Source organism: Bidens hawaiensis, unplaced genomic scaffold (genome assembly GCF_021521415.1).
Source record: "Bidens hawaiensis isolate Kalapana, Puna unplaced genomic scaffold, B.hawaiensis_p1.1 tig00002236_1, whole genome shotgun sequence".
NCBI classification, from domain to species: Eukaryota; Viridiplantae; Streptophyta; class Magnoliopsida; order Asterales; family Asteraceae; genus Bidens; species Bidens hawaiensis.
This window is the reverse complement of record NW_027491119.1, coordinates 176141-237088: the sequence shown is the minus strand read 5'-3', so window position 1 is coordinate 237088 and position 60948 is coordinate 176141. Positions and strand designations below refer to the sequence as shown.

General features: G+C 34.7%; 5 protein-coding genes and 3 pseudogenes across 6 annotated transcripts; 5 read left to right on the top strand and 3 right to left on the bottom strand.

Annotated features, from left to right (window-relative positions):
• The first annotated feature begins 646 nt into the window (after positions 1-646).
• Positions 647-7785, top strand: LOC143612565 (L-ascorbate oxidase homolog; annotated as a pseudogene). Its single transcript, XR_013149964.1, has 6 exons — positions 647-811; positions 889-1007; positions 1448-1453; positions 6138-6408; positions 6494-7390; positions 7481-7785. The product of XR_013149964.1 is annotated as an L-ascorbate oxidase homolog (transcript).
• A 4722-nt stretch (positions 7786-12507) lies between these two features.
• Positions 12508-14077, top strand: LOC143612559 (aminomethyltransferase, mitochondrial). Its single transcript, XM_077086513.1, has 3 exons — positions 12508-13071; positions 13214-13332; positions 13410-14077. The coding sequence occupies exons 1-3, from the start codon at positions 12514-12516 to the stop codon at positions 13954-13956; spliced, it is 1224 nt and encodes a 407-aa protein (XP_076942628.1). The 5' UTR covers positions 12508-12513; the 3' UTR covers positions 13957-14077.
• Positions 14078-16366: 2289 nt separating this feature from the next.
• LOC143611510 (putative F-box protein At4g22030 pseudogene) lies at positions 16367-17727 on the bottom strand (annotated as a pseudogene).
• Positions 17728-21438: 3711 nt separating this feature from the next.
• Positions 21439-23077, top strand: LOC143611501 (uncharacterized). The gene is made up of 2 exons (XM_077085710.1): positions 21439-21755; positions 22696-23077. Exons 1-2 carry the CDS (start codon positions 21461-21463, stop codon positions 23034-23036), a joined length of 636 nt encoding a protein of 211 aa, XP_076941825.1. The 5' UTR covers positions 21439-21460; the 3' UTR covers positions 23037-23077.
• Positions 23078-25611: 2534 nt separating this feature from the next.
• LOC143611491 (WRKY transcription factor 6-like) lies at positions 25612-27659 on the bottom strand. The gene is made up of 4 exons (XM_077085700.1): positions 27459-27659; positions 27278-27364; positions 26570-27037; positions 25612-26470 (listed from the first exon to the last, which is right to left on the bottom strand). The coding sequence occupies exons 1-4, from the start codon at positions 27657-27659 to the stop codon at positions 25694-25696; spliced, it is 1533 nt and encodes a 510-aa protein (XP_076941815.1). The 3' UTR covers positions 25612-25693.
• Positions 27660-38369: 10710 nt separating this feature from the next.
• LOC143610707 (uncharacterized) lies at positions 38370-43451 on the top strand. Its single transcript, XM_077085110.1, has 5 exons — positions 38370-38850; positions 38939-39088; positions 40753-40787; positions 42197-42715; positions 42804-43451. The coding sequence occupies exons 1-5, from the start codon at positions 38370-38372 to the stop codon at positions 43449-43451; spliced, it is 1833 nt and encodes a 610-aa protein (XP_076941225.1).
• Positions 43452-44606: 1155 nt separating this feature from the next.
• On the top strand, positions 44607-49769 carry LOC143610696 (uncharacterized; annotated as a pseudogene).
• A 490-nt stretch (positions 49770-50259) lies between these two features.
• LOC143610685 (glycosyltransferase BC10-like) lies at positions 50260-57956 on the bottom strand. Its single transcript, XM_077085095.1, has 9 exons — positions 57834-57956; positions 57616-57716; positions 57420-57491; positions 56975-57056; positions 56818-56898; positions 56678-56719; positions 50729-50788; positions 50509-50655; positions 50260-50430 (listed from the first exon to the last, which is right to left on the bottom strand). The coding sequence occupies exons 1-9, from the start codon at positions 57954-57956 to the stop codon at positions 50260-50262; spliced, it is 879 nt and encodes a 292-aa protein (XP_076941210.1).
• Between the last annotated feature and the right edge of the window lie 2992 nt (positions 57957-60948).

The following is a 60948-nucleotide window of genomic DNA, read 5'->3' as shown; positions in this document are numbered from 1 at the left end:
AAAAAACCGTTGGTACGATGTTATAGCAAACCGGTCAAAAATACCAAGCTTAAAATACCGGTTTGCTGCATGAAATCCAGTTTAACCGACCGGTTTAAACCGGTTTTTAAAACACTGAATTAGATTATAAAGTTGTGTTCTTTGGAATTTGACCATTGAACCTTTGTAACTTTACATGTTAGCCCTCAAACTCTGGTTTCCTTTGAAATTTTGCCACCAAAGTTTCTTATCTTTACTTGTTTGCCTCTCATCTTTGTTAGCATAAACATTGGTCATAAAACATCTTGTCTTTTAACTTTGACTACAGTAAAGTTATTAAAACTTTTAAATTTTTTTACCATAATATATCGAAACAATACAGACTGAGTTCTTTTCGCATACCAACACACGAATAAATATACTCGTATAAATGAATAGGCAAACAACAAACTATCCATATTAATCTCTACCATACTCCACCCCACACTGGATCAAACCCACCTCAGATTCGCCATATTATTTCTCTCTCTCTCTATATATATATATACTATATCACATTACTGACACCTCACGAGCCTCTGTTACTTGCATTCTTCCTGGTTCCCTCCACTATATGTAGATACATACACACGCATATACACACACATAGTGTAGTGTATCTATCGGTTTATCTTTTTCAATAAATCTTGAAACAATGGTGGAGAAAAGCAATCTTTTTCTTGTTTTTGCTCTGTTTTTGGTGATCAGTGGCATCAATGGTGAAGACCCATATAGGCTTTTCACTTGGAAGGTCACTTATGGTGACATTTATCCAATGGGTGTTAAGCAACAGGTCTAGGTTCTATCTCTAACATCAAGATTTGTTTTGAGGGTTTCTTGAATTTGAATGAGGATTGTGTTGTTTTGCAGGGGATATTGATAAATGGGCAGTTTCCAGGACCAAAAAAAGTAAAAAAAAATAACTTTTCAAGAAACTTGGAATGCAATGTGTTGAATAATTTGTATGAACAATTCTAATCTGTTTTGCTGTTAAAGTTCTCAAGATTTGACTTCGTAACTTTAACTTTTGGAGCAAGGACACTCTAATGATTAGTTATTTGGTGTCATATTGACATTTGATTTCACTTGTGGTTTTGGAATATTTGATGCCCCCAAATTAACATGGTGAATGACCTTGATTTTTAAAAAAAAAATAAAAAAAGATTAATACTTTTGAGTTTCATGATTAGTTACAGCCCATTTCTTGATTCAAGATCAAAGTGATACCTTGATACAGAAAAGTTGTTTCCCTCTAAATTTGGTTGAATTCAAATTAAAACTTAACCTTAATAAATTCTTATAGATCCAAACACAAGGAAATTAGGAATTTTAGACTGAGATCTCCTTGAAAGCTGTTCTAAAAATAATATTTATTAGGAGTATTAAATAGTGTTGTTTGTACTAAGGTACAAAAGGGAGTGGGCTTAAGCTCTTGGTCTCATGCATATATCTGCTAGAGATCTCATGACAATTTATATTTGTTTAGATGTATTATTTTTATGAACATGGAACATGCTAATTGCAACCATTTAATGATATTTACAAATAAAAAGCTGGCAGTTGTTGCATCATTGGCCCATGCCTTATCTTGCATCTTAGGGGGTGTTTGGTACAGAGAATGGAATTGTAGAGAAATGAAATAGAGAAATGGAATTGCAGAGAAAGGGAATTGGTCTGGAGAATGAGAATTGACTGTTCTGTTTGGTAGTACAGAGATTTCAGTAGAGAAATATAGCTGAGAATCATTTCTCTTGTTTGGTACATAGGAAATAAACAGAGAATTATATCAACTTTATCATTAGCACAAGTATTTTTTTCATAACAAATATTTATTAAAAAATAAAAAACATATAAAAAGATGCATGTTTCCAACCAAAATATGCATTGATCAAACCAATTCACATACAAAACATAGTTTTTAAGCAAAAAACATCAACCATAGTTAAAACCAATTCACATACAAAACATACTTCAACCATACACAACTATCCCGTTGAACCATCGGTATACAACTCGACCATCTCAATTTTCTCTTCTATTGTCAACGCAAGAAAAGAACGTCCTAGATCCACATCTTTACCAATCAAATGAGCTGCTTTGAACCGTTTTTCCGTAGTGATACCTGGTAAAGCTTTCAACTCATCACTAACCTTTTCATAGATTTCACGAGCCTCCATACCTTCTTTGCTAAGTTGTTCACCCACCATCTCCCCAAATCGAAGCAAAACTTCCTTGATATCTTTGCAAGACTCTCGATATATCTCATCTGCATCCGTGCTTCTACCTCTTTTGCGCTTGCTTGTTACACTTCCTGTTTGTCCTTCAGATCTATCAACATTTGGAACGGCTTCATCAACAAAATCAAAGTCTTCAATATCAACAGGTGAGCTTTTTTGCGTCTCTTGAACAACATCTTCTTCTCCAAGGTCAACTGCTTTACTACCAGTAGCTCTATCCTTACCGAATATGGTACACAATTTGTCATAGAAAGGAAATGACTTGTCACGAAAATTCACAGCACCTTTGTGAGACTACAAGACAATTACAAATAAATTAGACTAAAATTTTAAAATCTAAAAAATATATTTTTAGAATATACCTTCACGTATTCATTCCAAACACTATCATCGGCAATAATACAACATTTTTGTTCATCCCAACCAAACCCACTTGTACGCACCATATCATATACAATGCTAAAGTGTGTCTTCCATGTCTTAATCCTAGACTTTATATGTGGTTCTGCTTTGAGGCCAGAGTTAGGAAGACTTACATCTAGCAATTGTTGAACACCATTTAAATAACCTGGTTTGAATCCATTGTCAGCACCAGCATACTTTCCGGATGCATGTATCTCCATTAATGCATCAATTAGCTTTGCATCTTCATCATTTGTCCAGGTATGCTTGCTCCGAGTAACTCCTCTCACTATATTTGAATCTGCCATGTCTACGTACAAATGCATAATTATACAATTAAAAATCATAATTCATGTAACTACAAATACAAATATAACAAGAAACATTAATAAGAAACAAATAAAGTGCATAAATAAACATTAATAAGAAACATCCTTGGTTCTATAAATAAAAAATACATAATTGTCAAACATAATTAAGAAACATTGTTGGCACGCTGCGCACGCATCGCAGTCCAACTATTAAACATTTCATTAGCAAGAAGGTCTCTACGATCGGTCCATTCTTGTGAGGGCTCGACATAGAAATAACATTGTCATGGTCATTTGCAGGTTGTGTGTGATTTACTGGGATTTCGTTATCAAGAGGGTCCTCACTCATTGTTGTTCTCATTGTTGTTCGTATGAAATTGTGCAATAAACAACAAGCAATGATGATACGTGGCATGGACTCTATGGGATGATATGAGTTATCACGCAAAATAGCCCATCTATCTTTAATCATTCCGAAACATCTTTCTATAACATTCCTGGCCGATGAATGTCTCATATTAAAGAACTCCTTAGCATTCGTAGGAGGACGAGACCAATCGTTAAGATGATAACGTTGACCTCGATATGGAGTTAAAAATCCTTCACCATTTGTATAACCGGCATCACAAAGGTAGTATGTTCCTACAATTAACCATAAACTCTATGTTAATTATCATACTTAAATATATGTGTATTCTTTGAAAATTGTCTATCACATACCCGGAGTTATTTTAAGACCATTGGGTCTACTGATTGCATCACGCAAAACTCTACTATCAGCTGCAGAACCCTCCCATCCCGCTAAGACATACGTAAATAAAAGGTCTCTCGTACATACTCCGAGTACGTTAGTACAAATCTGCCATTTTCTTGTCCTATAAAGTTTTCTATCAATAATAGAGACTTTAACTTTAATGTATGTTCCATCTAATGCTCTTAAGCAACCCTGAGTTAAAAGAAAACATTACTTACTAATTTATGTTAGCAAAAAATATCTTTAATAAAAAATGTGTTTGACTAACCTTAAACCATTTCCATCTTTCATCAGTTTCATTATCTGGCACGGGTGACTTGTAGAGTTCTTTGTGTAATCGACATATAGCATTTAAGACTAACTTGAAATACCGACTTATAGTTTCCCCGGACCGATGAAATCTGTTGACTAGTATCCTATTCTTTGCATTATGAGCAAGGGTATGTAAAAACATAGCAACTTGCTCATCGACTAGCATGTTTTTACTATTCTTTAGTCCCCCTCTAGTTTCTAGCATATCAGTAAGTGTTGTAAATGCATGTATATTCATTCTTATGTTAACAACACTCGTAACATCACTTTCATAAACCATCCTCACCATGTTTTCACGCCTATTATGGTAACTCATTAAATATTTTGTACGTAAAGTCATTGACTCAATCGACCGACGCAAATGATAAGTACCATCCACCAACGAGTCGTAACATAAATGACATAAAATGCACCTATGGCAACTATTCTTTGTCTGGAAGGTGATCTTGCCATCTACACATAAAAATATAAGAAAATTCAAGAAAAACAAATAACTCCAAAATATAATCCAAATATTAGCAACAAAGTGATCATGAAAGCAAGAAAAATGATTACAGGCTACTTTATTCACTGACTTGCTGAATGTTGTTTAATTGCCAATGTTTACATCACTACTTTATTTTTGATGAAATTGAACATCCAAGTTTCCATGTGAGTTACAAGTCAATGTTATACAAGATCCCTAAGGTTTCCATGTGAGTTACAAGTCAATTTCTAGATAAAAATGGTGTAAAAAGTGATGATTTGTTGATATGTAGAAATCTGAGTTTTTTGGTCAGATTTGAGTTTGTAAATATAGATTTATTTATCAACAAAACAATTGAAATAAATTATGAAAATATTTTCACAGAAACTTCAACATCTCTAGGTGTTTATATATTTTTCTCAAATTTTTAAAGTATGCATAAGGTTTTCAACTAAAATGCTAATTATCAAAGGTATCTAAAACTTACTGTTCAGAGTTTGTAAATGTCAAAATTTCTCAAAAATTGACTACTCAGGATTTGCATACAAGGCCAATTGGGAAATATTCTAGACACTTAAAATGTTCATTAGAAAGAGGAATGAAAGTCTAAAACTTCAAAAACAAGAGAGTTATGCTCTTTAGAAGTGGACCTAAAATCTGTCAGTCAAAAACAGATTTGACCTTCGGTTTTATTTTTCACGTTTGGGTAATCAAAACTTCTCTAAAAATTACGAAACCAGTGGGGTTTGAAACTAGACTCTTTGAACTTAATGTTAGACTCAAGAAACGATCAATTTGCATCTGTTATGATCAAAATATTGTTTGAACAAAACAACATTACAGATTTCATCAGCAACAGCATTCAAGCAACTCATGTAAACATTCAATTTATCGGTTCCAACATTCAACCTAGCATCTAAATATCATTCTAACATAAAATTCATGATTCAAACTCATCAATTTCATACCATATAATGTTCAGTTCCCAACCTAGACATCAAAGATTTCATCAAGAGTCGAATTAAACATAAACCATTGAAATCTAACATATCTAAATCGATTACCAACAACATACAAACATCCCACGATAACAATCGACATCAGCAGCTGAGTTTGGATCGAGGTTTAGGTCTGGTCGAGCATAAGAAAGTCGAAAAAATGAAAGTTTCATACCTAGAATCGTTGGAATCGAAGCAAGGATCGCGAATACGAACTCGGTTCTTGGATTGGAGATGATTTGTGGGTGATTAGAGGCTGCAAGTCGATCGAACAGCAGTGAGAGGCTTGAGAGAGTGAGGCTAAGAAATGAAACCCTAGAAATCCAATTCTCCGCTTTTTTTAGGGAAACAAAATCAGAGAAATGGAAATGGTTTATTTCCATTTCTCACCTCTTTCTTTCATAAACAAACAAAAAAATTCTTTTCAATTCCATTTCTCACCCCCTTAGATCTTGGGAATTATTTTTTGTTTTTTGTTTTCAAAAGGTCACCCCTTTTAATAGAGGAGTATTAAATAATACTTGCATATTTTGTAGGGACAATATATGTGAATACTCATGTGACATTATTATGTTAGATTTTATAATAATAATAATAATAATAATAATAATGCACAAGTCACTAAACTTATTTTTTCAGGAATGGACTACAACACAGAAGAAACTCATCGCAAGATGGTACTTATGGTACAACTTGTCCAATCCCACCTGGCAAGAATTTCACATACATGCTTCAAGCCAAGGATCAGATTGGTAGCTTCTTTTACTTCCCTTCACTTGGCATGCAGAAGGCGGCTGGAGGCTACGGTGGCATTAAAATCTACAGCCGCCCACGCATTCCAGTCCCGTTTCCTTTCCCTGCTGGAGATCACACGGTTCTTGCCGGGGATTGGTACAAAAAAGGCCACCAGGTTAGTTAGCTAGTTTAATTAGCTTTGCATAATATTTGAAATTGAATTAGTTTGACTGATTAATTAATGTGTTTGGTGTTTGTAGAGATTAAGACACATATTGGACATGGGCAAGAGCATTTCTAATCCTGATGGACTTATCATCAACGGGCGTGGCTGGAACGGTTACACCTTTGATGTCGAACAAGGGAAAACATACCGGTTCAGAATATCAGACGTCGGGTTGCAGACATCTATCAACTTTAGGATTCAAGGACATAAAATGAAACTTGTGGAAGTGGAAGGATCACACACGGTCCAGAACACCTACGATTCGCTTGATCTCCACGTTGGACAGTCGGCTTCCGTGTTGGTCACTGCCAACCAGCAAGTCAAAGATTACTACGTTGTCGTGTCTTCACGCTTCACCCGTCATGTGCTCACAACCACCGCTGTTCTCCACTACAAGAACTCTAGAATTGGGGTCTCGGGCCCTCCCCCTGGTGGCCCCACCACACAGATTGCCTGGTCCCTGATGCAGGCTCGAACATTGAGATGGAACCTTACTGCAAGCGGGCCTAGACCGAACCCGCAAGGCTCGTATCATTACAGTCTGATCAAGCCTAGCCGGACCATCATGCTATCCAATTCGGCTCCTTGGATTAATGGAAAGCAAAGATACGCGGTCAACGGTGTGTCGTTTTTTCCTGGAGACTCTCCTTTGAAGCTAGCTGATTATTTCAACATTGGTGGAGTGTTTAGTGTCGGAAGCATCCCCGACAAATCGTCCAATGGAAACAACGCGTACCTTGCAACCTCTGTAATGCATGCTGATTTCAGGTCTTTTGCTGAGATCGTGTTCCAAAACTGGGAGGATACCGTTCAGTCATGGCATATAGACGGGTACTCGTTCTTTGTGGTCGGGATGGATGGCGGACAGTGGACATCAGCAAGCAGAAACCGCTACAATTTGAGAGATACGGTTGCCTGTAGTACTGTTCAGGTAAAAACTGATTCTGCTTATGTAATACTGTAATAGTTAGCAGTGTATTTAGTCACATGACACTAAAACCGAGATGATGTGTTTTTATAGGTGTACCCGAAGGCATGGACATCAATCTATATCGCGCTGGACAACGTGGGGATGTGGAACATACGGTCGGAGAATTGGGTGAGGCAGTATTTGGGACAACAGTTCTATCTTCAGGTGTACTCGCCTGCACATTCGTGGAGGGATGAGTTGCCAATCCCAAAGAACGCGCTACTATGTGGGCGTGCTAAAGGGCATCACACGAGACCACTATGAGACTAAATAGCGATTCGGTTTGTCACGAGAGGGTGGCAACTACTTGTTTCGGTTTTTTACGGCTGATTAATTTTGTTCATTGCAGCATTATTAATTGTTGACTTCATTATGTCTTTGGTTGTTTTCTTAGATTGTTATTCAACAAATGGTTCATTTACTATGTACCAGTTGTACAAATAAATATATAAATGATAATTTGTTGGGTTTAATTAACATGTATAATTAACCCAACATTTCAAAAGCACTCTCTTGTTACATCATGCATAACAAGTTTTGATGATTGATATAGATTTACAATAAACTACTTTGATAACATGCTAGTAATGGAATGAAGAGCATTTGAGGACATACACATAGAGCTATTGAAATCTAACCTTGACAGTAAATACAGATTTTATGGGCAAATCTTGATCTTCATTTTTTTTCTTGGACAATAATCCTTTGCCCACTGCACAGGGTATGACCATGATAAAAACCAAAGATATAAAACACGATTAACAAATAAAGCGTACAAAGACCATTGCCTGAAACTCTTAACTCTCTAAGAAATGGTATTAGCGAACGGCATTTTGGGAACGGCATCTGGCTAATCAGTGTTTCCACTTCTTGTTAGACGTAATGCTTCCTCGTTTTAAATAAAATATTTAAATATAAATTCCAAAAGAAATATAGACAATAATTACAATTGTATGTGCTATAGTACCTACGTTGACCACTAACACTAGTAACAAAAAAATCATCACTTTTTACTACACTCTGTAGTTACCCCTTAAAGGAACTAGTGACCATTTAAGTCGATCATTAAAAAGCTGTAAACAAACAGAAAATATACAAAGAGGGAATGTACAAAGTTGATATTTCAAAATATGCTTAAAGATTTACAAATTTACTACTCACCTTGGTTAATTAAAAAATCGAAGATTTACAAATATGCTGAAGTAATGTCTTCTCCCGCGGTTGATAAGAAGAAGTTAACTTGTGCAGCGCTGCATTCAAGGCATTGGCTTATCATTATCAACATTCAAGCCTACTTCTGCAATTGGAAAAGTAATGAATATAACAATAATAATTAACGTGTTAAATGTGATTACATATTACACAATTACCAAATTACAATAATTTAATTGTAAAGTTAAAGTGCACAACATCAGTTAGGAGTGAGAAGTTTACCAGCACTAACATTAAACTTGTTCGATCTATATGTTGATGTACACAAAATTCCTCCCACTTTTAAGTAAAGATCATTCGGCCACTTTATTCTTCTAACATCCAGAGCCGGAAATTGATAATACAAAACAAGCATGAATTAATATATACTAAAGTCAGCATCAAGCATGCAAGCATCTATGAGAAAAAATCAATTCATGTTAAAGGATTAGATTACTTCATATCATATTATGATCAAAGTTATATAAGATCATGGATACTAAATAACGAAAAATTCTTATGAAGTCAGCGGCCCAAAGGTCGCAGTTTTTATCAAGGTTTGAATTTACAACAGTTATCTCAATAACAAACGTTTTGAAAGTAAAAACATCTTAGAAATGCAACTTAAACAAGGTTTCACAGCCTCTTCGATCACGAGGTTTCTAGAGATAAGGCCTAATTCTGTTAATCTCACTAAAATCAACAGAAATATATACTCTTCAATGAAGCTTTCATTTTCTATCTCCTAACTGATTAATGTACAAAGACTTCCACATAATCATATCAATAATTCCTAATTAATTTATAGCAAGACTATATATGATGGCAAAAAGGTACCGATCGAGTTGAACTTGTGTACGTTCTCACTAAATCTAAAGCACCTTGACTGACACTATACCTAGCAACACTAGCTTACAAAAAAAAAAAAAAAAAAACCATGAGAAACAAACAAGCAAGCCAGCTTACATTTTTGAAAGAAAGCATGCAAGATCCTTCCTTAATGCTTCTGTGACACAAACATACGCATCCTCCATTTTAGAGATACACATACATTTGGTGAAGGTCCTGAAACATCGGAGGACTTGTCTTATAGGTGTGTGTATATATACAATATTAATATATATTACATAACAATAAATTAGTGCTTATAATACCTGCCTCTTCTTCCTTTGAGTTGAGCAATATATATATATATATATATATAATATCTGCCATGCATGCATGCCTTTATATAGCTAATTAAGCATCAAGTGACCGTTGAGACTAGGAGAGAAATCAGCCAGCTTAATTCCCACTAATTCAGCCATCCATGCCTCCTTCTTTAATTAAATATAAAACAGCAGGCCATAGGTCAAATCAAGGTAAACTTTGAAATTTTGAAAATTTTCCATGTAAAGGTTTTCATGATGAATAAATGACTCTTTTTAAATAAGAATATCTGTTATGATAGTCTATTAACTAATATTTTATTGAAATTAGTTTTCACTTATGAAACAAGGTTGACGTTTTTAAACTATATATTAATTAAGCCAAATCATATAAAGGTCTAAGATTAGACCATATAAATGAAATGGATTTTGAGACCTATTATGACCAAGTATCAAAGAATCAAAAGGAATGATAAGATGAATATATAGGCCCCATCTTTTACAAGTTTTATTCTTTCAAATTATGGATGTCTACCCACCTTTAAAAAGTCAAAAAATATTTACAACAGAATAATTCAAATCCTTTAAACGTTTTTTGATCATATAAGGTAATGATAAAATGCTCAGGCGGCTATATACATGTGTGTCTGGAACTCTGGATCTTTATATAAATGGTATGTACTAGCACGCACATTGCAACCAATGGGGTTGGTGGTCCATTGGCAAAGACAAAACCTTTAAAACACCAAGGGGTTGGGGGAGTTCTTGGGTTCAACTCTCCCATATAACATAAATTCGCCGTAAACAAAGTAGGCATACTGCATTGACGTTAACCTTTGAAATGAAACGGCCCCTAAAAGGTTTTTGTCTGCATGTTTAGTTCACATGAGATAGGAGGGGTTGGTGCCCTACTAAGTTGCTAAACACCAATGGTGTTGTGTGTTAATGGGTTATATGAAAATTCTTTTGAGACGGTTAACTTTATTTACCAACATTAGCTGATGTATTTTTTTGAATACTTGTATTTTTTTGAAAGTATTCAGGTAATCAAGGACAGGGATGTAGACAAGGTAAATGTTTGTGGAATATAAGATTCCTAGACATATTTCGTATGTGATGGCTTGGGTCCTTTGTAACTTAATCCTTGTAAACTTGTTTTAAAAAGAATTTTGTAAAAAATAAAGGTATTTAAGTCCATGTTGTATAAATTAAATATTAATTCAAACATTTTCCGCCGCGTAACTTGACTTTGTTAAATTGACAAAACCGACACCAACGTTGATCATACGTCCAGGCTTCTGAGGTCGAGTGTGTTAGTTCTCCCAGATATTTTTACCACATTTCTAGAATAACCCCCACTTTCTTCCGGATGTTTTTATACTTTTTGGTGCGAATCAAGTCGATGAACTCGTGAAATGCCGGGACAACTTCGTCCAGCCTTATACTATAAATAATATAAGTCATTAACCTATTTATTGTGATATGTAAACTAAAAGTAATACAAACATTATAATCATTCAATTTTTTCTTAATTAAAAAAATACAGATTAAATCCTTTTGATTGACATATTCTTAATTAATTTACCAAAATCATTGAACATTTCCATTCTTTTAAACTAGAACTTGATTTTGGGATAACTGTCAAGTATAATTTTTCATTAACACAAAATATAGAAGTTGCATATCTAATTGTAATGACTAATTAGTTTACTCTTAATATCCAATTGAAATTACTTATAACATCAAAATAAACATAAAATTATGATTGTTATGAGGATATGCTTATTTTCATTAAAGAAAAAACAAAGACTATAGTAATAACATAAAAATAAACAGAAACAAATTTGAAGCGACAATTTAAATTAATGAAGGGTCACTAACCCACCGGATCGTCTCTATTCCACTCTTAAAAAAAATCTATTGTAAGAAAAGACTCTTACCCAATTAAAACCTCAAATGAAATTTTAACCCAAGTTCTCTCTTTGTTAACTAAAAAAGAGTCTAAATAAGTTTATAATAATAAATAAATGAAGTGTATGACATTGATCCCACTAGCCCTTATCGGGCTCACCATTTCTCAACACCACTCACCAACGATGGGGTTCGATTTGCCACCAGAAGCCCTCCTCCACCCACTCGTTTTTACCCAACCCACCAACCATTTCTTTTTTTTAATATTTTTAAAACTTTTTTAATAATATATTTAATTTACATACAAGAATCAATCTCATCCAGATTAGTTTCTCCTCACTAACGAACCAGACTTCACTAGTAAGTCCATTTTAATCCATTTCCCTTCTTTTATCAGTTTATCTATATGCGTGTGGTCTAAATTGCTTATTTGTTGTGTTAAAGATCTGCAATTCCATGAAAAGATTGTGTGTTTGTTCATTTGGGGATTAACCCTTTTACAGATTTGTTGAAAAGATTGTATCTTTTTTTTTATCACATTTCATTGAGGCATTTTGTCGAACACTTGAGCTGCAATTTTATTAGATCAAAATGTGATGAGTTATGGACGATGGATTGGTGTAAAAAAGTTAACTGATTGATTTATTAGCTCTTCATGCTGAGACTTTGTTTGATTCTAGAATAGTTTGTTGATTAATATCTGTATACTTCAAGATTCATTTTACAAAGTTTGCATCTTTATGTGATGGTTCTTGATCACACTCAAAATCTGCCTTTTGAAATTAGTTTAAGGTTGTTAAAATATATTTATTTGTTTCTGAAGCACAAAAAAGAATGAGGGGAGGACTATGGCAACTAGGTCAGTCAATCACCCGTCGGCTCGGTCAATCTGATAAGAAAACCATTGCCCGTAGATGCTACGCCTCAGAGGCGGACCTCAAGAAAACCGTCCTGTATGATTTCCACGTTGCCCATGGTGGAAAGATGGTTCCTTTTGCTGGTTGGAGCATGCCAATCCAGTACAAAGATTCAATCATGGAATCCACTTTGAACTGCAGGGAAAACGGGAGTCTTTTTGATGTTTCGCATATGTGCGGGCTAAGCCTTAAAGGAAAAGACTGCATTCCGTTTCTTGAAAAACTCGTGATTGCGGATGTGGCGGGACTTGCTCCTGGTACCGGTTCACTGACTGTTTTCACAAACGAGAAGGGTGGAGCCATCGATGATTCTGTCATCACTAAAGTGACCGATGAGCACATTTATCTTGTTGTTAACGCGGGCTGTAGAGATAAAGATTTGGCTCATATCGAAGAACATATGAAGGCTTTTAAAGCCAAAGGTGGAGATGTTAGTTGGCACATTTATGATGAAAGATCCCTTCTGGCCCTCCAGGTTAGTAATTACAATCAAAACAGAATAAAAAAAAGTGTTCTTTTAAAGAAAAATGAAATCTTTTTCATTGGCAAGTTGATTAGCTTGGTAATGAACCTGTTGTGGTGTATATTTTGTATTCCATTTTGGTTTCGTTGTGTAGGGTCCTCTTGCAGCACCAACTCTTCAGCACTTGACGAAAGAGGATTTGAGTAAATTGTACTTTGGGGAGTTCCGTATAATTGATATCCATGGTGCCAAATGTTTCCTAACTAGAACCGGGTACGCCCAATGTGACTAAAACTCTTAAGGAGTTAAAATCAAATAAGCAATTTAATTTTCTTTCAATAATAATACAGGTATACCGGTGAAGATGGATTTGAGATCTCGGTTCCCTCAGAAAACGCACTCGATCTTACAAAAGCGATTCTTGAAAAGTCGGAAGGGAAAGTACGGCTGACCGGTCTAGGGGCGCGTGACAGTCTTCGTCTTGAAGCGGGACTATGTCTTTATGGCAATGACATGGAGCAGCACACAACCCCTGTGGAGGCTGGACTTACTTGGGCCATTGGGAAGAGAAGACGGGCCGAAGGCGGTTTTCTTGGAGCTGATGTGATCCTCAAGCAAATTGCAGAGGGACCACCAATCAGGCGGGTTGGGCTTTTCTCTGCGGGCCCACCAGCCCGGAGTCACAGTGAGATTCAGAATGAGAATGGGGAGAACATTGGGGAGGTTACTAGCGGAGGGTTTAGTCCGTGCTTGAAGAAGAACATAGCCATGGGGTATGTTAAGTCCGGGTTGCATAAGCCAGGTACCAAAGTCAAGATTGTGGTCCGAGGGAAAACGTATGAAGGGTCGGTTACCAAAATGCCCTTCGTACCTGCAAAATATTACAAGCCAACATAAACTTTCTTTTGTACTTGAAAAATGTTTCAGTGTTCTAATGGCTTCTTTCTTTACATTTTACCTTGTTTTTGTTGAACTTGAATTCTGCAATCTTTGATTTTTTGTGGGTTTGGCCACTTTGAATGGAAGAGTGTGTGTTTTTAATGGTTGCATTTAGCAGCAAACACTTAATAATCAATTTAATCACAGAGGAAGTCAAAGTTTGACATTAATAAAAAGTCAACAGTTACAATTTGAATGCAAAATAGATACCATTCTATTTTTTTTTTATTTTTTTTTCTACACGACCAACTCACACACTTTCTATTTCTATCTTTTGTCTATTACGGAACTTGAACGCTCACCAATAAGAAACGATATTAGTGTGCAAATGGTTAAATCTGAATTTAGACTTTGGTGAAAGTTAAGAGTCAAAGTTAAAAGAGCACTGAAGACTATTGACAATTAAAGTCAACCTCATAGATATTGCCATATGAATAGCCTTTTCAATTAGGGGTGAGCAGAAAATCGAATTAACCGAATCGAAACCGAATTAACCGAAAAAACCCAACTGAAGCATTAACCGGCGGTTAATTTTTAGTTTTTTTGGAAAACCGAAATTTCGGTTTCGATTCGGTTATCCATTTTTAAAAAACCGGAAAAAACCGAACCGAACCGAACCGATTGATGATGATAAAGATTATCAAGATGATGAGAAATGAACTAAACTTTTAAGATAAATAAATAGATGATGAATGAAGATCGGAACTAAACTTTTAATGCTTTTTAATTTTATAAACTCTATTTAGCAACTTTGTATTCGTATAGTTCCCCGTAAAACGCGCCTATTTTTGTTTTTTGAATTCAATATATATGTGGTCTGTGGTACTCTAACACTTTCTTATACAAGCTTAAAATATGCATTTTCATTTTTTAATTTTTTTACAATGCCAACACATAGTTGAAAAAAACCGAAAATAACCGAACCGAAACCGAAATTAACCGAAAAACCGGAAAACCGAAAACCGAACGGTTTGCATATTCAAATAACCGATTACTTCGGTTTCGGTTTAGGTTTCGCCTAATAACCGAACCGAATCGTGCTCAGCCCTATTTTCAATTTTCAGACAATTTTACCAAGCACACTCTATCTACAATTTAATTCTTATTTTATTATGCTAATTTTATTTTGAGACTTTGGCATCATAATTATTTATTTAATAATAAGTCAAAAATCTTAAATAATATGTATTTTCTTATAAAAAAAATGTTTATACAGTTTGTGTTCTATACTATATACATAATAGATATGGATGTGTACTACATCATATACAAAAATAACATAGGGGTACCGTACAGTACCGAACCAAGCATTTTCAGTACCGGTATTGATAGCTATATTTTGATGATTTTCGGTATTAGTATTTACCCTAGACCACTACACCAATCCTTCTCGTTACAAGGATTAATATTTATTCAATTGTAAGTTAAAAATCTTAAATAATATGTATTTTCTGTATAAAATAAGTTGCATTTAAAATTTAGCAGTAGGTGTAGGTGTACACCTTCTTCATATTGAATTAATTAACTACTTGCCATAGACACAAACAAATACATCCCCAACTAATTGAGTCTGTACGTACTAGGTGTTGCCACATATTTAACTAGGTTTGATTTTTATATACACGTAACACGTTTTGATTTCTTTAGTGCTGTTCACATTCATCTAAGAATTAATTTTGTAAACTGTTTGGTTCAGGATGATGCATTTGCAAGAAACTCATGTCTAGCAAGTTTGACTGAATATTTACATGAACATAGACCAAAGTTAACTAATATCATTTAATGTTACTTTAGTACACTGCTTAGTCATATTTTTAATAAATTTATTTATTCAAACTAAAACTTCATATTACATTATTTTAGATAAACACAAATTTTGATTAATTTGACTCGTATTTAAGAAAAAAAAAATGTTCACTTTTTCACCAGGTGATGATTATTTATGAACATATTTACTATTAGTTATATGTGAAATGTGACATAGACATTAGTTATATGTGAACTTAGTTATAAGCGTCTAACAGGCATTTGGGCCTTTCACATATCACACCCGCTTCTATGTGCTACGGACTTGTGGTAGTGTGAAATGTGAAAGTGTGTTGGGTTGGCTTTTAATGCACGATTGATTTGTATATTTAATTAGAAGTTAAACCGAAAGGTTAAACTTTGCTTATTATGTATATTGGCAACATGTACATGAAAGTCTTCTGTAATTTTATAAATTTCCTGTCATTGTCTTCATCAAGTAATATAAATACTATTTATATTTGACCCGTAATTGTTAAGTCATACTAAATTTAATTGAATAGTAAAGTTAATTCACTTTGTGGTTAATAATATATATTAATTCCTAGCATTTATATGAAAAATATAAGTATATTTATTAGCAATGAGAGGCAGAAAATAATAAATCTTGATATTGTTAAGTATTATGATTTATACACTTCATATACAAAATTAATAAACTAATATCTTGTTCTAAACTATAACATGAAAAGTTTAGAAAAGCTTGCTACCAAATTCATCAACATTGTTTCCTTTTCTTGCAATATCTCTAAGCTCACACAAGCTTCTTCCAAGCTGCAATGCAACCTTCATCTCAAACACTTGACCATTCTCTTCTCTTTCCTTCAAGTTCCATTCTATGGATTCCTCCATCATCTTAAAGAAACCCGCATTGTTTCGATACATCTCAAACACCATCCCTACTTGTGCCCCGTGTTGTATGGTGTTCACCACACTCGCCGTTGCGCCTCCCATGACACCAACCAACGCGGCCCAAGAGTTATCAGGAGAGGATGTAAGAAAGACCGAACCAACGGCTCCTAAGCCAGTTAGTAGTGGACCGGCTATGGCTAAAGCTTTGTTGAGTTTTAAGGCCTTTTCGCCTAACCTTAAGTAATCGGCTTTATCTTTTACCTCCAAAACTCTACCTATGTTTCTCATCTCCTCTTCGAGTCCCACACTCCAACCGCTTTTTGTCGATGGCTTTTGTCTCTCGGGCCACCAAACCGTTGGCTCCATCTTAGCCGGATACTTTTCGAGCATGACTCCAAGTAAAGGAAGAGGGTAGGCTCTATCTATAGCCAAAACTTTCTTCATTGCTTCATTTACATCATCAAGAGTAGGCTTGGATATCACGATTTTTGTCTTGATTTCGCTTTCGAGTTGCTTGAACAGCCTCGCAGCATTTCTTTGCTCTTCAGCCAGTTGAGATGGTTGGATCTTGTTCATGATAACCAACATACCGGTCGCAGCCAAATACATGAAGCTAGATGCAAGCTTAAGTACTTCCAAAGGTGCACCTGGGACAGTAGTTATAGCAGCAGCAATGCCAGCCATTGTCGCAGCCGAAAGAGTAATCGTGTTGATAGATGTTAACAGTAGGCTGTTCCAGTTATTCCTTTGCTCTCCAATGTTCTTATGCATCTCCACCCGATCGGTAACGGCTTCCAAAACCGCGTAAAGCTTCTCCATGATCACTTCATGTTCTTGATGCATGGTAGTGTTTGATGTAGGGTGCTTGGGTGTGATTCTTGAAGATTTATGATCCATTACGTCCACCAAACTTATGTTAGATGCAATCTTTGGAGGGAAGGCATCATTATTATTGGTGCTAGTATTGAGAAAATGGATAGAAGACCTTGTGACATGTCTGCCAGAAGATGAAGTAGGGAATGATATATTTGAATGCATAAAGCTTGAAGCTTGACTAATTAAGGGTGCCATAAGTATATGCTAATTATATATATGTTCTTTGATTTAAAACAAAACAAGAAGTGTGTATATGTTGTGATCTATGAATGTGTTTTGTTGGTAGTTGAAGATATGAAACAGTTAGTTAGAGTTATGCATTTATATATAGATAGATGGAGAGCAAGAAGGAATTAAGTTGGTCAAAGTTTGAATGAATGGTGTGTTGACATCAGGATGGACTATTTCTTAACCTGCCCTAATTTGACTCGGACAATGAATGTTTTAACATAAAAATTTATGTAAACTTGGTCTATACAATTGATTTTTATTTACAAATCTGTGAACAAGTTATTCAATTAATATGCGCATGAATATATCCATATTTTAAATTTGACTTGACTACGTAAGTCGATTAATACTTATTGCATTTTCTAATCTATTGAAGTCCTAATTTTAAATAAGTTTTTAATAAGAAAGATAATTAAATGTCCTTTTGACGTGGTGTAGTAGTAAGAAGTTTGGATTTCTTAATGGAGATTCAAGTTCAAACTATGTCAATAGTATTTTGGAGGGGGTATGCATGGCTCAACTGAAGAAAGACTGGGATCTTTGTGATCTTCAGTTTGATCCTGAGGGTGTCCGGGTTTTGCCACCAGTGAGCCTTCAGGCATGTGGGTTTTTCCCGAAACTAGAGATAACTTGGAAGAACTTAAAGGGCTTCGTATAATTGAGTTGGCTAGCTGGAAGTGGCATTTTGACATTGGGTCACCCCGTACGGAATACCTTGACAATTCTCTGTTTGTTAGCCGTTAAAAAAAGATAATTAAATAATGGTTCATCCCCTCATCCATTCTATTTCTACTTTCATAATTCTATTGCCTTCCTCCTTCCATTCTATTACCTCTTACTAAATATACCCTTAGATGTTATTTGTTGTTTATCTCTTCATTTATGACAAACTTGATGTATTGTGGACATGAAGATGAAATGAGTAAAGGTAATTATATAATGTCGCTTTAAATAGTTTCACGTGTGATGAACAATCGCGTTAATATGACTTTAGTCGGGGTGTTACACTTAACAGGATAGGAAACTCTGAGTTGGTAGTTCACCCTTGGATAGTCATGCTTTTGTTGTCGCTATACCTGTTGTAGCAACAATTCATATTTTTTATTTTATTTAATATGAAAATTACTATAAAGACAGTCATTTAACATATAATCAGTTTGTAAAACATGTTGCTTATTCTGGCCTAGGGTTGTGCAACGGCTCAGAGCGAATCGAACCAGACCATAATGGAACCGAATCAGAACTGTTAAATGCTAAATATAAAAACCGGAGCCGTTGGTTCGAAACCAAGTTAAACAGTTCTTGCCGGAACTAGTTTTCAATAAAAGTTCGAAATAAGAAGTATTAGAAGGTGCACGAAACATACGACAATCCATAAAATATTTGAATCAAATAAAGTGCTTTAGTTTTTACACCCGTGCCGCAACTCGAGGGTGTTAATACTAGCTTGTTACATTTTGGAATGCGTTACCAATATAAATTATAACATCCGGCCTCTCATACATCGATATTGTTCACTTTGCCCACGAGAGCTCACATATTTGTTTTCTGGTTGTGCAGGTGAAGACTTTGCAGAAGGTCACTCATCCTAATAGTAATTTATCTGAGCATATTTAACTGTATACTTCTCCTCTTATATATTAGCATTAAATCCAAAACACAATGATGATTTAAGAGGCGGAACGATTCTTATGAACCAAAAATCTCTACTAGTCCATGACATTGACCTAGGGCATAAAATAAAACAAATAGTTACATGTTAAACTCAAGACATAAATTCTGGTTTGATTCGTTTTATAAAAAAACATTACCATAAACAAGCAGATGATTGATGCTTATTAGAAAATGACCTTTTTACTATCTATTTTCCTCATAAATCTTGGTTGGCCGTTGACCCAATTAATTGTCATCCTTGCATGATAACTTTTTTATTCTTATCCCTTTCGTCCTGGCTCATGGATGAAGCACACACACATACACGCACATTTGGTTTTATTTATTTTTCTATAGTCGACGTACTGACGTAGTCATGTCAACATACTTGTAGCCTTGTTATCATAACCTTGCAGGCATGCCGCGTGTTGCCACCGCTACAGCATTAGGCTCATCGCCATCGTTCACAGTCACATATTATTCATAGTGTAAAAGTTTTTATGGGTTTTTTTTCCTTGTTTTTACACAAGACTAGAGACAAGATTATATATTCTTGTTAGTCCAACATATTCATTATTTTCACTCCAGTCCGAGTGATTGATTTCCTTCGCCCTGGATGATTACAAGGAACATTAGCTAAAACATATTAGATAGCAAACATCGTAATTTTCTACTGGAATATGATTATTTCTTTGAAATCAATGTATTTAGTCAAGTTTCTAATAATCTACTACAGATCCATTTCACTTAACACTGTTTAGTCTGAAGATGACTACTTAATTGTATGTATGCTATGTTAAAAAACATGTATTAGTGTATCGATCATATATAATTACCAATAAAAACTACCAGGAAATGAGTGCCATGATTCACCTTTGCGTGGAGTCATGGTCCAAACCACCACACGTTCTGCCATAAAGTTTGGTCATCTAATTCCCCACTTGCCCACACACGTTCCATTTATTTTTTTAATTGCCAAGAGCCCATGAGCCATGACTACAAACATGGGAGCCATGATTTCCATTTATGTGAGGGTTTGGATTTGCAATCTCATTTCTTCAAGGACCTGAAGTTGATAAATATAAGATGAACACACCATATTCATAACTACCAAGTAATCAATGTTGTTTACCTAAAATTAGATGTATTCCAACGTTGTTCATTAGTGCCAATTTCGACTAAGCGATTTACCTTGACTATTATAAAATCAAACTTACATATTTTCTTTTATTTATAACAAAAGTTTGGAGTACGTATGATATCTTTTATTATTTTAGATATATTTTGTTGTAGGTATATATTAAATCATCAAGTTCCATTAATTACATAATTAACCTCACACACTCTCACCACTTTCATTTAGCAGTTATACAATTAACTTAACAAAATTTTAATAAGGTAATTGTTGAGTTCCATTAATTACACAGTTAACCAACAAAATTTAATAGGGTAGCGTCCAAGTTTTATTAAGTTACACAAACAACCCAGCAAGTTTTTAATATGGTACAAACCTATACCGTAACAAACTAAATTGATATCGACTGTATTTTCGCTGCAATCTTTGTGATAACACACTAGTTTAAAGCAACTAGCTTATAACAAAATTTTGGAGTAGGAAATGTTTTACTTTTAGACATTTATTTTAAAGGTGTATTTTTTACGTTAAAGTAAAATAAGTATAGAGGAGGTTTAAGGGTGTAAACACATACACATTGAGTAGCCAATAAGCTAGTGGTGGAGTGTGAAGAAAGAGACTTTGTGTTCCATGTTTGATTCATACCCTCATCATTTAGTTTCAACGACATCAGGGTAATAATGGAAGACTAAACAAGCAGGTGACTTTCATTGTTAGGTCCTTGTCGTGCCCCACAAATCAAAAGAAGATGTGGTAAATTTAGCTAGTTGTAGGACCAAAATGTAAATTTACGAATCCTTAATAACAAAGTCTTTCGGTCGTCTCATTCTCGTCGTCTTCTTTGTCTTGTTTTCTCAAACCCTTGATTGAGTTTAAGGGTGTGTAAGTACACCACCGCAGCCTGCAAGCATGATTCAACTTCTGTTCAGTCTGATCTTGACTGAGATGGCATTGATCCTGATCCTCGTCTTCAAAACACCTCTGCGGAAGATGGTGATCATTGGATTGGACAAGCTTAAGCGTGGCCAGGCACCGATTGTTGTGAAGGCTGTCGGATCGACGATATTCGTGGTCATGATGTCGAGTGTGTACAGCTTCATGCAGATCCATAACCGCCGGAACGGAGATGATGCCGGAGATGGAGAGCTTACTCCCACTGATCAGATTCTTGCTGCCAGACACCTTCTTGAAGCTTCTCTCATGGGTGGGTACCAATTTGATTCATTCTATTTTTTTAATTTGGGGATTTAGGGTAACAAATATATAATATTTTAAAGTTTAAAGCTTTTCCTAGTTACTTAGTTTAAGCTGATGCTTCAGATTTATTTTTTGATTTTGGAAATTTTTAATTGAAGCATACGTTAAAGGAAATTGCTTAGGAGAGATCAACCAGTTTCGAGCGAGCTCGACTTACGAGCTTGAGCTTGGTCGTGTGACTTGTTTTTTTAAGCTCCGGATCGGCTCATTTATTTTTTATTAATTGCAGTTTTTATTTTTTTTTATATATTTTGAGAAGAACCTTAAACGGGCCTAAGCTCGAGCTCGTATGTGCAACATGAAATTAATATATAGAAGTTCAATAGATGTAAAACGTAAAAAGACACAAGGCTTGACGAGGCTAAATGAGCTTCTCATACAAGGCTCGAGCTCGGGCTGGATAATTAAATGAGCTTTATTGAGGCTCGGGCTGGATAACTAAATGAGCTTTATTTGAGGCTTGGGATCAGCTTGGCTTGGCTCGTTTAGGACTTTTTTTCGATTTGAGCTCGAGTAACTCGCGAGCAGCTATGGTGGTTTGCACTCCTAATTACTTATATTTCAAAATGTATTTTAAGTTTATAAAAAAGATGTTTTTGGCCACAGGAATGGGTTTGGCTTTAGACCAATAGTTTTTACATAAATTTTCATATGACACTTGATTATATATGATGGTTTGTGTATGAATTGGATCTTAATTGTGACAACAGGGGAGGCTAGTGGGCTCAATTCACGGTTCCAAATTGGTTATCTTAGAGTTCATTTGTAGCATAAATATAAATACACTTGGATGTGATCGATGCTCTCTTTGAGGCTTAATTTTTTTTATTTTTCTTAAGTTTATATCTTTTGAACATGACCATTGATACTCGCCCGAAATCTTGCAGGATTCTCTTTGTTTCTTGCATTAATGATAGACAGACTGCACCATTACATCCGAGAGCTTCGTATAAGAAGGAAAAACATGGAAGCTATCAAGAAACAAAACCGCATAATTGAAAATGGCAGTAAAAGTCAAGATGAAGTCAAAGCATTGGAGAGTGAAGTAACTGCTCTAAAGGAAAAGATTACACATCTGGAGTCAGAACTGGAGGAAAAGACAAAAGAAGCAAGCGAAGCAGAAGCTAATGCGAGCGCATTGAAGAAGCAGTCTGAAGGGTTCCTTTTGGAGTATGACCGTTTGGCTGAGGACAACCAGAACCTTAGAGCTCAATTGCAGTCAAGATAGTGGAAGCAAGCCACCTTGTGATTCTGTTACCAAATCTAATATACTTAATAGAGTTATTTCTTTTTATTTTTTTGTTTTTTTTTTCAGTTTTTGGATTTTCATGCATCTTGTTTGGTCTTGTGATTTGTGGGGGGTAGAAAGTAGTTATAGGTTATGGGGACAACACCATCTGGTTTGTACAAGGAATGATTTTGATACTTCACATACAATTGGAAGTTTACATTGATCCCTTAGTGAGTTTACTAAAACGTTTTTAGTGGTGTGTATATTCAGAAGCAGTCTTGTCTTGAGATGAAATCAAGCCTGGCAAAACCGGCGGGCAGGTTGGGTTGAGTGACAGGTTTGGGTCCAAATGAGTCTGGTTTAAATGGGCTGTTAGCAGTAGTATTAATTCTAGTAAAATTGGAGTTGTGACCAAAATTGGTTCCCCTTGAAACGGGCTGTTTTAATAACGAAAAAAATATCAAAATGAGTTCGTCCGCTATCTTTGTTTAGAGTTGTCGGTGACAGTGGTGGCTTTGGTGGTTGTGGTGGCAACGGAGACTGAGTGTGACGGAGGACACACTCGTTTTCATATCAGTTTCTTGTCTAAATTTTAAGAAATATAATAGTGTTGCTTGATCTCATGTCATGTATTTTTTTACCCTAAGTAAAGTTATATTTTTGGGTTTATATTTCATGTTCTTATACATATTGCAATACAATAAATACATAATAAACTAATAAAGTAAACAAACATAGAAGTGGGCTTCCAGTTGGGCTACATTCAATGGCCTATCGAACACTTGAAACTTAATATTTGGTACAACTTGCTAACAACGAGGGTATAGCCTCAATGGATCAGTTGTAGTCGTAGGTAGCGATCAGATATGTTACATTATATGCATTTAGGATCAGTAAGTAATGAAACGAACACATATGATATGTTATCGGCTACTTACTAGTACTAACATCTGAATTCAACCCACACCGGTCAAGCCTATTAATTAAGGTTTCGCTTATTCAATCACTTATCCATGTATCTCACAACCCGGTAACACTTATTTACCCTAACGCATGGCAACATTTGATTGGTTGTTGATTTAATTTTTTTTTTGTTTTCTAACATATCATTTCACATATGGTTTGTTTTTTGTTTTTTTTTTTGGTTTTATAAGTTCAAATATTTAAAATCTAAATGTTATAGGTATATATAAAAACACATTCTTTTTTAGCTTTTCCCTTTTTTTTTTCCTAAAGATTTTCATAAAAAAATAATTAAAAAGGAAGTTTTTAAACAAATGTATTTATTTAATATGGGTTCCTGTGTTTTTTTTATTTTTATTTTTGGTTTGAACTTATAAACAGTTTATTAGGTTCGTAATAAAATATTTTTTAGTATTTCTAGTATATTTTATAAAATAACTAAATAAGTAATAATCGTAAGTTATATTTATTTAATAAAAAACCGGCTTGATTTGTTGGTTAATATGCGTGAAAACTTGAGTTGGGTTGTGTTTTACCGTAAAAGTCTCATACACGTTGCCATCCAAGTTCGAGATCTGCAGTTTTTATAGAACATTTGTAGGCATGACATATGAGACTATTGAACCTTTGTCTCCACCGCCTTTGTCTTCAATCTTTGAAGATTTATGAATACTGAATCAATGAATCTATTATTTAGATTACATCAAACAGAAAGCAAGCGGACAACAAGCTGCGCCGTTACACCTTTTTTAATTGCAAAACTCAATCTTTTAAAAACTACATTTGCTGATCTTGAGGTCCATAAAATTACTATGAATGACCCGCTGAACATGAGTAAGTAACTCTACATATCACATGCCATTTCGGTACGTACATCAATTATTACGGTTTATACCTCAAGCATAAAAGTAAGAGAAAGGAACAATTGAAAAGGAAAGAGTATAGGGAGGGTTTTAGAAAATAAAAATAAAAATAAATTTAAAAATTCAAAGAATTTTAAATTTTAATTAAATTATTAGAGGAATATATTGAGATAACATGTGTGATGTGAATGCTCTAATGAGTTTGATTATATCTTTTATGTGTATCCAACTTTATTTTTGATATAAAGCCTTAGTCAATGACTTGTAAATTTTAATCGAAAGTCTACATGAATTAGTCACGTATTTTGTTTTAGTTTAATCAAATATGTACAACTAGCTAGCTAGCTAGAGTATATTCTCTTCTCGCTTAAACCTTTATTCCAAAGCCGACAGTTTCCTTGTATCAAAAGCTATGTATCCACGACGACCATGAAGACGCGTAAGGAAAAATATATATATATTATTCCAAAGTTGATATTCAAATTTCAAAGTCAACTTAATTCGTCACAAGAAATTAAAGCACCATTCATGAAGTTGCCTAGAAATTAAGAAAGCGATCATCCATCACTAATTTATTTCAAACCAAATTCTAAAATATATATCGACTTCAATATTATTATTATTTAATACAACAAAGAAATTACACGAACATTATATATATTTGATGTATTGCCAAATAAACATATATCTGGTGTTAAATGTATTACAAATTTGTACCTACTCCTAAGAATGTAACGATGATAAATCACTTGTACACATGAAAAAATGTTGATTCAAAAGAAGAAAAGAATTTTCAAAACAGCTTCAACTCGCCAGTTTCTATGGAAACTAATGTGTTGAGTTGTAAGTGTTCTTGTTCTCATTGTTGTCGGATGCAATCGCGTTAACGTTGCCACCCATGATCGATGTGATTGCTGCAGCTAAGGCTGCGGTGAAGTTTGGATCAGAAGTGATGGCTGCAGTAGCCGCACTGAGCGAATTCACAAATGCTGGATGCGGCTGAGACTGGTGATGTTGTGGTGGTGGTGGAATTGGTTGTGGTATTAATTGGTTGGAGACTTTATCATGAGATAGTTGAAACCCTGCGAATCTTGACTGGTTGAACACCGTGCCACCGCCTGGGTGAAACGCTTGTAACGGCATTGCAGACGCGGGTGGGAAGAATTGTGATGATGGATGCTGGCCATCAAATGTGGTACTTGAGTTAACTTTTTGTAAAGTATTTGGAGGGTGTGTGAGGTCTAATGTAATTGTTGGAAATGGTGCGGAGGCTGATATTGTTGCGATACTAGAGGAACTTGGTCGAATCGCCTGAGCCAAAAGATTCGGGTTCATGAAACCATCTGCACTTGACATTGAACCCGATAGCAGCATGCTGGCTGCGGCAGCCGTGGTGGACGCCATTGCTACGGCTGCGGGTGGGAGAGGATGACTGTGAGTCCCTTCATATGTGGTTACCAAAATTGTCTGATCGTCAGCCCATCTTTGAACTTGTTTCCGAACCGGGCATCCCACGGCCATTGTGCACCGATAGTATGCGCGTGGACACGGGTTCCCTTTCGCCATTTTCTGCCCGTATTTTCGCCATTGACATCCATCGCTAATCTGCATGTACACAAATCATTAACAAAAAAATATATCGACTATCTAGCAAACCTAATTAAGTTTTAAAATATTAACTAGTTTTTATTATTAGTTTGTTACCATTGATGCTTCTGAACGCGCGCGAACTGAAACACGAACTTTACGCATGGTTGCTTCGTTAGTCTGCTCAGTGTTTTCGGGGACGGTCAGTTTGGGAACTTTATTAGACATATTCCACACATCTGAATCTGGGGTATCCTCGCGGCCATTGCTAGCCTTATTGTCAGCATTCTTTGACAAGTCGACCGTGTTTAAAGCAGAAGCGGATACGGTCTTTTCTTCTGAGCTGGAAGAATGATCATGAGATGGCAATTGATCCTGAGGTGCTAGTTCCATGAACTGTCTAGCTGGTTGTGGTTGAGAAAGATGATGATCATTTCGCAAGGTGTGTTCCTGTTCCTGTTGTTGCATGAGCGTCACAAGTTCCATTTGTAACGCGTTGTAATTGTTGCTAACATGTAAATACATCTCTTTAAGCTTCATGTTCTCCATGTTCATTCTTTGTAATTCATTTTGCATTTTTGCCAACTGAAAAAATCAACATATATAAATAATTAAAGCATAATTAAGCTAAACATAACAACATATGTATAACAAAGTAACAATAATAATTTTTGAATTTATTTAAAAATACTTTGTAGACAATAGCTAGGTTCGTAAGAAATTACAATAAAATCTTGGTCAAAGACTATATATAAGCTACTAACTATTAAATATTAATTTGCACATGATATATAATATGCATGATAATTTAGCTAATATGTTTACCTTATTAGTAGTTCGATTCTCATCCTCGGCTGATGAGATCCCATCGTCCATCGATGATCGATCATGTGTAACCAGATTCAAACCCATCTATGAAATAAGAATCATTATATATACAAATCAGTAAACATATATATAAATAAATAATGATATTAATTCCAATATATGTAAAATAATAACTAACGTTAATATCAAGATGATCATTCTCCTTCTTGACAGCAACCTTGTTCGAAAAGAGATCCATCTCAGCGAGAACCTCGCGGTGATTATCCGGAGAATTAGCAGGCACCGTACCGTCTAGCGCCATCGCAAACGGGTTCCACCTTGTGGCCTGGTTGAGCAATACCAGTGGTTCAGAAGTGTCTAACGTTGGTCCTAAGCCCATAAATCTGAAGAGTACGTCTAGGAGAAGAGATATAATTGTGTAATGGAGATTTCAAGAGTCTTCTAAAGTTGGAAGCAATGAGGGTATATATAATAAAAACAAAAGAGCCGTAAGGACTAAAACTTTGACTTTTTTTATTTATCCTGTTATTGTTACGTGTGTGAATGTAAAGTGTGTGGTTGTGAACTCAGATTTGGCCAAAAGTGCGTAAGGCCGTGCGTCATATTGGTCCACGTGGCAGTGTGGGTTTCAGATGGAAGTTTCGTCTGCAAGACGAAGTTTGACTCTATCCAACTTTGCTTTGCTTTGCTTGTAGTTTGTAAACAACGTTGGCCGTCCTTCAGTTTTAGAATTGGTTTTTATTCATTATCCAAATCTTTAATAAAAGAATTCTCGATCTTCAAACTATTTTTTATTATCAATACAAAACTATTCAAAAACAACTTCTTGTATACATTACTTATACAGGGCAATCTAATCTCAAGACGAATATGAAAAATTACTCTTATATAATATTTTGTTTCAAAAATTCGATAATAATTCCATTATTTTGTTTATAATTAGAGTTTTTAAATAATTATAATTGGTAGCTATAATATATATAATTATAATATATTATACATATAATTACTATAATATAATTATATAATTAATATAACTACTCTTATATAATATTTTGTTTCAAAATTAACTCTTATATAATATAATTTTAATGTTAGTTATAATTGGTAGCTAGTTGTATGATACATTAACTTTTATGTATATTTTTCAAAATTATTACTATAATTATTAAGCTTCCAAATCTTGTAGTAAATAAGTCATCTACTATACTATTAAAACAATAACTATTTCTATAAATAACATTTATTCCCATAATTTTTTACTAATAAAATAATTCAAAATTAAATTAAATTACATTCAACTAAATCACATTTAATATATAATTCTAATCTATCTACTATACTATTAAAACAATAACTATCTGCCATACTATTAAAACAATAACTATTTTCATAAAATAACATTTATTCTCGTATTTTCTTACTAATAAAATAATTCAAAATTAAATTAAATTGCATTCAACATAATCAAATTCAATATAAATTCAAAACTATCAGGTTTTTCTTTTCAAAGTTTCATGATAGTTATTCTTATTTTGGTTTCATTTCGATTTTAGTTTTTATAAATTTGTTTTATTTCAGTTTCGTTTTAGACGGGTTTAACTTTATTCATTTTTTGTTTCAGTTTTTACAATTTTTGTTTTTTGTTCGGTTTTAGTTTTTCGGTTTTATTTTGGTTTTTGTTTTAGTTTTATTGGTATTTTGGTTTCATTTCGATTTTTTGCTTTTTGTTCGGTTTTAGTTTTTATAAATTTGTTTTATTTCAGTTTCGTTATAGACGGGTTTAACTTTATTCATTTTTTGTTTCAGTTTTTGCAATTTTTGTTTTTTGTTCGGTTTCAGATTTATCGGTTTTAGTTTTTCGGTTTTATTTTGGTTTTTGTTTTAGTTTTATTGGTATTTTGGTTTCATTTCGATTTTTACTTTTTGTTCGGTTTTAGTTTTTATAAATTTGTTTTATTTCGGTTTCGTTTTAGACGGGTTTAACTTTATTCATTTTTTGTTTCAGTTTTTACAATTTTTGTTTTTTGTTCGGTTTCAGATTTATCAGTTTTAGTTTTTCGGTTTTATTTTGGTTTTTGTTTTAGTTTTATTGGTATTTGGTTTTCTTTAGGTTTTCGGTTTTAGTTTTGTTTTAGTTTTTTTTTTCAGTTTAGTTTCGTTTCAAATTTTATTTAGTTTGTTCGGTGTTCGGTTTTAGTATCTATTGAAAAATGAAATAATATATAGGGTTCACAAATTAGGTGAAAGGCTCACATGGATATCAACTTTCAAGTGTTTTGAAGTTATTGAAGCTTTATATATTTTTGAATCTTCACAGCCACTAATAATGAATTCACATTTGGTAGAAATGATTTCAAAAGTTAAGAACGTTATATGTGTTACCCTTCATTTTCTTCTTAATCTGCAAGTGTGTTATTATTTTCATTTATGAAAATGGGTCATTTTAGAAATGTTTTTAGTTTTGCTTTGGCTCGGATCAAAACGGGCCATTTTTAAATGGTATCAGTTTAGTTCGGGTCAACGAGTCAATATAAAAAGGCATCGATTTCATTCTGGTTTCAATGGGTCTTTTTTAAAATCGCATTGATTTGGTTTTGGTCATACATGGTTAATTTTAAAGATATCGTTTTGGTTCGTGTTTAAATGGGTCATTCTGAAAGCGTAACGATTTGTTTCTAGTCAAAACATAACACTTTAAAAAGGTTTAGATTTGGTTCTGGTTCTTAAATGAGCTTTGAATGTGCTTCAGTTTATGAGGGTGAAGCATTTTTCACATGAAATGTAAAACCAGTTTTCGTAGTCAGTTAGTTACTAAGTTTGTTAGATTAGTATATGAATGTTTACGTCGTCAATTGTTTTCCCGGTCCAGGAATAAAAGAAGTACGAATTATTCATGGATGCTTATCAAGAATCGTTGCTAGATGATTATTTTCTGATTTTCTTGCTTTCCAGAATAATGTTAGTGAAGTTTGTTTGTTTTATATTAATATTAGTTTTTAAAGTTTATATTTTAAATTTTCTTTGCAGACATTCTACTATATGAAGTCATTTTTTGTAAGTTTATGTATTTAAGTATTCTGTTTGCGTGTAAATATGAATTACAATAAAAAAACATGTTGTTTCAAGATATATATTAAAAAATAACTTGTCGTTTGAAATTGTATACATATTACTTGACGATTTCTATATTTCCACCCGTGTCGTGCACGGGCCAATAACCTAGTATAAGATTAGAGAGACACAAAAAAACTGGGAGCTGTTAAACATTGGAACATCACTAGGTGGTTAAAAATACATTGACATGTATATTACTTAATTAATGTAAACATTTTAAATTCAAACTATGTTGTCACTAATTGAAGACTTCATATAAATTATATAATAAAACTACTTGAATATGGGTTATATATTTTAGTGATAAGTGAGGGGTCGGAATTGGTCTGCTAATGTCTCCGGGCGGTGCGGCGTTTCGCACGTGACCAAGAAATTCAAAAGTGATTAAAATAGCATTAAGTATTTCATTAATGTATCTGACGGCTGAAAGTTGGTTGTAAATGTGGATTGGATCGGACCCTTCTTCTGACCGCAAAAGTTATTCGATCGTATATATACCATACCATGGATTATATATGTATTAAAAATTTATTTAAACATACTTGATAATGTATGCAATGTATACTATATTCTAGTTTTAATGAACTCTTTCTATCAATTTATGTCTTCAACAATTAATAGGAATTAATAAAATATTTTATGAGTATAATGTAATGATTTTTTTTCTAACAAACTAATTATCTATTATTACATTTAGAATTGGTGCATTCCCATGCACACCACCCAAACTTATTATTTTGATTTTTGAGTCCATTAATATAATAATATAAATTGTCCCGTCATTTCGTTAATAACAAACCGTCGCAATCCTAAATCTAACCGTCACAACCATTACCCCCATCGTTTCATCCCTATATATAACCTTCTACGCCCCGGCCAAATTCACTCTTAACATTCTACATGTTTGTTTATTTTAGACGCGACGGCATAATCTGCATTCGTCGGACAAAACGTGAACGTCAGTTTAGTTCATTCTCCTCTGGTGATGGATGATGGATGCGACACGACGGAGGAAGGCGGTGATGATGCGCTGGATTTCTTCTGCTTCTGGTTTGGGTAATGAACGGAGGGTGATGGAGATATCTAATTTTCCCGACGAAACCGCTACCCCGTCATTTTTCTGGCGAGAGTCTTTCGGACACATACATATTTTTCGGACGAAAGTATTCCGGTGGCGTATAGATTTGACTCGAAATTGTAGATCGTGTGTTGCGTCCATATTCTATTCGTTTGCTGATTTTGATGATTTGTGTATACGCATTCACCGAAAAAAATGGACGTGACCGGAATACTTGGAACAGGAAGGGATGAAAATGTGGACGAGAACGCCTTAGGAAAATGGGTTTTTAGTAGTTTTCCTATTAATTAAATTTAAGAACGGTTTTTTCTTTTTTTTTTTTATCATGCATGCATAATCTATTTGATTTTGTTACATGTTAGTTGTACCAATTTTTTTGTTCAAGTTATCAAGTAATATAATTATTTGTTAATTGTTAATCTGTTTGATTTACTACATAATTGTAGCAAAGTAGCAAACTACGTAAATTAATTGGACCATTTTGCACTAAAATTCAATTTTTTTTAATTGCAAAAAATATAACATAAATTAATTGAAACCATTTTTTTAAGTAAAGTTCGAAGTTCATTTTGTTGTGTAATTTATGTCGCGTATCAATATATAATTCGTTTGATTTTAGCTTAATTTGTTTGATCACAGAAAAAATGGGTAAAATTTTATGTTTTTAAGAGGAAGTTTGTTATTGTTTTTCATCAAGATGATCATACTTATCTATGTTTTTAAAATGTGTTATGATATATTCTTTTTGGTTGATTTTCTTCATCACATATAGCCAAGTTTTTGTCCTGATTTTAAAATGTGTTATTCTTTTATGGCTGATTTTCTTCATCACATACATTCATGTTTTAGCTCTTCGATTCGATGCTCTTTAACTATAAAAAATGAAACGAGGAGGCAAGACCCCCCCCCCCCCCCCCCCCCAAACTATATGTGTGTGTATATATTCTACATATCTTGCTCAATTATTGTCTCAAGTCAAAGTTGTCAAAGAATTCTTTTATCAACAAAAAGGCAATGAGTGATGCGTATAAGCATATGCAAGTCATCTTCCCCTAAAAAAACTATTATACTTCGTATAATCAATTTATCCATCCGTCGACGTGCAAGTTTCATTTAAAAAAAATCACCGTTTGCACAAGCTTTTGGTTATATTAAAACTATATATTTTTGGGCTTTAATATTTATTTATATGACAAATGCATCAAATACGTAAATACGTGAATATAAGGTAAACTCTAAAACTACTATACAACCAAAAAATGTAAAAGAAAATTAGCGTCCCTGTTGCAAGGCCTGAGACAATGACTGAGTAACCCAATGAGCAACCCAACTCTTTTAATCTATCGAAAACCAACCTTTTAGAAGCTTATGAAAATGCTTTAGCAAAACTAATTAAAAGTATTTTTCTCTTAAAATTTTAATATGCAATGTTTTAGAAATATGTTCAACCTTTTGCTAAAAATATTAACCAGACAACACAGGTACCGTCACAACTTTATAAACCAAGGAAAAGGAAGATGTACACCTACACTTTTAACTTTAGATTTTGCACTCAAATGTTGTGTTGGTTTTATTATATACTATTAAACAACTTCAAATGTGCCAAGTTTGATACTATTAAACAATTTCAAATTTGCCAAATTTTATGTAAACCTAATTAGCACAAAACAAATACGATATTTGTAACCATATAAAATAGCACCGTTGCAACGCACGGATAACAATGCTAGTATTATATATTTATTTTTCACATTTCACAACATCATGTACCGGTATAAAGAAAGCAAAAGAAGTTCTTTTCTTCTTTGCTAAGTTTTGGAAGAACTAGGATTCTTGAACTTCAAATAAGTATGGAGAACCAAGGCCATCGATCGAATAATATATAATATATACAATGGTTATACATATTATATGCAATGATTAAAGCAATATATATAGATATTTAGTGGTTTTTGTTGTTCCATATATACTTTTTAAAAACCTATATGTTTTCACATTTTAATTATTAAAAAAATTTAAAAAAAAAATGAACAAGTGATTTTTTGAATTTCGTTTATTTATATAACATATGTATGTGTACCATTATGTAGACTATATGTGTAGCTTATGTTACCTATACATCTAAACTAAAAAGTTAAAAAAAATTGAACAATATAGTTTGATTATTTTTTTTACTTTTTTTATATACATAATCTGCACATGTGTACGTAAAAACGAAAAGAAAATTGAAAAAGAAAAAAAAAACAAATTATATAAATGGTTCCTATGGTGTCAAAATTTTGGTTTTGATCTTCAAGTTTGACTCAAAACTTGAAGATTTATTGTCAAAATTACGTTTTAACTCAAACGTAACATGTTTGACTCAAAACCGTCAACCCATGGGCAGAGTATTATATACTGGACAGGGAATCTAATACTCAGAGTACCATATGTTGAATAGATTTAAGTGACGAAGCGCAAAATTTAAAGGGTATTTAATTAAGGCAAAAAGTTGGGCTTTTAGGGGAATTCTATCAATGATAATAATCATACAGTCTTAAGAATCATGGCTAGTTAAAAATGAAGATATTTTCTCAATAAGTTATGCATTACATGTATCTGTATTTATTGTATTCCTGAAGTTTAGCTCTTGTGTTTTATATATCTATTCCCATTGTAACATTCTATTCTGAAGTGTGGTTTACATCTTTGGCCAACACTCCTAATTATGGCTTACATCTTTAACAAGCCATAATTTTTGAGATTGTTATGATTGTCATCCTTGATATATTCAATCGTTGGGGCTGTGGGCGACTTTGGACAATACGGGTGCTTAGGAAGGATAAATCATCACTCACAACCCCTCGAAATCGCTTCCAACTATCATTAGAATCAAGATTTATTGTCAGAATGCAAGGCTATACCACCATGATTCGGATGAAATTTGTGTTAGCAGGTTGTATTCAATTTAATATTTCTTTTTGTATTGAACATGAATCAGTTTTAATCATCCATATGTTTTAAATACATGAAAAATTAAAAAGTGAAACCTATATATATTATTACAAGTATAACTCATAGTATATTGACGCTTTATATATTCAATTTAATATTTCTTTTTGTATTGAACATGAATCAGTTTTAATCATCCATGCGTGTAGAAAAGTGATTCAATAGGTTTATTATTATATGCAGGAGTAGTGGCTCGTTTTCAACAAAATACGAAGTAACATGTATGGGTATGGAGGTTTGGTGCAACCAAAATTTGACAAAAGTTGGTGTGCATGCATTTGGATTTCAATCACATGAAAAAGAGCTCACATCGTATACTATTTTTAATAATAATAATAATAATAATAATAATAATAATAATAATAATAATAATAAAACTTGTTTAAAAGTATTATGAAAGTGAAAAGTCAAGAAAACAGTTGATGCTTTGAAAGTGAGTAGCCAATACACACATGAAACTTAAAAGCTAGGCCTAAGGTAAGAACTGGAAGAAAAGATGGACTCACAGGCAGAAATCGCTGACCAAGATGATCACATGGGTCTTTTTGAATGCGATTGAAAATCATGCCATGTTTGGTGAGTTTGTTGGTATTTGAAGATTCATCAAAATAATTCAATCATACAGACTTTGACTCTCCTTCTATGTAATACTTTTTTTCTTATATATATATATAACTGCCTTTTATGCAATACAATACACTAAAGATTTGTTAATGTTCAAACACTAGTAAAAACAATAACAAATAAAATCCAGATTGATTGTGAAAGACGTTTGTTGACCTTGCCATTTTGAAAAAGATTAGGGCTGGCATATCTTGTATACCCGTACACGACACGAAAATTTATCGTGTACCTGCATTTCAAACCTGAATGCGGACCTGCTAATACCAGATATACACGATAAGAGACGAACCTGTTAATACCGGTGGCGCGCTGCAACTGAGATATAACAAACCATAATAAAGAATAAAATAATCAAAGAAAGAAATGAGAAAGAAAAGAAGTAAAAGGAAGAATGAAAAATATAAAGTAAAATTCCATCCCACATTGGTGGAGGAAAGAAAATAGAAACTTTCACCATAGTATAAATAAGATTTCTAACTCTTGTTCGGCATCGCTAGATTACAAAACTTGTAAACTCTTTATAAGGAAGAGAGTTTACATGATAATATTCTTATGTGCCAAATCACACCCAGTAGTCCTAGCGGAGGATGCGAAGCACCCGACGCGCATACGCACGGGCTCGGGTACGGGCGAAGTGCGATGGGCGTAATGTGGCGCTTTGATGGTGCACTTTGCACGCTTGCATCGCCGCGAGCCGCTTAAGGGCCGCCTTAGTGTTTTTGCACCTTCGCGATACGCAAGGAGTATGCTTAAGCTTCTTCGTGATACGCGAAGATGTGACGTGAAAGCTACGCAACATTGACACCTAGCCTGACACATGGCATAGCTAGGGCTGACTCGGCAACCCTACTGCAGCTTCGCGATACGCGAAGATGCTCAATTTCGAGTATAAATAGAAAGGCTTATTGGACTGCACAAATCGTTCAATAACTGTTGATCTCTCTAAAATTTTCTTATATAAGGCTAGTATTATACCAAGTAATTATAACGGTACCTCTCCGATTGAAAGGAACTTTTATAACACGAATCCAAAAGCTCTACCTAACCAAGGTATGACATTGTGCTATCGTGTAAAGTTTCATGTCTCGTGATTATCGTTATGATTATGGGTTTATACTAATAGAGATATACTACATTGTGTTTAATCTAAGTGTTTAACACTAGAAGGATTGTTAAATATAAACTTGCAAGGTGAGACATTCGAGTTTTTGCACAACTCACATTTGCGTGAGACAAATATATATATAGATAATAAAGTTATATTCTACAATCGTGAAATCCAGACTTTTATTTATGACTTATACATTTATAAAGTGCTTAGTTAATTTGTTCAATCATTATATTTATTTAATAACTATGGATTAGGTTCAAATAAAAAGTTTGATTTTTCTAAAAAAGCTAGGAATGAAGGTATTTTAGTCTAACACTTTAATATCAAAACCCACATACTTTAATCTCAAAACTCACTTACATTAATTTAAAAAACCCAATTAAATAAAACCCAATTACGTCTTCACTAATCTCCTACAACCACCACCACTCCACCGCCATCACAACCGCCACCACCTCGCCGGAAAAGTCTATGGAAATTTTGCCGGAAAATTTCACCGGAAAAGTCGTCGGAAAGTCACTGGAAAACAATCCCCGAGAAATTTCGCCGGAAAAATCTCCGAAAAATTCACAGAAAAGTAGCCGAAAAAAAGTCAACGGAAAACGGTCGTCGAAAAAACACAATGGAAAACACTACGAAAAACACAATGTAAAAATCACAATGTTAAAAACACAATAAAAAACACAATTATATGACACAATGGAAAAAACACAATGAAAAAAAATACAATGAAAAATACTATTGTATAACACAATTTTGTAAAACACAATTTTGGTAAAACACAATTTGTAAAAAACCCATTATTTTTTTTTCAATTTTTATATAACAATATGGTACTCATATAAAAGATAAAAAAAACACTCCTTATTATGGTGAATTTGTTTTTCAATAAAAAACGTCCTAAAAAAAGTTATGGACGTTTAAAAATGATGGGGAATTTGGCATGTGCCTTGCATGTAGAGAGAGAAAGTCAACAAATGTGTTATTCCTTTTATACCCTTCCTCTTATGTTCACACTTGATTTCCCACTAAACTAATCTCAACCCTCCATGTTCAAAATTAATGTACAAGATTACTTTCTATCATTTCTACAAAAACTATACTTTCTATTATAAGCTAACCCTGATAACTATAGTTTTATGCATCCTATTTATATCTAAATAAAACCCACCTAAAATATTGAATGTTACAAACTGAAAAACTTTGTAAGTTCTCTGATTATATAGAACTTAATTTTATGATTAAATCTGATTAATTAAACTTAATTGCCTGTAAATAAAATAATTTAGGAAACATTTTGGGCCAAAATAAAATACGGGTTGATGCAAACGAAAAGGATTTAGTACAACTGATGGGCAAGCATCGATGTACCAAAATAATGATTCAGCACGCTTTACTGCTTTATCTCCAAATCGGCCTTTATCTCCAAGTTAGCCTTCAGGGAAGGAAAAAATTAACTTATTGAGGCACCTGATATTCATGTATCATGGGTGAAACGGCCGATGCAAGCTGAGTTGGATTTACTGGCTAAATTAGTCTGTAGCTTCACAAGCTTCTAGTGTTTCACGCATGGAAATCAGAGATGAAGGCGTCGATGAAGCTTTTAGCCTGTATAGCCGGTAAGCTCAAATGAAGCTATATGATTTGGCTGAAACGAGGGATGCCTTATATATGCTAAAAAAAGATGTCTATAATTTTGTTAAACCTCTTATTTGTTTTGCTAAAATTGTTGTGTTTGTTGCTTCATCCACCGACAGCTTTGCTTTTCTTTTTAATTTTAGTCATATTTTTACTGAAGTATAATGATATTCATCCATCTCTTCGTTTTTTCTTTTTTCTTTTGTGAAGTGTAAATTTCAATTCATGGATGGTCTTTCTAATAATAGCTACACGCAAAGGGAAATGCTTAATTTCTGCTTTATGACATGAGTAGTCGTTGTATGCATATAATATAGGAAAAGCAAAAGCAAATTAGAGTACCTGCCTTGCTTATCAGTCGAGCGAGCGAGGATTCCCTTTTCGATCATATATATTAGCGTACCCGGGTCAGTCTCAGTGTACATGTTGCCCACTTCACTATATATATATATATGATGCTTAATTATTCATCATCATCATCAATGAATATCAATATTGTATCTAAAGTAGATGATGTTGACCAGACTAACATGGAGCTATATAATGCTCTATCACTAGGAGAAGATATCAAGGTATTCGAGACGTGCAAGGAGTTGCCCAATGGTCCGTTTCACATACTAACCATACATGATGACACCATTCTTCATGTTGCAAGTTTCAATAAGCGCAACAACCTCGTCGTCGCCCTACTCCGTTCCTTGCCTGAAAGCCAATTCGAGAGGCTGACATGGGTGAATAGCAGTGGGAACACCATACTTCACGAGACAGCCACCAACAACGGGACGGTGGAGGCCGCTAGGGAGATGTTGCTTAGGGCCCCTTGTTTGCTCTCCAAGCGCAACTCGCGGGGAGAGACCCCTCTCTTTCGTGCAGTCCGCTATGGCAAGTCCCGCATTTTCCACTTGCTCGTTGATCAAGTACGGGAGAAAGGAGAAGATGCGGAGCTGTTTCTTCGGAGATCTAGTGATAAGTCTACCATACTACATCAAGCCATCCTCAGCCACAACTTTGGTACGTTCATACGTTCGTTTTAATTTGTTAAAGTCGATCGATGATCATGATCTCTTACATATATATATGTATGTATCTGGACGGACAGATCTGGCCATTTCCATAACTAGAACATATCCAAAACTGATTGCGGAGGAAGATGGAGATGGGTTGACGGCTCTTCAACTTCTATCATTGAACCCTTCCCCATTCGATAATGAAGTTGGAGACAACTTCTTTAAGAAGCTAATATACGATTGTAAGGATCGATACTACTTGCATGCATTTAATTTCAACTCTTAATTTATTAACACATGCACTTCACTCCAACTACAACACTTTTCTTTTTGGAAAAAACCAGCAATTTCATATATACACTTCACACACACATATATATATATATATATGTATATAAGGGAGAGATATTTTGAGAACCTTGTTGAGTTTTAAAAACATAAGAACTACATTCTTAACTGCATATTTAATTAATCCCTCCGTCCCATTAAAAGTATTCATATTTCATTTTTTATTTGTCCCATTACAAATGTTCAATTTCAAAATTTATTAGCCAATTTCCAATTTTACCCTTATGCACACACAACTAGCATTAATAAACAATATGGTGGACCCAATTTCCAAGGGCATTATTGTTATTTGGTTTAGCAAAAAAAGTAATCATTCAATCCATCTTAAACTTTGTGTTTTTCAAACTAAGAAACTTTGACCGGGACATAGTGAGTAAATAGATTAGATTATGTGGCTGAGATTAAATTTGATTAAAAAATTAAAGTATAAGAAAGAATAAATATGTACAGTGATAATTACACTAATTTAAACGTCCGTTACACATATGTAAAATGTCGACTCGGTGTGTAAAAAATTATGTAATTTTTTTACGTGCATGTAACCTACATATATGTAAAAAAAAATTCAAAATTTTTTTTGTTACGTTGAGTTCTTTCGAGTTCTTAAAACTCAAAGTGATTCTCAAATCTCAAAAGAAATTCCCCTATATATATATATATATATATATATATAGGGTTATGTTATAATAGGAAGTATAGTTTTTATAGGAAGGATGAGAAGTAATCTTGTCCATTGATTTTGAATATGAAGGGTTGAGATTAGTTTTGTATGGAAATCAAGTGTGAACATAAGGGAAATGACATAAAAGGAATAACACATTTGTTGACTTTCTCTCTCCACATATAAGACACATGCCAAATTCCTCCATCATTTTAAAACGTCCATGACTTTTTTTACGACGTTTTTATTGAAAAACAAGTTCACCATAATAACGAGTGTCTTTTTATCTTTTATATGAGTACCATATTGTAATATAAAAATTAAAAAATATTTAGTGGGTTTTATACAAATTGTGTTTTACAAAATTGTCTTATACAATAGAATTTTTCATTGTGTTTTTTTCATTGTATTTTTTACATTGTGTCATACAATTGTGTTTTTTATTGTGTTTTTATTATTATGTTTTTTTTCATAGTGTTTTTTTCCATTGTGTTTTTTACATTGTGTTTTTCATAGTGTTTTCCATTGTGTTTTTTCGGACTTTTCCAGCAAGGTGGCGGCGATGGGTGACGGTTGTGGTGGCAGTGAGCGGTGGGGTGGTGGTGGTTGTAGGAGATTAGTGAAGATGTAAGTGGGTTTTATGTAAATAGGTTTTTGAAATGAATGTAAGTGGGTTTTGAGATTAAAGTGTTAGACTAAAAAACCCTTCTTCGTACCCTTCTTTGGAAAATCAAACTTCTTATTTGAACCTAACCCACCTATATATATATATATATATATATATATATATATATATATGTGTGTGTGTGTGTGTATATATACAACCATGCAAAAACTTAAAATCTCATATATGCCCTTTTAAAAATAGTTAAAAATTGGGAATATATAATATTTTAGATGTTTGTAAAGCTATATATGAAATTAATCCTAAAGTTCTTCAAGGAAATAGCCATACCCTAAACCTTTCGCTACAAGAAATCGAGGAATTTACAACATACAAATTTTGCTATATGTGTGGGTAATAGTTGATGATATATTTGAGATTGAATAGCCCTTGATATATGTTGGTGATACGCTTTGGCCACATTTGTGGTTTGTGGGGAAAGTTTCTCCAAAATTGACAATCAATTAAAAACCCCCAAATTAAATACAATAAATCTTAGCAAAAAAACCAGATAACTCTAACACGGCTTGTTGCTCGTGCATTTTTACTCATTGCTCGTACCGCCCGAAGCGTTACTCATAATGTCCGACCCTCAGTGTGGCAAGGAGCAGAGACAGAACGATCCACATGGTGAACAGAGATGAAAAAGGTGTTTGTATAAGCTTTTGAACCTTGCTTATTTGTTTTTTGAAAAGGTCCATGTTAAAGCTAGCCTTTGAAGGAGCTATGTCAAATAGCTTTTGTTTTTCAAACATCAAATAAGCAACAATTAAAAGCTCACACATACACCACTGAAAGGTTCTTCAATTTGGTTGAAGGCAGTGTTTTGAAACCCGGCCCGGCCCGGCCGATCGGACCGGGACCCGGTCCCTATACCGGGCCGGGTTAACGTATTTTGGACGTTTCTAAAAACCCGGCCGGGTTTCACGGGTGGCGGTCGGCCCGGACCGGTTGACCCGGTGGGTAGACCGGTAAAACCCATTTTTTATAAAATCCAAAATGAAATGTGCATGCCAGGATTCGAACTTGGGTCATTTCAGAGATAGAAGCTTTAATAATTACCTCATAAGCCAATCAACCAAGCTTCATTGATGTCTCTACTGATCAAATATAAATCACATATATTTAAAAAACAATGTATAAAACATAAATAAACATTAAAGTTTGTTATTATTATTATTTTTTGTTATTATTATTTTTTATATGTATATGAATTATATATATATGTAAATTATTTATGACGTCATCCGGGTCAAACACCGGTCCGTCCTCCCGGGTCGGTCCGACCTTTGACCCGGTAAGGAGTCCGGGTCGACGTCCGGGCCGGGTCTGAAAACATTGGTTGAAGGAGATGCGGTGCATTTTTTAGCTCTAGTTTTTTTTTTCGAGAAGATAGATATAAAAAGAATGACATAGGAGAGAGGGTGATATCATGTGTGAGGGGAACAAGTCAAAAGACAAAATTAGGATCCCTCCCACATAGTGGGTTACTATATTTTTCTAAACTCACATGGGTTTTCTTTCCCGTATTTCCCTATATATGTACACATGTATGTATTTATGTATGTATGTAAGTATATATGTGTTTATGTATAATCATTAATTTGCTAACTTTTATTAATTTGTGGATGATCAGACATTGATTGAAGTCCAGAAAAAGTAATATACACAAAAAAGCGTAGTAGGATACCATTGATTGAAGAAATTCGAAAGAGAAAGCATAAATGTGAATCTGCTAAAAAACTTGTAAAGATATTGGTTAAAAAAGACAAGTCATGGAAGAACACGGTGTCCAGACTTGATCTGAGTAGGCCCAGGTTCCACAAATACGAAGGGAACGTTAGCCAACCGGAAAAAAAAGAGTTTGGCCCTATCCTCGACACTCCATTGTTGTTAGCAACAAAAGGTGGTTGTACAGAGATTGTCAAGGAAATACTAGATGTCTACCCACAGGCGGTAGAACACATTGATGGGGAAGGGCGCAACATTCTGCACGTCGCTATTAGATACCGAAGAACGGATATCATCGATATTGTAATCAATATGGCACATTCTGTCAGAAGGCTAAGAGGAAAGATAGACATAAAAGGATATTCGCTATTACACATGTTTAGCGTGGAGGCTAAAGATAGCAAAGCCGAGGAAGACAACAGAAATCCAGCTATAATTCTCAGAGATGATTTAATCTTGTTTGAAGTACGTACGTACGTAGTTAGTTAATGTCAATTTATGTCTTGCATACATAATATTTTAAGTTTCTGCTTGTTCTTGTTGACGCGTGCAGAAAATGAGAAACATATGCCCATTGTTAAGCACACTGCAACAGAATTTTAACGGGGAGACTGCTGAACAAATGCTTCTTGAGAAAACAACACAACTACGGGTTAATGCCAAAGAATGGATGAAGGACACAGCAAAGAGTTGCTCCATTGTTGCTGTTCTTATAGCCACGGTTGCCTTTGCTGCAGCATACACTGTGCCCGGAGGCCCGAATCAAAATACAGGATATCCACTTCTCAAGAGCAAACCTTTTTTTATTGTCTTTGCTCTTGCAGACGCCCTTTCGCTCACATTCTCTTTGACATCGGTTATCGTGTTCCTTTCCATCCTCACATCTTCATTTCGTTTAAATGACTTTCGGTACTCTCTTCATAATAAACTGCTGCTAGGCATCACTTTGTTGATACTCTCGGTGTCAATGATGATGGCAGCATTTGCAGCCACCCTTATACTAACCATTAGCAGTGGCCAGAGCTGGACAAATGTTTTCTTATACACAATATCATTCTTCCCGGTTACAGTATACGCGTACTCCTATGTGCATCTTTACAAATTAATCATTCACGCCTTTTGCGAAAAAGTGTGGATGATTAAGGAAGCCTTATTTCCTCCTTGTGTTAACGTTGAACCACCTCAAGCGGATTTTACATGATTGCTCAGCACTAGTTCAATCTTGTAATTCAGTGCCACTAATTATTTTATGGAAAGCTCCTGAATAAATACATTGTTGTGTGTACTTTAGCTTTTACTCTATCAATGAAGAAACTGGAATACAACCGTGATTGTTAGTTTTGTTCTTTTTGTTAATTATTTTGTTGTTGACATGTTTATTTTCATTCAAGATATAAAATACATTATTATTTAAGAGAAAATATAGTAATTATTAGTGTAAGTATATTCCTCTTGTAATAAAGAATTAGCTATCTCAGATTTTCCCTATATGAGTACTTTACAATTAAATAATATAATTAATGTTATTTCCAAAATAACTTGAGTTGGAAAATATATTTGAAATATCCTTCATAATGGTAAGATTTTATGTTACGTGAACACTCTAGAATGGTATCATGGTATCATTTGTTCACATATGTTTCTTTTTTAATATAATAGTAAGAAGATTATTCTTTTTTCTAATATATGATGAAAATTTTTTATATAACTCATTCTTTTCATCTCATTACACTCAAAACAATTACATAAAGTGACAGGCTAACGGGGAACAAGTTGCACCGCAACTCCCTTTTAAATAGCAAAGTCTATCCTACTAAAAGCGAAACTTTGGGACTTAGGAGCGGAAAATGTACCATGCACGACACGCTGAACCATGCTCAGAAAATTCACAGCCTCCGGGGCCAGAAAACCGAATGTGTTAAAAGCAAATGAGAGAAGCACATATTGATTCCCTAAACAAGCTTTCTCGTGTTTAACTACTTTGTCCGATTCGGCCTTCAACTCAGCCTGACCCACAACAAACCCACGGTCTCTGAGTCAAACAAGAGGAATAATATTTATTTTACATATTGTATTTTATTTATTTATGCGGTAATACATTTTTCTTTTTCGTGTTATAATCATATTCATGGGTGATCTCTTTCTAGTAATTACACGCAAAGGGAAATGCATAATTTCTGCTGCTATGTGATATGAGGAGCTGTATGCAAACTAAAGGATATGTGCCTTGCTTGATTCCCTATTCTCTAAATTCTTAAGCACCTATAAATTGATTAACGTACCCGGCCAATCCCATTATATATGTTGTGAGCTTAATTAATTCCATCTCCTTCTGATCTCTATGTTTAATAATTCAATGAATGTGAATATTGTATCGGAAGATGATGTTGACAAGACGACTAACATGGAGCTATATAAGGCTCTGATAGATGGAGAAGATAAGAAAGTATTTGAGATATGCAAGGGGCTGCCGAATGGGCCGCTTCATGTAGTAACCATACATGGCGACACCATTCTTCATATGGCGGGTTTCAATAAGCGTAACAACCTCGTCGTCGCCCTGCTCCGTTCCTTACATGAAAGCCAATTCGAGAAGCTGGCATGGGTAAACAGCAGGGGGAACACCATGCTTCACTCGACAGCCACCAACAACCGGACGCTGGAGGCCGCTAAGGAGATGCTGCTTAGGGCTCCTACTTTGCAGTGGAAGCCCAACAAGCTGGGAGAGACGGCTCTCTTTCGTGCAGTGCGCTATGGCAAGTCCCGCATTTTCCATTTCCTCAGTGATCAAGTGCGGGAGAGAGGAGAAGGCGTGGAGCTGTTTCTTCGGAGAAGTGATAAATCGACCATACTACATGAAGCCATCCTTAGCCACAACTTTGGTACGTTTGTTTGTTTTAAGTTGTTAAATTCAATCGATGATGATCTCTTAATTACTCTTACGACATATATATCGACGGACGGACAGATCTGGCCATTTCTATAACTGGAATATATCCAAAATTGATTTCGGAGGAAGATGGAGATGGGTTGACAGCTCTTCAACTTCTATCATTGAACCCTTCCACGTTCGATTATGGAGTCGGAGACAACTATTTGAAGAAGCTAATATATGAATGTAAGGATCGATCCATCTAATATGCATGCATGCATGCAAAAATGCATCCAGTTTTAATTCTTGATTGGCACAAACAAGGTTAACTCAACCACAACATCTCTTTAACCACATCTCTTTTCCTTAGGAAAAAAAAAACTATTGATCACCAATAAACAATTTTTTTCTTTTAACAATTTCATATATACCCTTTACAGGGATGAGATTATTGGAGAACTGGGGAACTCTATCTTAGACCATCCATCTAATCTTATGGTGCACCTTATGTGTTATTTGATTATCTACATCTCGAATAACCTTATCAAACCAAAAAAGAACCCTGCAAAACCTAAACTCACCCACCCCCACCCCCCGACTAAAAATGACTAACACCCCACCCCCATCGAGAGATGCTATAGCTAGACATTTTAGTTCTTCAATTCCCCACTTTTTTTTTGAAGTTCCCATTTGAATCTAACTCTACCCCTATAAACATGAAAATATCATGCATACATACATACATAATTGCGAGACGTCGTTGATTTGTCTAATCAATGGTCTATAATTGCCATGGCAAACTTGTAATAAATATAAAAAAAAAACTATGGAAGGGCATTGTGGACTTTGTTTTTTACATTAATCATTTTGAAAATTAAAATGCAATTTCTAAAATCTCATTAAATAGTCTCCTATTTTTTTAGCTAATTCTCTCACTCCAAAAAAAATCAATCTTCAAGTTGGGTTTTCAAAACAAGAAAAATTGTTTAAATCGATTTAATGGAGAAAGGCAAAGGTTTTTGAAATGGATATACTTTTGAAATGGATTTTAGATTTTAAAAAGAATCATTTTGTGTAAGGATATATTATAAGCATTATCTTGTGTTTGTTTTTTGTGTAGAGATTATTTCACTATAAGTAATATTAATACCAATATTGGATTGTGTAGGAATATTTCAACTCAGTGAATTACATGTTAGAGAGTAATTATTATTTCATTGTGTAGGGAAAATATGACTTATATGTAGACAAATATGAGTTATATGTAGGTGAATATTAGTTACGTGTTGGTTAAAATAAAAGGGAACTAACAACTTTTTAGTCGTATGTGTAGATGGATATTAGCATGGAAACTTTGTGTTTTTAAACTTAACTGAAACATAAAGAAATTAAAAGAAAATAAAAGGTTGGCTAATTATCAATCATTCATTTTGAAGTCAACATGATCTTATAATTTTTAATTTAACTAAAAAATACATATTTGGAATCAAATAAAAGGATCTCATTAAGTTATATTAATGTTAAACGATTAATTTGTTTTTAAATTTAAATATGAATAATCTAGTTTCAAATATTGGGGTGCGTGTGATCACATATCGTCAATATGTTTAGCGATTTGTCTATTTGTTGTAGCGTTTTTTAAATTTAAACATTAAATACATATATTAATTAAAACCACCAAACAAATTAATAGTTAACAAAATAAAATAATTCAACTTTTACCAACATGTCCTTTGATTTAATTAAAAGAAAAAAGAAAAGAAAATTTGTGATTTGTTGGATAATTTCTTGCAATCCTCGCGATAAGATGACTTTTCGCATGAACTTAAGCCGGGGGATGATTCATGCGAGAAGTCAAGTTATAGTGAGAAATCAATCTGGGTAATTGATTGCATTAATCAATTGCGAGAAATCAATGGTACATATTGATAATGACAAACTGGTAATTATTAATAATCTCAATAATGAAATCCCCATTTCTTACTCTTAAAATTAAGCTGAAAACATTTATAATTATCAAAACATAAACGATTTATAATTAGCTACATTTAATATTTTTTCATTTTGGAAATGGATACAATATTTGTTTTTTTTAACGTGCTTTAACATGATTTGAAAAAAAAAATAGTACTTTTGTGGATTCTATGCTATCGTAATATACACAACATTAGTTTTACAAAAAATGCATTATTAGTTATGACTACACAATATTTAAGCGTGTCTACACTACATTAGTTGTACCTACATTATATTAGTTTTACCTATACTACATTAGCTATGCTTGCACAACATTTGAAATTGTGCATACAGTAAACTAGTTTTACCTACACTACGTTATTTAGCCATTCCCATCAGCAAACTTAGCTTGGGTTGGTTTGCCAGGTGTAACATAAAAAAATTGAAAAATCACATTTGGTTTGACATATTATGGCAAACGATTCTCCACAGTGAACTAGTTTGCAATCACTTTTTACGCCATTGGTTTATATTTATTGCTTTATTCCAACAATTAATTTAACGTGCATATTAATTTTTGTTTAATAAGTTAAGTTATTTTATTTTTTTAAAGAAACTAAAAACATAGTCTTGTTTGTTATTTTTTTACGAACATCTCGATACAAATTTTATGAAACACGGAGTTCTTTATAAAATAGGTATTTTTCATAATATAATTACGATATAAAATTGTTGGTTCACAAACTTATTATCATTAAATTTTATTTTTATATATATTGTTTAAATAATTATAAACTATATTTACTTAATATTTAATAATGAGTTTGGTTGAATTAGGTTGGGTTGTGAATGAGAGTGGAATATTAGATTTGGTTGGGTTGTGTAGATGGAAGAAAGAGAAACTAATTTTTTAATGTTAGATTGGGTTGGATTAGTTTGTAAATGGCAATAGTCTTATGACTATACAACATTTGAAAGTGTACCTATACTATATCAGTTATTACTATACAAATATCTTAAAGTATGTCTACACAACATTACGTAGCTATGTCTACATTATATTAGTTGATTGAAAACCATAGAAAGAAAATTACTTCACATTTGAGAACAAATAACATTTTAGATCAAATGATTTTTATCAAATAGATTTTAATGGTCTAAATTTTAGATGAAATAAAAAAAATATAACAGTTTGTAACTTATCATTAGTTAATAACCTATCATTAATTAAACTATTAGTGAGTATTAGTTACAAAACAAAACATCTTATATTTTACTAACATACCCTTATAATTAAATAACCAGAAAATAAAAGGAAATCATTTGATTGGTTAAAATATCTTCTCGTATATGTATATATGGGGTGTGTGTGTATAATCAATAATTTGTTGACTTTTATTAATTTGTGGATGATCAGACATTGACTGTACTTCAAAAGACACAAAAAAACGCAGTAGGATTCCACTGATCGAAGAAATTCGAATAAGAAAGCACAAATGTGAATCGGCAAAAAAACTCGTAAAGATATTGGTTGAAATGGACAAGTCATGGAAGGAGACGGTGTCCAGACTTGATCTGAGTAAGCCTAGGTTCCACAAATACACAGGGAACGCTAGTCTACCAAAAGACCTTGGACCTATCCGTTGTTGCTAGCAACAAAAAGTGGTTGTACTGAGATTGTTAAGGAAATACTAAATGTCTACCCACAAGCGATAGAACACATTGATGGGGATGGGCGCAACATTCTGCACGTCGCTATTAAATACCGAAGAGCGGATATTATCGATATTGTAATCAATATGGCACATTCTATCAGGAGGCTAAGTGGAAAGATAGACAAAGAAGGACACTCGCTACTGCACATGTTTAGCATATCAGCTAAAGATACTAAAGCCAAGGAAGACGTCAGAAACCCAGCTTTACTACTGAGAGACGATTTAATCTTGTTTGAGGTACTATGCATTTAGTTGATGTCAATTTATTTAATTTATGTCATGCATCCATAATATAGTAAGTTTCTGTGTGCAGAAAATGAAAAGCAAATGCACAACATTAACTAGACTGCAGGTGAATTCTAATGGGGAGACTGCTGAACAAATGCTTCTTGAGAAAACAACACAACTACGGGTTAATGCCAAAGAATGGATGAAGAACACAGCAGAGAATTGCTCCATTGTTGCTGTTCTTATAGCCACGGTTGCCTTTGCTGCAGCGTACACTGTGCCCGGAGGCCCGAATCAAAATACAGGATATCCACTTCTCAAGAGCAAACCTTTTTTTATTGTCTTTGCTCTTGCAGGCGCCCTTTCGCTCACATTCTCTTTGACATCGGTTATCGTGTTCCTTTCCATCCTCACATCTTCATTTCGTTTAAATGACTTTCGGTACTCTCTTCATAATAAACTGCTGCTAGGCATCACTTTGTTGATACTCTCGGTGTCAATGATGATGGTAGCATTTGCAGCCACTCTTATACTAACCATTAGCAGTGGCCAGAGCTGGACAAATGTTTTTTTATACATAATATCATTCTTCCCGGTTACCGTATACGCGTACTCCTACGTGCATCTTTACAAATGACTCATTAACGCCTTCTATGAAAAAGTTTGGATGGCTAAGGAAGCCTTATTTCCTCGTGTTGACGTTGCACCACCTCAAGCAGATTTTACAAGTACTAGTTCAATCTTGTAATTCATCTGATTAATTTATGAAAAGCTTTTGAATAAATGCATTGTTGTATGTACTTTAAGCTTTTAATCTATCAATGAAGAAACTGGAATAAAATTGCAGTATTTTTTTTGTTCTATTCGTTAATTATTTTGATGCCGACATGTTCTTTTTCCAAATGAGAGCCTAGGAATTATTATTATAACAGTTAACGCTATGCACGGATGAGGTGATTACCAACCGAATCCAGTAAAAAGAAAGAAATAATACAAACACTTCATAAGATACCATCCACTTACAAAACTTAGTTGGTTTTGCACAATGGCAACACCAGCCCGTTTTTTTTGGCTTAGTCACTTATTATTCATTTTACAACAACGTGTTCGTTTTCAAAGAAACATGCCTGAAGATGGGAGAACAAGTCATTTTAATGACATCTATTTTTAGACAGTTACTGTGTATACACTGTATCTATGATGACAAAGTGCTATTCAATTTAGATATTTCCTACCAGTCATGGAGTCGTATGTTGCAGAGCAGATGCATCAAAATTCCCTTCAGCCAGAAGCCGCATGGCCCCGTCTCTAGAGAACTTGCGAGCAAACAGAAAATAGGGGACCAATATTCCATTAGTCTTACACCATTCTGTTCGGTGTTCAGTCTCATAATACACATGGTTTATATCCTGCAATTGCAATATATATAAGTGGTTTCGCCATTTTAAGCAAAATGAATAATGATAGAAAAACATACAATATATAACCTTGATTCTTTGGATTTGTTGAGGGTTGGCACTTGCATAGTTATAGGTTACAGGATGCCAGCTTCTCGTTTCCATGTTTGTGGCGGACTGGATCCATGAAGTGTATGTCACAGTTCGCCTTTCAAGCTCTCCCTCGAGATCATTCATCTTAGGACACACAATTTAAACTTTATTATAAAGGGAAATAAGATTTCATAAGAAATTTAAAAATGTTTCTTACTGCAAGTAATGTCTGCACATAATGCTCATCAGGAATGCAATTACGCTGCTTCTGAAGTTTCTGCATATTTTGAAAAAAAAAATCACAATTGAGTTTTAGGCTGACCTTAAAATGATTTCAAGAAAATGTAATAATGTAGGTTCCCCGGACGGATCTCACGAGATATCCCGATATACACAGGTGCGGAATCCCTGTGTAGATCGTTACGGACGTAGAATATAAGCTTACGAACACACGAACACAATACGAACAAAACCATGTTATATTAATAACTCGAACTGTATTACTTACAGCCTCTCGACCTCACGTCACTCGACTCAATGAATTACACGTAAAATAACCAAATCGATCAACCAAAACTCTAACCACTGATTAACCTTAAACAGTAAACCCGTAAACAGTATAAATACACGACAACTTCGCCTCAGGCGAAGTTGTCTATAACTTCGCTCGTTCAACAAGTTCGCCTAGGCGAACTTGTCAACAACTTCGCTTGGTTAACAAGTTCGCCTAAGCGAACTTGTCAACAACTTCGCTTTTACAAACAAATACACAAACACCATTACAGACTCGATTACAGACATTTGACATATGAACTACTGACATCTATGCACCAACAGACTCCCCCTTGGCAGCAGCTTCATATCTTGATCTTTCAGCTCTTGTCTCGTAATCTTGTATCTTCATGCGTGCACTCCTTCTCTAACACACACCGTGACTACTCGCTGATATTTCCTTGCTTCATCCTTCCAAGCAGGAATGTAGAATATCTTCTTTTCGTTCAACGCTTGCAAATCAGCTTTCGATAAGTTAACAAGATGCATCGGGTCATACACCCTCAGCACTTCTTGTTCATCTTCGTCTTCCATCACGGCTTCAGCAGTCTGGCAATCAACGTACCACCATTTTAGATTCTTCAACACATCTTGAGGCATAGTCTTCATTGGAACCTCCTTGATGCATCGGATCGGTTTGTACTTCATCACCATCCATGGCTTGCCATCTGCTCTCAATCCCCTTTCTGTATCCTCCACGAGCTTTCCCTTTTGTGGCTTTAATAGTTCAAACTTCTTTTCTTTTATGCTTTCTTTCCACACAATCTTCTCAATCATTCTCGCCATATTGTTGTCACTTCTGTTTATCAGGCCCAACCTGGCCAAATCTTTCACCTCGCATTCCGGCAACGTATTGAGAGATCTCAGCATTCGTTTGAAGTATTGAATACCATCATAACGCTTCACCACAAACAACTTGATCTGTTCATCATAAATCCAACAGATAATTCCCTTCTTCGACTCAGCATAGCCTTTGATGTTATAACTTTTCTTGAACATGGCTGGAACAGCAGGATTCTTGGTCTTAATGAACCAATGAGCACAGCCTTCCTTCCACCTAGGCTGCTCCTCCCACTCAGTCTCATCCATCTCAACACCCACGTCGGCTTTCTCAACATCAGGGATCTCGTGTTCAACGTTTTCTTCTACTATCTCCCCCTCTTCTATCCCATCTTCAATCACAATCTGCTCACCGATCTTCTCAATCATATCACTCGGCAGCACATCTTCATCAAACAGTACCTCATCACTGAACATGTCATCATCAAGCTCTTTCAGCGCATCGATCACGTCATCCTTAACTAACACCACATCATCACCAGAACCACCAGCCACGTCAGTAGACTCCCCCTCAGCTGTGGAAGTACCAAGAGCTTCAGAAGTTCTTGGCAGCTCACCACCTGCATCTTCCGATGCATTGGGATCATCGTCTCGGTCATTTCTCTTCTTCGTTCTGAGCTCGTCGCCCTTACAACTCATCTCCCCCTGAGATGCCAAGAACTCCTTCAAGGCATCTATGATTTTCCCATGCTCAACCAGGAGGGATGCCTGTAGTTGATTTGCTTCCACTAGGCTTTGAATAGTCTTCGATTGTTCTGCCACGATCCGCTCTAGTGAAGCTATTCTTTCTGAATCTGACATAGGCGAAGGCGAGACTCCAGAAGCAGGCGTAACCGCAGGTGGTACCATACCTGATAACCCTGCAGCAGTAACGACCGTTGACTCTATAAATCGTGCAGCTACCACCGATTGAGTAAGCGTTGGAGGTGGTAGTGACACGATCTCCGGAGTCGACGTCTGGATGGTAGTGGTGGATGGCATGCCAGCCGTTGATGTAGCCACCACGGGAACATCCGTAGCGCTTGTACTTGTCACCTGTATAGAAGAAGGAACAATAGACATACCAGACAGTGCGGCCGGAGCAAAACGTACAGTCCTTGAAGTCTCTCCAGCTCCCAAGCTAGCACCTGTCCTTTCCCGTCTTGATCTTCTTATCAGCTTATGAATGTCCTCTTCCTCTTCCGACTCATCATCATCTTCTGTTCTCTTTCTTTTCCCAAACGTTCTCTCTCTAGACACCATCAACCGTCTCCCCTCATTCATAATCTCATCCAAATCGGAGTCAGCCATCGACGTAGCTGCTCTAGTCATACTCACACCTGAACCTTGTGCAGCCGAGACTTGCACCTCTTCAACTTGATCCATGTCAAAATAGCCTTGACCTCCAAAAACAGCGTCAAGGTCTATATCCTCAGCAGTTGATACAACAGGCACAGCAGGAGCAGGAACAGCTTGAGTTGCTCTTGCCTGTTGCGGTTGAGGATCTCTGAACTCGTCCCCACCAGCAGGAACATACTCTGGGTTAATTAAAAACCCAAATAGAGGAGTATGCCTGGGACGACGTTCAGGGTTGCTCCTCGCACTTGACGTGCGGCATTGAGCAAAGATACGTTTGCTCACTGATTCGACGTATCTGATCGGACGTCTCTGAGGTAGACTCGGAGCCACATGATTCAATATCATCTGTAAAAAGCGTGGGTACATTATGAACCGCTCCCGAGACATCGCCCTTCTTTGCCTGTCTATCTCATAAAAGACCATTTGACTGAAGCTATAACGCTTGTTATAGGTCAGTGCAGTCATGGCAGACTGCATGGTCGCACCTATACCATCAGTGCCCGCCTTCCTCCCCGACATGCACACGATCATGACGTGCATAAGGAAGCGCCACTGATCAAGAAGGAAACCCTTCCTCCTTTGGGTATCTCCTAATGGACCTGAGTAGCCCATCCGAAGAAACGCTCCATCACGAAAAGGAGCTACGAACTCTGTAGGATCGTCTCGAGTCTCCTCACCAAACCTTAATGCCACCCGGATCTGTTCAGAATTGAACTGAACCTGTTGATTGTTCACCGTAGCTCTCATCACCGGGGGCTCAACACGGCAGTCGTATTCGACCGTCTGCCAGAAGTCTTCGATATTCGGCAGAGATATCGGCAATGTGTTTGTGATCGCATGAAAGATCCTCGAGCGTAGGAGGAAAGTGATAATCTCGCGATAGTCGTCCACACCGCTCGCCTCCGGGTCAAGAGTGATGTACATATTGTGACCCGGGAAAAATTGTCTCTGATTGTCACCATCATCTCCTCCTGCACCTCCAGCACCAGCTATCGCAGCCATATCTGCAACAAACTAACCAAGTTAGAACGACACAAAGACATAGCACAAGTTCGCTTTGTTACCATGAGCGAAGTTGTGATAAACTCTGTATAGGCGAAGTTAAAGTTGAGGCGAAGTTGGGAACAACTTCGCTTCAGCTTTAAGTTCGTCTAATTAATATTAAGTAAAAATGATCTAGGCGAAGTTAAAGTTAACTTCGCCTCATCACAACATCGCCTCAAGCGAATTTAAGTTTCAGGCGAAGTTACGGATAACTTCGCCTCAGGCGAACTTAAGCTTCGGGCGAAGTTACGGATAACTTCGCCTCAGGCGAACTTAAGCTCCAGGCGAAGTTACGGATAACTTCGCCTAAACCCTAACTTCGCCTGAATCTGAATCGGCGACAGTGAGATTCATGGAACAACGTGCAGTTGATGATTCGGATAGTTTAGACGATTAAGAACTCTTAACCACAAGTTTTAAGGACATGTTGACGATCAGTATAGTGTTCAACACGTAAAAACATAGGTTATGAAAATCGGTTTCAAAACCGATGGTTCGAGGTTAATAACCGGGTCGAAACGACCCTTGATTAGCATCAAAGAACTTGTAATATATGAGAAAACAACATCTCGAACCTTTGATCGGTGAGAAAATCGGAATAAATAACACGTAATCGAGGTTAATAACAAGTTCGCCGGAGAATGGTTTGTCTGTGGAGATAAGTTCGCTGATATTAATGAAAAAATTGACTGTTGAAAATCCTTTTATATGGGCGGAGTCATACAGGCGAAGTTAAAGATAACTTCGCCTAGGCGAAGTTATCCACAACTTCGCCTGTTCAACAACATCGCCTATATATTTACAAAATTTAACCTTATAAGTTTAACATTTTTCAAATTAAGATATAAAACTTTCCTTGAAGAACTAAATGACGTGATCAATTCTAAGTAACCAGTTAAAAAATCATAATACTATCTAAGTACAAAAACTTAAAAAATTTAAAGTATAAGGGATCAAATTTCAGTCTCGCTAGGGACTGCCACGTTTTAGAAAAGATCCGAACAGGAATCATACTAACTACGTGACTGTCACATAGATCCGTGTTTAACTGTATTATGACATATAGAGACAGGTTGTAGACAGGTATAACTTAAAGTGGTTTTCATCGTTTCTGTGATACGAGTTAGGTTCAATTAATCCTTAAAATTTAAGTGGGCAACAACTCAGAAATATTGATGCCTCCTATCTATCCTCAAAGCGTATTTGGCTTTCCCCAAGTCACCCCGAATTGACTTCGACCCATAGTGTCTGATTAAACATGTAAGTACTCTTATTCTGGTTCCCGTTCTTCTTCTTACTCTAAGATTGAGAAGTCTTGATATTTCGTCATCTCTAAAATGTGTCAATAACTTCAAATATATATGTATATATATATATATATATATATATATATATATATATATTTTTAAATAGACATAGACTTCAAAGTAGAAATTAACTGCAAGTCCCGAATCTGGATCACTGCAGTATCTTGAGACACTATCTTCACGGGAATCAGAACACACATGGGCTCGTGTATGACTGGGTAATCGCTTTTCTGCCTATCATTCGGAAAGATATATATGAAGACACGCAAAACTCTTTAGGATTTTCCACGTAAAATCAAGTAAAATTAGTTTGTATCACATCTACTTTTACGCACCAGAAAAGGTTACCATGACATACAATGACTGTCCTAAAGCCTTTTAAGCCTAATAACTTCACTAGTTAAGCACACAAAGTTCGTATATCTATCATTTTCCGAGGTTGGATCAATTTTCCGTTTAACATAGCTAACGAACTTCTTACGAAGTAACATACTTGAAAAATAATTTCATTTCCCTTAAAAAAAAATTTAACATTTATCGCCCCGACCAAAACAAAGTCTTCAGGTAAACGGCTATCCCGAAGATCCAATGGATCAGCTGGACCGACCACATACTAGTATGTGTCCTTCTAACTAAGTATTATCGACTAATTTTAAGCGAAAGAACGAAAAATTCATCATAAACCGCCCGGGTCACTATCAGTGATCTGGTTAATGGCTATCCTCAAAATCTACAAGCAGAAAATGAGGACCAAAACATATCCGAAGACAAGTCCTTCAAACTGATGTAACCGACATATTTTAAGCGATTAGTGACGTTTTTTTTTTTTTAAATAACACAAGAAAAGCATGGTTACTCGGGATTGATCATCCCATTCAGTTCAATAAGGTTTTGAAATCTGGATTTGTCAAACGCTTTAGTGTATAAATCAGCGAAATTATCAAGCGTATCCACCTTGTCAAACGCCTAAGCGAACTTGTCAACAACTTCGCTTTTACAAACAAATACACAAACACTATTACAGACTCGATTACAGACATTTGACATATGAACTACTGACATCTATGCACCAACAAATAACTTACATAATTCTGTTTTCCTTTACTATAATCTAAGGGTGGACGTCTCTGAAAAACATTAAATAAATAATGTTAGTAATAAATAAAAACCAATATGTTCATATGTTGTCCTTTTCTGATGTTATAACAAAAATGGAAATACAAACCTTACATAACTTCTTAAAAACTGGAAATACGATGCCGTCATATGCTACAACTTTTGCATGGCTTCTAATTAAAGCAATCCACTGAAAAGTTCAATTAAAAGGAGCCAAGTTAAGGCAAAATTGCATAAGACAAAATGTGATAAAAATATGGTTCAACCTGTGAGGCTTTTCGCCATTTCCCCATTGGTATAACAGAAGACATCCTAGGATTGTAGCGACCTTCTTTCATATCAAGAAAGCTAAAACACATAAAGCCCAGATCAACAACAGTTTATACTAGGGTGTTTGAATGGAAGTAATTATCTAATTACTTCAACTACAAGTTGCAATAATCAGTTTCGAGTATTTGGGCAACCTACGTTTGTTTATGATTTTCTGGTGTTAAATAAACTAACTAACTATTCAAAGTAAGATAAAATTACTTATATACCCTTATGTATACATTATTTGGCAGCAAAGCAATATTTTCTGCACCATATCTTATTTCATAATGGTTACTCAACATCTGATAATAATCATCAAAGCACACATCCAAACACCCCGTATAACTAAGATCAGATAATTTGCAACTTGCAAAGAGCAAATGAAAGTAATAACCACACCTGTCCACGAAACTTTTAGAAGATCCCATCAGATAATTGTAAATATAGCTAAAGTTGTAGAGGGGAACACAACTGCACAAAAAGGAAAATGTGATCAAATTCAAAAACCCAAATCATCACAATCCACAACGACAGCAATTGCAGCCTTAAAAGAAGTATAACAAAGATGATGACAAGAGTATTATTATTTATTTACCTGTCTGATAAAAGAATAAACCTCTGGTTTGCAGGATTGTGAAGAGCTGCTCGAAGCAGCAATCTTTCAGCTTCAATCATAGTGGATTCGCCCCAACCTACCTGTAACATCACCACTACAATCATTGGACAAGATAAGAGACAACTCGAATGCTATATCTCCAACAATTATAAAAATAATAATCAATAAAGATGTTATAGAGGAGGATGTTTGATCACCTTAATGCTATTGCTTAACTGCCGACCATAAAAGAAGGCGGACCTAGTGGTGGTTTCGTCGAATACAAAACCAGGTTCCGAATGAATATAGATCGAGTAATTGGCTGCATCAGCATTCTGCATTAACGTTATGTATTGATGAACAAAACAACAAAGCCGAACAATAATATGATCAAACCTAAAGTTGATATAAAAATTCCAATCCGATTAATAATTTGTATAAACAGCCGATGCCAAGAGAAGAGACAGTCGCTAGTAAATAATAATTATGAGATTTGAGCATTAGGAGAAAATGGCAAGTCAAGCAGTTAGTTCCTAATTTGTGTGTTTGGTTTGAACCATCTAATCTAATGAAGCTTTGAATCTAAAGCGAATATGAAAAGATAAGATACCCACCTGTAAGAAGAAGGTATGCCAGAGGAAATCAAGGGGCAGATCGCGACGAACTAAGAACATGAAGAAACACTAAGTGACCCCGGGCAGATTACGGATAATCTGGGGGTTAAGTAGATGTTTCCCACGAGGGGTTATGTCCGGCAAAGATGGTTGTTCTTCTGATGACCTGCAAAACAGACACCGTGAGCTAGTCACTGAGAAGGGGGGGTACCTCCTTGTGACCACCCTCCGGCGTGAGAATCAGACTAGATTGCTCTTGAATATAAGTGTATATTAAGAGAAACGATTTTAAATACATTACAGTGATTAAGTCTCTGTAGACTTACGGGATAGTTACTACTGGTATTGTGGGGTTTTGTATACAAGGCTTGCCTACTGGGCTATTACACGTTACTTATTGGACAAGTGTTAGCCAATAAGTAATATGACCACAGTCACAGATACAGTCGAGTGACAAGTACCTTTCGGTAATTTGTAAGCAGACAGATGTAAAAACATCTTAATGTTGTAACTGTAAAATGTGTCTTTTATAAATGAATGTACTCACCAGTATTTCCTGCTGATCAAATATTTTTAAACATGTTTCATGTGACCTGTTAGAGACAAATGAATGATGCCTGCGGGCTTCCAGCTTAAATAAGGGGCTTGCCACCAGAATAAAGAAACGTGTTTTGTAAATTAGGGTTTATCCCTATAAAACTTATGTTTGTATAAAAATGGGTTTTTATCCCAGTTTATGAAATAAGAATTATTGTGTTTTTATAACTCTGATTAATTTTCCTAACTACGGTTCTGATGAAATATTCCGCTGCAAATTATTTTAATAAACATCGATACCACCATTGAACGTTCACGGCTCCCCTCCCGGGGTATAGGGGTCGGGGCTGTGACATGAAAGAAGGCCGAACTGCTGGAGAATCGGAGACGTGGAGAGGTAGACTGAAGAATTGAAGGGCTGAAACTATCGGATATGTGGAGGGAAACCACCGAACTACCCGAGCTACGGAGAGGGGGAATCGGAGGCGTTTGTGCGCCGTCTACTTGGTGTTGGATGGGTATTATATACGTCGTGCTCAATTGTTTGGTATAAAAATTTATGGTTAACTATTTAGGGTATATAACATATTATGGTATTATATATTTTTATTTATAAAATGATCTAGTGAGGTACTAACGGATACTTAACAGGTAAATGAGTATTTTACTTGTTTAGACACAAATATTAACAGGTCGATTCGTGTCTACCTGCTTAGTGCACGAAACCTGCTAAGGTCATACCTGCACGTAAACCAGTGTAGATTCATGTCGTGTCAATTGCAAGCCCTAAAAAGGATTGATGAAATTTGGTTAGCTTTTGCAATTTACATAAGCACTATTCTAGGTGCATGGTAAATAGAAAAACTAAAAACCAATGATCGATAAATTTGCAAAGTGCTTATGAAATTTCCAAATGAAAATGAACTTAATACTAAGAAGTAAACCTTACAAATGTGTAAAAGTATAATAATGATTTCCCGTCAAATTTAAAAGTTTAATACAGATGTTATAAGTGTAAGAAACCAGTCAAAAGTTCACTAACAAAGAAATGACACTTTCGAAAAATTACTAAAAGTATGGGTAAAATATATGTCCACAAATACACTATAGAACACAACTTTCATTAATTGTATGCTTGATTTACCCAAAAACATAATCTATAAATTGATACCTAAATCAACTAATTCCTTTAGATGGAATGCACATTAGATGTGTGCCAGCGCAATGTGTTGGGCAACACAACTAATTAGGTTGATGATTTATAATGTTGTATTTGAAAGAAAAAAGACATTAGTAAATTAACTAAAAATCAGTTAAAACGTAATTATTTCTAATTTTTATATGAAAACATCGTTCTTATATTGAACAAAATCTTTATATTATGGTGTAAATTTAAAAAAAAAATGACATACAAAACAGTTATTGACGTTAAAAGAAAAATTAAACTTGCATCAAACTTGAATGTGCTATGAAGATTTATTTTTAAAATATCCTTCCATATGTTTTAAAATTGTAATTAGTTAAAGTCTTGAAAGTATGTAAATATATCTTCAATCTTGTCCGTGCTTTATATTAATGGTATAGATCAAGTTAACTTTACGCGAGAAAAAATTTTTAGTGCGAGAAGAGAGATCCTAGAACATTTAATCAATTATCAAAATAACAATGTCATATTGGTAATTAAATAGAATATTTAAGAATTAAATAGCTAAGGTAATATTGGAATTTATTTTTGCTTATTTTATTATATATACACATATACTTTATATGTTTGTGCCCCACGTGTGCGTATGTAAACATTTGCATAAAAGTTAGTACAAAGTTGTGTTTTTTCTTGTTTTTTTCCTTTTCTTTTATCATTGTAACACCTTCTAAGTGTGTTATATATAAAACTTTAAAGAAAATTACGTAAAAATAATATTTTTGTATATAAAAATGAGTTTCTACATACAGGGTTAGGTTAGATAAAAATCCATTCGAGTTATGAAAACTCTAGAAACATATTGTCAACGACATGTTTTTAATTAAAAATTAATCTTGTGATCCACAATTAAAGTTAATAAAAAATGTAAAAGTTTATTTATATTTTCTCTCTCCTGAAAACATATATAAAAATTACTAAAAAAATGTAAAAAAAAAATAACAAAACATTTTTTTTATGTTTTCGATTTTTGTATTAAAT

Excerpts from the sequence above, each read along its gene's own strand:
- LOC143612559 (XM_077086513.1), top strand. The coding sequence starts at position 12,514 with ATGAGGGGAGGACTATGGCAACTAGGTCAGTCAATCACCCGTCGGCTC. Across the intron at positions 13,072-13,213 it reads GATCCCTTCTGGCCCTCCAG|GGTCCTCTTGCAGCACCAAC; the intron begins GTTAGTAATTAC and ends TTCGTTGTGTAG. Across the intron at positions 13,333-13,409 it reads TGTTTCCTAACTAGAACCGG|GTATACCGGTGAAGATGGAT; the intron begins GTACGCCCAATG and ends ATAATAATACAG.
- LOC143610685 (XM_077085095.1), bottom strand. The coding sequence starts at position 57,956 with ATGCAGAATGCTGATGCAGCCAATTACTCGATCTATATTCATTCGGAA. Across the intron at positions 57,057-57,419 it reads TCTAAAAGTTTCGTGGACAG|CTTTCTTGATATGAAAGAAG; the intron begins GTGTGGTTATTA and ends TATGTGTTTTAG. Across the intron at positions 50,789-56,677 it reads GTAAAGGAAAACAGAATTAT|AAACTTCAGAAGCAGCGTAA; the intron begins GTAAGTTATTTG and ends CAAAATATGCAG.
- LOC143611491 (XM_077085700.1), bottom strand. The coding sequence starts at position 27,659 with ATGGGCTTAGGACCAACGTTAGACACTTCTGAACCACTGGTATTGCTC. Across the intron at positions 27,365-27,458 it reads ATGATCATCTTGATATTAAC|ATGGGTTTGAATCTGGTTAC; the intron begins GTTAGTTATTAT and ends CTTATTTCATAG. Across the intron at positions 26,471-26,569 it reads CGCGTTCAGAAGCATCAATG|ATTAGCGATGGATGTCAATG; the intron begins GTAACAAACTAA and ends GTGTACATGCAG.
- LOC143611501 (XM_077085710.1), top strand. The coding sequence starts at position 21,461 with ATGATTCAACTTCTGTTCAGTCTGATCTTGACTGAGATGGCATTGATC. Across the intron at positions 21,756-22,695 it reads TCTTGAAGCTTCTCTCATGG|GATTCTCTTTGTTTCTTGCA; the intron begins GTGGGTACCAAT and ends GAAATCTTGCAG.
- LOC143610707 (XM_077085110.1), top strand. The coding sequence starts at position 38,370 with ATGGAGCTATATAATGCTCTATCACTAGGAGAAGATATCAAGGTATTC. Across the intron at positions 39,089-40,752 it reads TAAGAAGCTAATATACGATT|ATGTTTGTAAAGCTATATAT; the intron begins GTAAGGATCGAT and ends ATAATATTTTAG. Across the intron at positions 40,788-42,196 it reads TATATGAAATTAATCCTAAA|CGTAGTAGGATACCATTGAT; the intron begins GTTCTTCAAGGA and ends TACACAAAAAAG.